Here is a 72089-nt window from a genome sequence, read left to right as displayed (position 1 = left end):
TTCACGTGAGGAACAGTGGAATCAGTAAGAAATAGTAAGTTGCATCTAGAAACCCTATGCATGAGCCAGTGATTGCACTTTAAAAACAGGCAATTAAGTGTTCGGTAAACATGTTGTTTTAGGATAAGGAGACCACGGACATTGACCAGTGTTTACTTTATTGTAGCTTATGAAGGTAAGAGAGCACAGACGTGTTCCTGCACATTAAGGAAAGATTTATGATGGGCATGCCTTGGCTTTTGTGCACGCATGCGGGCAGGAATAGGGGCAGTTTGCATGGGTGTGTTCACATTTTTCTCACTTTTTCAGTTTTTCCGGTTTGGATTGTAAGGTTATAGGACTTGGTTTTGGTGAACTTTTGCGAGCATGATGGGTAATTACTCACAGGACAGATTGTGCACAGTAGAAGATCGACTGGTTTCTGAGAAATATTTAAAATCCAACAGATGACATATGATTGTAAATTGTTAAATAGTTTTGGTCTTTATATGATTGAATGTTTTGTTACTTGTAGTGTATTCCCCTGATGAAGGTGCATACCGAAATGCATTGGGATATGACTTCACGTGTTTAATGATGAAAGATTAAAATTTGATTGATAATGCATGAAGAATAAGAACGAAAAAGTTATCACGTTTAGTGAATAAGTGAATAGTGCTTCCCATAACACAGGTTCCTGTGATTTGTTTCTATTTTGTACCAACTTGACTAGGGGCTAGTCAAGATATGGGTCAGCACCAGTTCTAAGTGTAATTTAAAAAGGATAAAAAGTGTTTAAGAAAGGAGTGCATATCACACAACATTGTTTGTGTATTGAATTTAAACATCATTGAGGGCATGGATGGCATGGGATTGTGGTGATTTTTAACCTTTTTTCGACTTTTTGGGGTGGTGTTGGGGCCTGGCCATGTGGGTGGGGGCCATCCTGACGCCTGGTACAGGCAGGGCCTGGCCATGTGGTGGGGGTCAAGGGGCCAATTTACAGGCAGGCAGTGTGCTCAGGCCTGCACCCACTTTGCCTTGCTTTCAACCATTATGCCCAGGGTTACTCAGTGGTGCATGGGCTTAGTCTTTCTCTGGGTTGTCTTGCATTTTAACATCATTGAGGGCATTGATGGCTTGGGATTGTGGTGATTTTTGAGTGTTTTTCGACTTTTTGGGGTGGTGTTGGGGCCTGGCCATGTGGGTGGGGGCTATCTTGAGGCCTGGTACAGGCAGGGCCTGGCCATGTGGTGGGGGTCAAGGGGCCATTTTTAAGCCAGGCAGTGTGCTCAGGCCTGCCCCCACTTTGCCTTGCTTTCAACCATTATGCCCTAGGGGTACTCAGTGGTGCATGGGCCTAGTCTTTCTCTGGGGTGTCTTGAATTTAAACATCATTGAGGGCATGGATGGCATGGGATTGTGGTGATTTTTGAGTGTTTTTTTACTTTTTGGGGTGTATAACTGATGTTCCTCTGGCTTTTAGTTGCACAAGAGAACCACCAGTGCCATGAAGAAGTCCTGCAGTGGTGTGTGCAGCACAACGTCATGTGACATCACGTGTGGCCACAGACAAGACAACTCTGCAACTCGTGCAACTGCGGCCTGCTGTTCTGACATCTCAAGAAGATGGCCCCAAAGAAAGTTGGCCGTAGCGCCTCCACGAATAAAGTTGATAGTGCCACTGCCAGTAAAAAGGAGCAGTAGAAGCAAGTGGCACCACCTACCAAGGAGACTGGTGTGCCCACCGAAACCTTTTTTGGGAAAAAAAAACTACGCCTGCAGCAGCAGCAGTGTCCGCCGGGGGCCAAGCTGGAAGCAGCACCTCCGCTTCATTGGGCTCAGTGCCACCATGCCAAGTTAGGTCCAAGGCTACCATGAGTGCTGCTGCGGCAGCCACTTTGGTTGTTGAATCACCATCGACCAGTGATCTTGGCTCATCACAAGAAAGCACCATCCAATCAACGCCAGGTGTAACTCAGCTGACGAGTGTTCGTCAACCACAGCCACAAACACAGGTGCAAGTAGTACAAGCGCGAGTACATGGGCATGGAGAGGCGCAAGTACAGCTGCAAGGAGAGGCGCAAGTAGAGGCGCAAGTACAGCCGCAAGGAGAGCCGCAAGGAGAGGCGCTTGGAAACAACTGGAGCGGCACAACTGCCTACAATGCTTGCTCCTCCAGAAGTAGGGGCACATCAGGAAATTGATATTCAAGTCGAGGGATCACCCGAGGAAGCCACTCCTCCTGATGATGATTCATTGTCTTCCAGATCCCCAGCAAGAAAAAGGACAAGGAGGGCTACTACTACTACAAGTTCTTCTTCAAGCCCCCTTCCTTCTGATGACCTTGATCCTGATTGGAAGCCACAAATACAGTCTGAGAGTGAGGCACTCCACGATGAGTAGACAAAGGTAGCTAAGCCTAAAAGGAAGGCTTCCGCAAAGCTTCGACTTATGGCTGATGACGACAAACAAGAAGTGGTGTCTTCTGCTGATGAACAGTCTGATGATGACCCAGTCATCACAGTCGTCACTCCAGCCCCAACAGGCATGCAGCAGACAGACATTTTAACCCTATCCCGAATGGCTGCTGAGCGGGATATGGGCGGCGTGGCACTGGTACCACCACCGTTAACTACAACACCAACACGACCTACAGCTTCCATCTTTTTTAGTCAGAAGGGCCGGTATGGACCTCCATCCAGCTCGACCTCAAGTAGTGGTGCTGTAAGTGAACAACAGAAACAAATTCAGCCACGCCCATCCTCCACTTCATCTGGCATTGAAAGTCAAAGTAGCACCTCCACCACCAGCAGACATCACCTGTCCCCAGTTTGGGACTTCTTTACTGTTTGCACAAAGGCAGAAAACATGGTCGTTTGTTCGATTTGTAAAGTATTAGTTAGTCGGGGTAAGCTTGGTACCAACTATGGTACCGGAGGCCAGAGAGGTCATCTCAAACAACACCACCCTATCCAGTGGGAAGCACACATGAGGAAGATCGAGGAAGGCAAAAGAAAAACAAATCCAAATGTATCCCTTGAAATTGCATCTGATGATGACGGGAATCTGATCGTGCAGGGGGGAAGTGAAGAAGCGACAGACATTTTTTCTGGTACACCCAGTTCTGCTGGCAGCAGCACTGCAGTGGTATCGCCCTCTACCCCTGCAACATCTATGAGGCACACTAAGAGTGTTGTAGAGACACCAATGCGAAAAACTACATCAATGGGCCTAACTGATTTGAAGAGGTCATCATCATCATCATTACGTAAAATGATCCAGCCCACCATTAGCGGAATGTTCCGGTCGGAGGCGCCATTTGAACGCAACCACCCAACGGTACGTCTGTATAACGCAAAGCTGGCTAAAATGCTAGCACTGGACCTTCTCCCTTTTTCTTTCGTGGAAGGGGTGGGGTTTCTAGAATTAGTTGCAACAGTCTGCCCTAAATGGAAGGTTCCTAGCCGGTCCTATTTTGCCAGAGTTGCTGTTCCAGCACTACATCAAGATGTGCTGGAGGTGATAGGGGCAGCTTTGCAGAAGAGTGCTGTTCACACTATCCACTTGACAACAGACATGTGGACCAGTTGCCAAGCCCTTGATAACATGCGCATCACTGCACACTGGGTCTCTTTTGCAGGGTCTTTTGCAGGGGTTAGAGACAAGTCAAGTGCAGTTGTTGACCTGGACACAGTTTTTCAAGCTTCTCGGAAACATGCAACATTAGCCATGTTTGCCATGGAGAAAACTCATACTGCAAAAAACATTTTGGATGAGTTTAACAGTAAGTTCTCTGAATGCTTGAAACCAAGAAATCGCATGGTTGGTTATGTTTCCACGGATAATGGCAGTAATATAGTTAAGGCGATGCAGGACGGTGAATATTTCAGAGTGCCGTGTTTGGCGCACTGAATAAACCTGGTTGTTCAAGATTTCTTGAAAACTGAAAGCCAAGTCAAGAAGTTACTGTCTACCTGCCAAAGAATCTGCACACATTTCAGCCATTCTTTTAAGGCCCGGAAGCAGCTGAGGAGCATTCAACATGTACGTAAAGTGCCAGTTAAAGGACTCATCCAGGAGCTGGCAACACGTTGGAACTCAACCTTTTACATGCTTGAGCGTCTGTTTGAGCAGTGCATGGTAATCAATGACTATATCTTTACAGTAGGTTCTATTGACCTGAGGCTAGAGTTGGAGGAATGGCAGCTACTTAAAAGCCTGACAGACATGCTTCGTCCTTTTGAGATCTTCATGCGTGAAGTCAGCAGGGAGGACTGTTCTTTGAGCAAAGCTATCCCATTGTTGCGCATGCTAAAGCACCAACTGAAGGCGGTGTCTTCAACGTGGAGAGATGATGGTGGAAAGCATGCTGCATATCTGTTGGCGGAGAACTTAATAAGCCGCCTAGTTGCCAATGAAAGGCTTCAAAATATACATACAGAACAACATTACATTTGTGCTACTATTCTGGATCTACGGTACAAAAAGGCAGTGGCCAGCAAAGCATTCATTCCTTTTGATGAGGCAGATGTTTCAAAGTACAAACATTTAATAGCTCTGTCAGCCAGTCGGTTCGAAAAAGATCGTCAGAAAATTCAAGGAGCAGTCAGAAGTCCAACTGAATCAGCAGGCGATCAAGCGTCAAGTTCCACTTCTGAATCTGTGGGCAAAGGGAGTAACTTTCCCTCACAGCCGTTAACGACACCAGCAGCAACCCTATCATCATCCTCACCTGCACCAGGCCCAGCCATAATATTGTCGTAAGCGGATTGGCTAACACATCAAGAGTTTGTTCATTCCAGTGCTGAGAAGGCCACAGATGGTACGCAAAGTGGAGCAACCGTGGAGAACAATGAGTTGATGGTGCAGGCCTATCTGGATGAGCCAACACAGGTCTTTGTTCATACGAACCCATTGCTGTATTGGTACAGGAAAATGGCTCTATGGCCACTGATCAGCAAACTGGCTCTAAATTATTTGTCTTGCCCACTCGCAAGCGTGTCTTCTGAATGTGCCATTGTAACTTCAAAAAGGTCAAAAATGTGGAGAGGTTAACACTGATCAAGATGAATCAGCACTTGATACCTCCAGATTACAAAGTACGTGAATGCACGCAGGAAGAAGAGGACACCGACTTAGGTGACGGAAGTTCTTCTCTGTTACCTGACCTACTCCCGTCTCAATTCATAGAGTTGGAGGGCAAGCTCTACTTCCCTGACACCGACCCCTGAAAATGACTTCCTTTTCTTCGTCCTTATTCGCTTTTATTCCTGTGGGTCTTTCTTTGATTTGCAACTTTTACCACAACAAAAACTCTAATCACCTAATCACAACAAGTCCATCAGCAGCACTGTCTTCATCTTATATTCCTTATTGATTTGAAGGGGCCGCAGTCTGCATTCCTGAGGTTCACAAGTTCACAACTCAATCATGCTCCTTTATACTCCTCCTCCAGACTCCCCCTATCCCTTTCCCTCAAGGCAGATGGATGGATTACGAGTCCCCTTAAGTGGGACTGAAATTACTGACATGCTTGCTGATTGCTGACAGAGCTACTTTTGATATTGACAGGCGAGGCTGCACTGTGGGCCCTCACTTTCCGAAGAAGATGCAGACAAAAAGTAGAACAGGTAATGAATAATTGAGAAGATGGCATGCACTGGACAGCAATGGCAGTCTGGCTCTGATGAAACCAATTGCTGTTTGTTTTTTGTGCATGAAATGATGATTCATATGTCTTCTTGTCTTAGTTATTATCTAATATTTCACACAGTAATTGTAACTCATGTCAACAACTTTTTTTTTTTTCTTACCTTGTTTAATTAAAATTGTACTTCAAATGTAGGGGCCACTATATTGCATTTCACAAAATATGCAAAATGTCCTTGGAGCGGACTCACTTGCCAATATACCATGATGATTGATTAAATAATATATCTTTTTTTCTTTACAGTCACTCACTGGGATGGATGGATCATCATCATCAATTTACGGAAGAACTATGGCCAATTCGTGAGTGGCAAACAGGTAAACCAGTCTACAACAACTACTACAGCAGGACTACATGTCTGTCTATTCGTGGTATGTATTGGTCTAGGGCGAGGCAGTGTACTGTTGTTGTTTTGCCAGGCAGAGTCCACTCCAGACAGCAGATCATGTAAAATTGGGGGTATGTGGCTAGCTGCATACAATTAGGTATGCTTTTTATGTCTGACAAAGAACCTAGGTATGCTACATCAGGTTGCTTCACTCAGTGGTGCCTGGCTTGACCCTCTGCATGGCACTGACGCAAGCTTGGGCCAAACATCCGTTATGTTTGCAAAATTTGCTGTTTTTCGGTATTTAGCAAATCTCGCGAAAGTACAGAAAAATCGCAAATTCTTGAGCGGAACGGATTTTTGGCCCATGCTTGCGGCAGGGCCATGCAGACGGTCAAGGCAGGCACCACTGAGTGAAGCATCCTCCTGATGTAGCATACCTAGGCTCTTTGACACAGACAGACAAAGCATATCTACGGTTTAGGGTTCAGTGCGTTGTACTAGGGTTTTTGGGTTTAAGTTGGTATGGTTCACGCTGATTATAGGGCTCGGGCCCGATGTAGGCTCGTTCATAATGATGTTGGCAATGTTTTAGGGGGGTTTGGTGTTCTTTGGTCCAGAATTGGCAGAATTTTGGCCTTTTCGGGTGTTTGCGGGCGCGTGTGTTTGGGTGAAAACTAAGTGAAAACTAGTCGTGGACCTTCTTCTTCTTCTTCTTCTTCTTCTTCTTCAAAGAGCGCAGTGGTTCAATTTTGTTCTGCCTTGCTGAGATTCTTGTGAATCGCTGGTACAAGTGACTGTCCAGGTGAGTTTCAAGAGGATGAAAGTAGTGGAAGTGCTGAAAACAGCAATGTATTGCTTGTATTTGGGGGGCTGTTTGGGGGTGTTCTCGATTTGTGGGGGAGGGTGTGGGGGTCTGGGAGCACTGCTGGGATAGCATAATTTTTATTGGAAGTGATTTGAAGAAAATCCACGGTGGGAAAGAGGAGTTAGGGCCTAGCTGCAGAGTGCGTTTGGACCGATGTTGACTGGTTGGCTGAAAACGTTCTAAGTATGAGTTATTGCATTTTTGCTTTTTGCCTGTGTAGGGCTGTTCTGCTTTTTTGCGGGTGGCTGCAGGGGTCTGGGGCATAGCTCGGAAGGTCTAATATCGGAATCAAGTATTTTGGACCAAATCCATGTTGAAAATGTTTTTGCGTTTTTGCTCACTTGCCAGTCTTTGGGGTGCTATTTGGGGGGCTTCCAGGTTTTTCTGGGTGGGTTTTGGGGTCTGGGAGAACTGCTGGCACAGTCTAATGTTGATTGCATTTGTTTTTCAGGAAAACCATGGTGGAAAAGAGGAGTTAGGGCCTAGCTGCACAGCGTATTTGGACTGAATTGAAGGTAGGCCCATTTTTGCTTTTTGCCTGTTTGGGGGTGTTCTGCTTTTTTGCGGGTGGCTGCAGGGGTCTGGGGGCATAGCTCGGAAGGTCTAATATCGGAATCAAGTGTTTTGGACCAAATCCATGGTAAAAAAGTTTTTGCGTTCTTGCTCACTTGCCTGTCTTTGGAGTGCTGTTTGGGGGGCTTCCAGGTTTTTGTGGGTGGGTTTTGGGGTCTGGGAGCACTGCTGGAACAGTCTAATGTTGATTGCATTTGTTTTTCAGGAAATCCATGGTGGAAAAGGGGAGTTAGGGCCTAGCTGCACAGCGTATTTGGACTGAATTCCAGGTAGGCCCATTTTTGCTTTTTGCCTGTTTGGGGGTGTTCTGCTTTTTTGAGGGTGGCTGCAGGGGTCTGGTAGGCCAGAAATTTGCTGTCTCACTTTTTACGGTTTTGCTTTTTGCCTGTTTGGGGGTGCTAAACTTTACGCCTGGGTTGACAGGTCTGAGGGTATTGCTGTGAAGGTCTAATACCGGATAAAAGTGGTTTGGAGACAATCGGAGGTGAAAAAGTTTTTCCATTTTCAGGAGTTTCGCTCACTTTTGTGTTTTCGAGGGGCTGTTTGGGGGGGTTCCTGGTGTTTGTGGGTGGGTTTTGGGGTCTTGGAGCAATGTTGGGTATGGATACTTTTGATTGCAAGAGGTTTGATGGAAATCCATGGTGGCAAAGGGGAGTTAGGGCCTAGCTGCAGAGCGCGCACGGAGTGATTTCGGAAGTAGGGCAAAATATTTCTAAGTCCCTGTTTTTGTATTTTTGCTTTTTGCCTGTTTGGGGGTGTTAAACTTGTTTCCGCCTGGGTTGACCGGTCTGGGGGCATTGCTGTGAAGGTCTAATACCGGATAAAAGTGGTTTTGAGAAAATCTGAGGTAAAAACGTTTTTCCATTTTCAATAATTTCGCTCACTTTAGCGTTTTCGGGGGTTGTTTGGGGGGGGTTCCTGGTGTTTGTGGGTGGGTTTTGGGGTCTTGGAGCAACGCTGGGTATGGATACTTTTGATTGCAAGAGGATTGATGGAAATCCATGGTGGCAAAGGGGAGTTAGGGCCTAGTTGAAGATACTGTTTGACACTATTTTTAACTTAGGGCTCGTTAGGGTTAGCAGTATTGCATGTGTTTGGGGGTGTTCGAAATTTTGGCAACTGGGTTCTGAGGTCTACTCTTGGAGCACTTGTTGAGAAATGTCTAATTTTGGTTACAAGTGGTTTGAAGAAAATCCATGGTGGGAAAGGGTGGATTTGGGCCTACTTTACTTTCAAAGTACGTTTTGTCACCATTTTCCACTAGGCCTCCGACAGGTAGCAGTATCGCACGTTTTTTGTGATCTGATTGGGGGTATTCTACATTTTAGCGTCCGTGTTTAAGGGTCTGGGAGCACTGCTGGGAAGGTCTAATTTTGTTCTAAAATCGTAGTTTACACTACACCTAGCTTGAGGGGAAAGGTCCGTAAAATTCGCCCATACTTATTTATCCTTCAAAAGGAGACCCAGAGTACGCCCTTTCAAAACTATTGTACTGTCGATTCTGAAACTGAAAGTGTGACTTTTTGCACTACACAGCGTACGAACCTTATAATTTTTTCTCAGTGGTGTTTTAATATCACTTCCTGTTTTTGCATCAACATTTACAGGGCAGCTTTCACCCTGTGCAATGGAAAAAAGGATAAAGTCAGGCTTCACATTAGCGACCCGAAATTCAGCATCCGCCAGGCAGGCAGTGGACAGGGTGTCTTCTGGTCACCAACATAGATTGACGGAGCGTCAGATGGAACGGAGGAGTACCGCAAATAGGAGGAATGGCTTGATGCAAGCAACTTCCCAAATTCAACAGGACAAGTACAACAACATACAGTAACAGTATCCATTAATTTCTACTTATCTTTTAACCTCATAGATGCTATTAAACATTCCTCCCCAGTGCTGCGCTGTCCATTGGAACTAGTGCTGAATGGACGTCCAATGGTCGTGCGCAGCACTGGGGAGGTAGTGCTGCCGTCGGCCAATGCACCGAGGCAGCACTTAAGGGGTTAAGTAATGTTATTGCTGTGAACTTCTATGAGAGTGACTCTGCATTTCTTTGCTCTCTGCTTCTAAATTTGCTATGTTTTTGCTATGTTTAACAGTAATTTAATGTTCTAAGTGTTTATTCTCTCTGAGGGCAGAGAGGCAAGTGCAATTGCGTAATGACCGCAGCCCTGTATTATCAACTTGTTTCTTCGTAGTTACTAGTAAGTTGCAGTAAGTAGTAGTGCTACTTTGCAGTAACCTAACCATCCTTTTAGTAAACAATTTCTGGCATGCAGTAGTGCACTTCCTTTATGTTCCTTTAAAGATTTATCAATATCTTCAAATCCAAAGATTTGTTTCTCTTCATTTGCTGTTTGACTGTCCATGCTGTGTTTTTTTCCTCTCTACCAAACTTTCCCAAAAAAAACCCATTCCCATCCAATTTTCAAACCCTAACCCTCTTCCCCCGGGCTGTGTGGTATTTCATTGTGGTGTGACTGACAACAACAATAAATTCCACGCACTTGCTGGGGAGGATAAGGTCAAAGCAGCCGAAATCATTACAATCAGAAATTCATGTGCACCATCGTGGATTGATGAGAACATCCTCATCCTACACGACGTGAACAATCAAATGCTTAATGCTTGAGTTACGCTTGACTCGCAGTACTTTAAGCAGTACATGCAGGTGGGGATAGGAATGTCTTGCTTTTCTATAGGGGTTGCACTGCCATTGGCCATACTTCATCCACTCAGCGTCTGCTATACTACATCATACACCTCTGCTATCGATGAGGATAAAGAAGATAACATCCAGGCTTCCAAAGTACGTCTATGATTCTTCTTAATGTATCAAATGTACCAAAATTTATTTTTGTCAACAACCAACTAACACCCGTTTCATTATATTTTGGAAACCGCCGTCTTCTTATCTTGAATTGCATTCAACAAAACCATTCTTTGCAGTCATAAATATTAAGACTCGCTCGTCCTTCTATAACTTTTCGTTCTTCACATCCCTAAACTACATCTGATATGACTTGGCTTCACAAGAAAAATTTGCCAGCTGAGTTGAAGTGAAATAGAGGGGGCCATTGGTTACCCGAGAAGTACTGCAGCTAATGCTATTACAAGTCAAGGTTGACTGTCTTCTCCGTGATAGTAGCCCAAAAAGTAGTTCTAAATTAGTAACTATTATTAACAGTACAGTCTACTTATACTAGTGTACTGTGTACTACTGTACAGTACATCATACACTCCTTTGCGAGCCTACTCAAAAACATTTCAATGAGTAAGGAGTATAATACCTTGCCACCGTCCGCCGCCGCTGAATCTCCCCCCCCAGCTCCTCCTGTTGGTGCCGCCGCATCCAGAGTGGACCCCTCCGCACTGCTCCGCAGATGGTGGTCATCTGTGCCGCATCAGATGTTGTGACGTCTAGGAAAAACATGTCATATTTTCAGATGCCATACACAACCCCCTATTTTATCTCGTAATGGAAGAAAATGTTACAAAACATATTTTTTATTACTGGGGTTGAAAAAAGTAACGGTTTTGGGGAGGAAGTGTTAACCTTTTACATGCTTATTCCATTAAATGCTACACTTCTTCTTATGACAACTGATGAATGCTTGCTTAACGTGCACCATTTTTCTCATTACAGAAAGCAGATTCCATTGCCCTTCTGCTAGACCATTCACCAACTACTAGTAAGTCATGACCAGCAGTACTTTAAGTACTTTAAAGAAGGTGGGGGCTCCCGCACAGTTATTCTAATAATTTCATGTGTCTGTTAACTATTATTAAGTAGGAGTAATGCTAAATTCATTCATGGGAATGTTGTTTAAACTTTAACGTCATCTTCATCCATCACCATTGCTTGCTCCGAATACTACGCTATTAAAAATAAAGAAATCATGTTTTCATTTCTTAATTGAAAATAAAACTTTAAAACTAACAAACACTGTGTGGTTTTTGTTCACGAGTGAGTGAGCGGAAGGGTTTGAATTAATGCACTTGGCAGTCATGTTTCAGTGACTCAGATAGGCTGGGACTCGGCGGTAGTCTTCTTCTGTTCTTCGGGGTAGTAAAATCATTGGTCAGACACACTAGATAGTCGGTCAGGGGATTGGGGATTCAACTTCTGTTCGGACTGAGCTATGCCGAAAGTCGAACTGCACCTATCATCAACAATGTCCTATTTCTCTTGTCCATACTTCTTTGTGTGCAGAATTGTCCCTGAAACACTAGCGGTATGGGATGTGCTCCTCTCAAATCAAACAGGCAACTGCTACCTTTTACTTGGTGTAAAGAATGACATTTTGTTGTTGGAAATTGTCAAAGCACTTACATTAAGAGGACTGGAATAGACAGCAAGGGCAACCCAGAGGACTGCACTCAGTGCCTAGAACTATTGCTGGATCAGAGTTTTGTTTCACACCGTTTGACGACTGGGCAAGCTTAGCTACCTACACAGACCGACTCATAATCATAAATAGTAGTAGCACAGAGAGTGATGGTAGAGGCAGGATAAGAATGTAGAAAGTAGTCTACATTAGAAGAAGATCAAAGACTATTTTGTAAAACATAGAATTTTTTGGAAACAGTTTGTAATGAATAGGAGCTTTAAAAGTTAGGGAAGTATAAGTATTATTATAACAATAGAACAACTTTCTGGGGCCAGCATAAGAGTCTGCAAGGGACTGATCCTGTCCACCTTCTTCCACCGGAGTCTCAGTCGCCGTCGCCACCTTGCCCCTGGGAGCTTCTGTTGAACATGAAATAAAGAAACACAACATGGATGATTTTTTTTGGGAAATATTTGATTTCTTTTAACACAATCTAAAATTATGTAGGGGAAACAAATTAACAACAATTGCATCTGATTTGGTCAACTAGGAGGATAGTAGTACGTATTGCAGGATTTGCAGACCGTCTAATAGGAAAGTTATGTAATTCACTAACTACACCAACAATAAAAAGGTTGTAGTGCGACTGCCATCACTCAGCAGCACAAGACGTCGCGTGACAGACACAGTCCGTCATCATGATTACAGACCACTAACAAATGTCCTATAACAAGTAATAAATAATATACTCAACGTATCAATCCACCACTATCTCTTCAAAGTGGCAGCAGCAGGCAGGGGTACAAAGAAGGACTAGACTTGAGTGTACTGTCACTACCATTACGCAGTAATGCTCTCAAATGAGTAAAAAGTTGCAAACAAGTAAGCATAGTAGCAACGCCAATAACCAGGCGAGCACCTGCAATGACAGAAGCTATTTAAAGATTAATTTACCTGCAATGTAATCGAATCAGCAGCATTCGTACTCTTCAGGAAACAAATAGATTAGCAATATAACAGAGCAAAAGAAAAAAAGGTAGTTATTAAATAGCTACCTACCAAGGCCAGGGATCTCCAATCCTAGCAGGTCGAGCATATCATGCTCCCGGTCCATGATGTCAGTCCACCGGTGAGTCGCTTGCTGGTAGGTGCGCCGGACCCCAGACTCCTTACACAAGCGCCGGCACACCTTCTCCCACAGCTGGCGACGCTCCCGGAGGCCGTAACCGGAAGCAATCCACCCACCTACTGCCACGGTCTTAGGGAGGTGGACTTGCACAAACACCATCAAGGTGGCCACCTCTACTGCAGAGAAGATCTCCCTGGCCTGGACTAGCTCCCCCCTCAAACGCCCGCAAGGGAGCCGGGTACGGGGTGCTGGGTCCTTCCCCTTGCCCTTGTTGGCTACCTTTGCCATGGTCCTGGGCAGAAGAAAAAGGAAAGAAGAATAGGTGTGAAAAAAAAGTAAGAGAGAGAGCGAAAGAAATAAAGTAGGTAATAAAGTAACAAAAAGTAAAAAACCCCACAAAATATAGATGTAGGAAAATGTAAAGATAGATAATAAGCAAAAAAAAGTTCAGAAAAACATAGGATTCCAAAGATGTAAGATGGATAGAAAGGTAGCATGCCCAAAAACCATAGCAATGAATGAAAAACAAGATGGCCGCGCCCATAGAGGACCGCGTGGGTAAGTTCGTGCAATATTTTCCCCACGAGCACGCAAAAACACAGGTGAACTCGTAATAGCGTGCCGCACACAACGCGAGATTGACAACAGCGCCCAGAACCAGAAATACGCAACGCACACAAGATGGCCGTGCCCATGTACGGCTGCATGGGTAACTTCACAGTTGGTGCGCTTCAAGCGGCTTGCGAAGACGCAAAAAAAGCGCGAACACGCAAAAAAAACAATCCGTAAATTTGCACGAATTCGCGGATTGCAAGTTCGATTTAGCACGACTTCGCGCCCCGCGAATCTTGCAAAATTGCACAAAAACAAATTTTGCTAAACTGAAAGCACTTAGCAGGTGCAAAAGTTCAAGCTAATTTGTAACAATTCCCTGTAGTGCTTCCTGAGGGGCCCCTCCAGAGTTCAGTTGCCTACTTGCAACTATTCTATGACCCTGCTCAGAGAATAGTTACAAGTATGGCACAATGCTCCTGTAATTTTCTTTTAACTGCAACAGGAAGCACTTACAGCTAAGGAAGCAGGTGCCAGACTTGAAGCTCAAATTCAGTGACACATTAACCAGACCCAAATGAATTCATCTCAGTTGAGGCTGGGAAGGTGTGCTTTGCCTTCCCCCCATAATCTACAGTGGTCAACAAGAGGGTGCTAGTGGTGAACCAGAGGGTGCTGTGATAAACCAGAGTTGGACAGTGATGATCCAGAGGGTGGCATGGCAAGCCAGATGGTGGCAGTGATGAACCAAAGGGTGGCAGGGATGAACCAGAGGATGGCAGTGATCAACCAGAGGGTGGCAGCCTTGAACCACAGGGTGGCAGTGATCAACCAGAGGGTGGCAGTGATGAACCAGAGGGTGGCAGTGATGAACCAGAGGGTGGCAGTGATGATCCAGAGGGTGGCAGTGGCGAACCAGAGGGTGGCAGTAATGAACCAGAGGGTGGCAGTGATGAACCAGAGGGTGGCAGTGGTGAACGACAAGGTGATGAACCAGAGGATAGCAGTGATGAACCAGAGGGTGGCAGCCTTGAACCAGAGGGTGGCAGTGATCAACCAGAGGGTGGCAGTGATGAACCAGAGGGTCGCACTGGTTAACGAGAGGGTGGCAGTGATGATCCAGAGGGTGGCAGTGGCAAACCAGAGGGTGGCAGTGATGAACCAGAGGGTGGCACTGGTAAACCAGAGGGTGGCAGTGATGATGCAGAGGGTGGCAGTGGCAAACCAGAGGGTGGCAGTGATGAACCAGAGGGTGGCAGTGATAATCCAGAGGGTGGCACTGGTGAATCAGAGGGTGGCACTGCGGAACCAGAGGGTGGCAGTGATGAACCAGAGGGTGGCAGGGATGAACCAGAGGATGGCAGTGATCAACCAGAGGGTGGCAGCCTTGAACCAGAGGGTGGCAGTGATCAACCAGAGGGTGGCAGTGATGAACAAGATGGTGGCACCGGTGAACCAGAGGGTGGCAGTGATGATCCAGAGGGTGGCAGTGGCAAACCAGAGGGTGGCAGTGATGATCCAGAGTGTGGCAGTGGCGAACCACAAGGTGATGAACCAGAGGATAGCAGTGATGAACCAGAGGGTGGCAGCCTTGAACCAGAGGGTGGCAGTGATCTACCAGAGGGTGGCAGTGATGAACCAGAGGGTGGCACTGGTGAACCAGAGGGTGGCAATGATGATGCAGAGGGTGGCAGTGGCAAACCAGAGGGTGGCAGTGATGAACCGAAGGGTGGCAGTGATGATCCAGAGGGTGGCAGTTGCGTACCAGAGGGTGGCAGTAATGAACCAGAGGCTGGCAGTGATGAGCCAGAGGGTGGCAGTGGTGAACCAGAGGGTGGCAGTGATGATCCAGAGGGTGGCAGTGGCAAACCAGAGGGTGGCATTGGTAAACCAGAGGGTGGCAGTGATGAACCGGAGGGTGGCTGCAATGAACCACAGGGTCGCAAACAGACTGGACACATAGAAACAACATGGTCGTGACCGTTGCGACCACAAAAGTAAGTTTGCGTTCCCGAACTTGTAAAAAACCCTCGCGAACTAGCAAAAACAGCAAATTCGCAAATTCGCACAAATTCACGAATTCTGCGAATTGCGAGTTCGCTTTTGCACGAATTTGCGGATCGTGAATTTGCAAATTTCACCCATGTTTACAAATAGGTGGATGGCTTTGTTAAGATTGCGAAGGTGTTGTGGATTGATCTGAACACATTGTTCGATATTGTAGTTCCTAGTGATTTGTTGGCAGCTTGTAAAGTTGCGATAAATTGGCCTACCTCTGAGCCAGATAGAGATGCTGTTCCAAATGGAACTTCACCTATTGTCATGAAAAAGTATGAGCAGGTGATCACATGGTTGAAGTCCAAGATATCGCCACAGGGTAGTAATTGGGTCAAGATAGATCAGACGGTTCAGGAACCAAAGGAGACAGTGCATGAATACTATGAGAGGCTTTTGCAAGTCTTTAAACAGTACAGTGGGCTGGAAACTTTAGACCCCAAAGACATGGGACAGTTTGTTTCTAAGTTTGTCTTGGGTCTAAGGCCTGAGATATGCCTCATGATCCAACAGCATTTGATCTGCTGGCAGAACAAGACAGTAGACAAAATATTACGATATGCCAGGTAGTGCAGTGATGAGGTGGACTCGAAATATAGGAAGCTTAAGAATAAACTGATGTTAGTTCAGATGCAAGTGGCTGATAAGGGAATTCAGATGCAGCTGAATGTAGGAACGTTGGGTAGAAAACAGAATGGTCAAAGCCAAGGAAAGGGAAATTCAGGGGACCCCAAAGTGAGAGTGGATGTAGCGACATTGAAAAAGACAACAGCGTGTCACCTTTGTCACCCCGTTTGGCATTGGAGGCGTGAGTGTCCCTTGAACCCAGCAAATCAGCGGCAGCTAGAGGGGGAGACAGTACAGGTGCCCGGAGTGGCAAATGCTGTGTTGAGGCCCAGAACAATGAAAGGGGGGACGTTTGTTCCACAAGTACAGGTTCCCCAGCCACCAAAGATCCCGCATGGGACTCAGACTTACCAGCTGATGCCTTTTTTTGATGGGAGCTATGGGTACTATTCAGACTGGTTGGTAGGACTGTGCCTGAGGGGGGAGGAAGACAGCACTCTTGGGGCGGTCTTGGAGGTAGACCAGAGGGGACCATTTGTAGAAGCTGATGTTGATGGTCACCATACCACTTTTTTGGTTGACACTGGTGCTACTCGTTCTACTGTGAGATCTGCAGTAGGTCACAACCTACCCCTCTCGGTACAATAAAATCAATCCAAGTTGTAGGTGTAGCAAACAGGAAAATAACAAGTCTGTTGATGGAGCCGATTCCTGTGAGAATAGAAACATTCCGAGATCTACATCAATTTGTGGTGTGCGACTCAAGTCCGGTCTGCTTGTTAGGAAGAGATCTTTTGTGCAAGCTCAATTGCACAATCTATTGCACCCCCAAGGGAGTGGAATTGCAGACTTATTATGATGATGCCACCTTTAAGGTTGCAAATCAGCATTTGTGCGTGGAAAGATACCCAGCGGTGACAGTCGAAGAACTTCCACTAGATTTGAGAGATTCAGTCTCGCAGAAGGTGTGGGACTTCACTGGAGAGGACATTGGGCTGATCAAAGGAGTGGAGCCAGTTAAGATTCAGGTTAAGCAAAATGTTGAGTTTCAAAGAACACCCCAGTACAATCTGTCACCAGAAACGATTGCAGGTATAAAACCTGTAATTGACTCTATGATTAAGCAGGGAATCCTGAAAGAGATAATGGGCAGTCCATGCAACTCACCCATTATGGGATTGCAGAAACCGAGTGAGAAATTTAGGATTATGCAGGACCTGCGAAAGGTCAACAACATAGTTGTCCCATGTTGTCCAGTGGTAACGAATCCATCAGTGATATTGTTTCAGATCCATGCAGAGCAGAGCAGTTCACTGTGATTGATCTGTGTCAAGCATTCTTTTCGATACCATTGCAAGAAGAGAGCCAATTTCTTTTTGCATTAAAGCTGGAAAACTGTGTGTTAACCTGTTGTCATATCCCTCAGGGGTATACAGAAAGTCCATCGATCTTTAATCAGATCTTGAAAAAGAATCGAGAGTTTTGTGTTGCTGCAGAACTCGGTTCTCGTGCAGTACATAGATGACCTCCTTGCGTCAGAGACAGGGAATGCGTGCCGGATTGACACCATCGCCTTACTGAATCATTTGGCAGAGAATGGACACAAGGTGTCCCCAAACAAACTGCAGTACTGTTTGACTGAGGTGCAATATTTGGGTCACCGAATATAGAAAGGCAAGAGGAAGGTGTCACCTGATCGTATTGAGGCGATCATGAGTATAGCTGTGCCTACCACACAGAGGGAAGTTAGAATGTTCATAGGGATGGTTGGCTACTGTCGCCAGTGGGTTCCCAACTTCTCTTTGAAAACAAAGCCTTTGCAGAGACTGACGCACAAGGATGTGAGGGATCCGGTACCATTGGACAATGACTGTATGAAGGCATTTTTGGAGCTGAGAGCGGACCTTTGTCATGCTCCGGCTTTGGAAATGCCTGACTACAATAAGCCTTTTTCATTATTCTGTTGTGAGCCAGAAGGTTGTGCATTATCAGTTTTGACACAGGATCATGAAGGTTTCCGTAGACCAGTTGCCTATTTCTCAGCTATTTTAGATCCAGTAGCTTCAGCGTTGCCCGGATGTCTCAAGTCCGTTGCTGCAGCGGGTGTCAGCATTGAGATATTTGAAAGCATTGTAATGGGACATTCTTTGATTGTGTACGTTCCACATTCTGTTGAACGGTTGATGACCAGGACCAAAACACAGCACCTGACAAATAATAGACTCACAAGCTACAAGCAAGTTATTCTTGCTGCGGAGAATTTCACGCTGAGGAGGTGTTCTGTTTTGAATTCAGCCGCATTGATGCCGATAACAAATACACTTGATGAAGATTGTGAGGAAAATGACTGTCTCGATGTGACTAAACTTTGCACCAAGCCGCGACCTGACATTGTTGATGAGCCATTGTCTGACCCTGATGAGATATTCTTTGTTGATGGTTCATGCTTAAGAGACAGTATCAGTCAGTTGAGAGCCGCACTTGCTGTATGTACCATAACGGGAGTGATTGAAGCTACTTGTCTCGAAAAAGTATACTCCGCACAAGTAGCTGAAATCATTGCCTTGACTTGTGCCTGTTTGGCCGCTGATCAAATTCGAATCACCATTTATACAGACAGCCAGTACGGATTCTGTATGGTTCACGACTTCAGACAGTTATGGTCACAGAGGAGTTAAATTACATCTTCTGGATCACCTATTAGGAATGGGGAGTTTATGAGACGACTATTGGAAGCCTTACAGCACCAGAGGGAGATAGCAGTTGTCAAATGTACAGCTCATGGAAGGGGGACGGATTTAGTCTCTCTTGGAAATAAATATGCTGATGAAGTTGCACGTTTCTGTACTAAACAAGGTTGCATTGTTACTGGAGAATACACAGGAGAGAGCCAAGAAATAACTGAGCTCAACATGATGTTGGCCACAGTAGGTACTTGGGATGAACTCAAGTGCCTGGAATACAGGTTTCAGAACAAGAGAAAAGTGTGTGGATCAAATATGGATGTGTGAAAGGGGATGTTGACCTTTGGGTTTCAAGTGATGGTCGAGCAGTGTTATCAGATGACATGTTGTACCTGATGGCAAGACAGATTCATGATGCGGTACATCTAGGCAGAGACGCAATGGTGCGAGTGTTCAGACAGACGTGGTATAACCCACGATTTCGTACAGTGGCTGAAGCTGTATGTCTGAGGTGTGTCACTTGCCAACAAATGAATGCTGGAAAGAAGACTGTGGTTACACTGAGTCACCTTGGGAGGCCGGGGGGACCTTTCAATAGAATGCAATTGGATCTAATTGAGATGCCTATTTGCAAAAGGTTGAGGTACATCTTAGTGGTGGTATGTGTGTTCTCAAGGTGAGTGGAGGCTTACCCAACACGGAGGTGTGACACACTCACTGTAGCTAAGTTACTGTTGAGAGAACTCATACCTAGATTTGGGTTTCCGACCTCTTTGGAATTGGATAGAGGAACACACTGTCAGGTCTAGGAATCCTCAGAGACGTACAATGCAATATATGGTCCACCTCCTGATAGCTCTAAGGTCTGATTGTAGTCACAGACTCTTTTGAGTGATCAGGTGAGGGAAGGAAAGGGAGGGAACAGCAAGGAAGGAGATCTGTAACGAGAAGCACACAAGGGTAAATACTACTTGCTGTGAATTCTAGTATGACAAACAACATAAGAATAATTTGTATGGAATTTCCTTCCTTAATACCTGTAAAGTAAAATAACTATGCATTATTCCAGGGTTAGATTTGCATAAGCCACTGCCTGTACTAGATCTAGAGATAGAAGAACAACATTATACAAATCTTTCTAATAACATTGCCAAATCGAAATTAGTGGGCCATAGCGTGTCATGCATACCTGGAGAAGCTTAGCGGCTTGATACAGGGGATAGGAGCTAACTTCCAAGGTGCTCAACTTGCCCCTGCTATAAAAGATAATAAGCAAATAGAAACGCCATTAAGCTTGGTCCAAGAAAGAATGTGAAATAGGCAGAATCAAGTATACATTGGTAACCAGCAATTCATGGCCTTGAATCGTAATTCATAATTAGTGTTGAGCGGTACTTCCTTATTTACCAGACCAAGGGAATACCAGCTTGTTCTGTCATAGAAGTTTTCTACAATGTCCTTGCTGTATTTTCACCGTAGATGCCAAGGGCCTTGTTTCTGAGATGCTGTAGAGAAAGTTACCAAACATACAACTACACGGCCGTGCAGTTGTGTAAATCAGCAAGCCACCTCTGGATCAAGGGCAGCGAACAACTTAAATCAATGAGCTTCTGGAAACCTCTCTAGAGTCAACAAGACTCAACCAACAAGGTTGCAAAGCCCCATGAAAGGCAAAGGTCCAGAACGCTTTCCTTGCACTCTCTGGAAAGCTCAAAAGCGCAACCCGCAAGAGTCGGAGAAATTGTAGTGTAGTTCCTATTTTCCCAATAGGCCCTGCGCATTGGAATAACATAAACAGTAGTATTGACGTAGAAGTGCGGATCGTACAGGCCTCCACTGACTATGCTAAACTTAATTGGGTTTGTTACCAACTAGCTCAGAGGTCACTGGAAACTTTCTTGACTGAATAGGAAGTGATCAGCTTCCCTGGCACAGCCAAGAAGGGATTCAGTTTTCCAAAAACCGTGCAACATGACAACTTTGCTCCTCAGATAAGAGTCAATCTCTAGAGTCGTGTGAAACAATAGACAGTTATTTTACTCAGTCCGTTGTTGTGCAGATTACTTTCACAATATGTAGAGAATAGAGAGACGGGCGTTTTCAATAAAAGGTAACATTTATTGAACAGTCTTTCTTCTCGTACAAGAGAAATGAATTGCCACAATTGCAAGACTTGTTATTATAAAAAGTACGTACAGTAAGATGAGTATTGCGAAATAATACTGTAAAAGCATTGATATGGTTTCTTAGCCATACAATGGTTTAAAATGAATAAAACATATATACATTCATATATACATTAGGCTAAAATACTCAACTGGTGCTTTTAACTACGCCTACTCCAGTGTACCTGACCTAAGCCTAATACTTGGGAGGGGAGTAAGTAAGTAGCTTTAAGTTAAGTTGGTTTTGCCAAGGTTTGCTTCAAGAATTCTCTCTAAGGGTTTAGTCAACACCATACCTCTGGAATAGAATGATGGAGGTCTGGTATCTCCTTCAGGGAACTCGATATCCCAGTCACTCGCAAGAGTAGGCTGGAAACGCCGGAGCTGGATTTCTCTGCAGGAGAAAAGACAGCGTCTCTCTCAGTGCGTCGAGGAAGAGGAGGGGCAGCGTCCGCGGGCAGCTTGCATCTGCTGGGCTGTTGCAGGGGACGGCTGTTCAGCTCCTGTGTTCACCACACCATCGTTCGCTCGTTAGCAGCGATAACAGTAGCGATAGTGTCAGCATTAGCTTGACAGCGATAGCTTCAGCATAACAGCAGCAACTTCAGCGTTTGCTTAAGGCAACATTGGTAATATTTATACCTGAAAGGTGCCTTGTTTGACCTAAGTTTTTGGACATAAGACGTCAATAAAGATGTCACTAGGAAGTGATCGTCTATCAGTGCTCATTAGAGTTCTATTACTAATCAAAACATAGCAAGCGGGGCTTTCCCAGGTTGCTGAGTTTTTATCTTGTTGAAGAACTCGGAGTGTTAATCTAGGAATCTCAGATAGTAACTTCTGCTATGTCATTGCACTAATTAGCTGCAAAGGAAGTTGCAGAGGAAGCGATTCTGAAATGTGGCTCTGTTCGTGTGAGGCCAGAGACGAGTTTCTGAATATTGCATTTGATCGGTTATGCCAATATAGGGAATAAATGGATTTATAGCCGTATAGGGGCATAAAGTCACAGTATCGATCAGGGTCCTAGATTAGAACGCGACACCCACTCCACGAATTTATGTCCATCAAATTACTAAAACTAGAGCAATAAGATGCATGTGTAACATTGCCCACCCCAAAATACATAAATGCATTTGAAATAGGCGTATTTGAAATACGTGAAAATGTAGGTACTCTACGTTTTTGAAGCATAGAAATCATTCAAATTATAGCATATGCAATCAATGAACGATTTTGCAAAAAGAATTACACATGAAATATCTCTGAATACAGAAAAAAAGGCGAGATAATTTCATCACATATAAATGCATTGCAGTAAAATGTGCAAGAGGCTGGTGTAAAGTTATTATGTCTCTAGATGTATCTAAAAATAGAAGTAGAAGCTTCTGTTCTCTATGAATAGTTCTACTTTAAGCAAAGAATTTCTTGTGCCAGAAAAAAGGTGAATATTAAAAAGTGTTCCATTCAAAAGAATTTATGCTTGAACGGGGAAAATAGAGTTCCAACAGTTTTAGCAGTTTTTGTTGTTCAAAACTTAAGGCCGAATTCAGAGTTCATGGGAACGCTGTGTGTTCGGAATGCTTCTCCAAAGTTATTGTTTCTGTTCGGGTGAGAACATCATATCAGACAGGCTCTCAAAGAATTGGTATACAAAATTAGGTGACAGTTCGACCAAATTCGATAGTGCTGTAACTTGGCAGGTGTGAGAATGATTGCTGTCATCAAAGGCTGGATCAGCAATGTTCACAGAAGGTCGTACCTGGGTGATGTTGCTTTTGTCACTCGCTCCACTGTTACCACCTAGTCGTAGTACAGGAGTCTCCACGAATGCCGTCATCAGGATTGGTAGCCGCTGGGGACAACACAATGTGTGAGCCGTTATCGGACTTAGCAAAGTATCGATATCCATTGGCACTGCTGATGGAAGTGCAAGACAGGTGTCCAACACGCACTCATCTCCGCATAGCATACATCGTAGTACAGGTAAGATGCAGGATTGCCATATAGGTCTGAATGAAAGGAACCAGGTCATGTTTAGATCTCTCAGCCTGGCCAATCCAAGGACTCTAATTATTCTGTCCCGGTAGCGCACTGCTAGGATTGTTTCTTCCATTCCCATAGGAGTCATGTCTGAGCTGTGGCTTGCCATATCGGAGCAGGATGGTCAAAAATAAAATCCCTGCTACAAGTCCCAAAAATAGGGGTATGCCGCCAAAGACTGAATGGACAAAATTGGGAACGATTCCCAGAATTGCTTGAAATGGTGTTAGCAGTCCCGTAAAAATCGTCTTAAATATGCCTGGGATGCCTGTGGCACTAGACATGTTAAGGAGTTGGCTCAGCATTTCTACGAAATGCACAGGGCAATTTGTTGATAAAAGGTCATGAACATCCATAGCTGTCCTTGCAACTAGGAGATCATAAGTCTATTTTGATGACGTGATGGGCACTGTTGTCTGCAAAAGCACAGACTTCATTTTGCTTAAAGTATCAATTCGTATAGAAGAGAAATGCAGACGAGGCCAGATGGGAGTCTCTATGTCTCCAGGGCCGCTCGGCAACAATGCTTGCATACAGCATTTGACCATGGAAGTTACGCTTACGAGATACGCTTTTCCTGGCAAAAGGCCATAACATCTGTGATCCGTTCTTAGAATGTAACTCCCATTCGCGAGTTGCATAAAGAAAGGCTCTATCTGCGTTGCAGGTGTGACAAGCTGGTGGCATGAAAGGTTGTTAGAATTACCTTCACAGGCTCCATGTAAATGAATACCCTGGCACAAAAGTATACCGCTTAGTGAACGTTTACAGTTTTCACCACTAAGAAATACATTTTTGTCGCTGTCACTATAGCATGAATTTGTGTATGGTAATATCCATGCTGATTTTACATATCCTTTACCTAATCGTTCATACTGGCCAGTAGGTATGTATTCAAGGCAATTTTTACATCGGAAAGTTGTTATCGGAATTGTGATAATCCCGTGTATTATCCATTCAATGACAGGACTTTCTGACATTGTCAAAGGTAATCTCTCAAGTTTTTCGATGCTCAGGATTGTATAGTCTGCTCCTTTCTGTGCCAAGCTGATTTGTTTATCAGTAAGGTTAAAGATGGAAAACAATGACGTTGTGTTGATTAAACGCCAAGGCACATGGCCTGAACGAAGATTTTGCAGCGTCCAGCCTAATTGTACAATAGAACGTAATTGCGACTGGCCATGCTGTAACATTAGCAAGTCTCTGTCTATTATATCAAAGGCAGAGGATACAATATTGTCCAACGAATATATTCTGGAGGACAGAGTCATTAACCCATTGTCCACTACAGAAAGTGATTTTTCCAAATTAATATGATCAATTTCTCGTATTTTTTCTGCTGTTTCAATTTGTGTGACTTTCCAAGCCTCATTGTATGCAGCATAGATACTGGTCGCTATGAAACGCTTTTGACGCTGTTTGCGTGGTCCCATAATAAAATCGCGCAAATCAGCACCCTCTTTAAGTAAAGACAAGTGTTGCTTAATTTCAGCCAGTGTGGATGATCCTAGCCATTCAAGGCAAAGTTTCCCTACACTGTATGTTGTTATTATCCCTGGATGTTGTCTCTGGGAGTATCTAGGAGGGTCTTGTCTGGTCATTTTTAACCCCTGTGTTTTATTCAGGAATCTATCTTGACAGTTGTTTGTGTCAGTAGGCCAGATTAACCACTTTTTCCAATCAGGATGTGTTCTGTTTAAATGTAAAATTTTAGTTACGTCTATCTCAATATCTCTTGTTGCATTTCCAGGTATTGGCTTTGGAATAGACGGTTTGTTTAGGTCTTTGATCTTAGCTAGGCCAAGACAGGATGTTTGATGAATTGTGTCATTTAAAAACATCATTTGTTCTGGTATCATGCAGGTTCTGAATAGTGCTTCTAGGCCTTGTACCTGCCACTCTTTCGTACCCCAGATGGTTTTTGTTTCCATGTTATTTTTCCAATAATCAAAACCAAAGGTCATCATTTTTTCATAAAATGCTTCTGAATATATCAATTTAGTATTTGTCAGCATTTTTTTCAATCCTGTTTTATCTAACAGTTTGTAATAAAATGTTTCTGCATCACTGATGTTAAACCCTGAGAAGTACTTGAATTTCTCATAGAATGTTTTAGAACTGCTTTTAGGTGGAGTAGCACAATGTTCCCATTGATTATACTTAAAAACATTTCTAGGCTGTGCAGACTTATGCAAGTAATGATCGCCATAATGTGTAAAACAGAACATCTGTTCATAACTAGACGAACCTTGTAAATAATCATGTTCTTTGAATCTAGCTGACATTACTAAATCAGACATCATGTTATTAATACTGTCAAAGTCCCAACCATCAGAGAATGTACTAGGTTTTACAAAGTCACTTAAGGAAACCTTGAGATGATGAGGATACATCAGGATCTCGACCGGACCATAGATCTCATAGTCAGTTTTCTCCCATACTACCCCACCAGGTATTGGAATGGCTGTGACATTTACTGTTGACAGTTATCTTTTCTTCACGTGGGATGATCGGTGTGGTTTGAGCACTAAGTTGATGTTCTGACTTGCTGTGTCCATTGTATTGTAATAAACTTTCCTAAAATTAAAACTAAAATTAGGCATAGTAGGAGTATAAATACCCCTGAAATAATCCATTGCTCAATTAATGGTGCATCCAGATATACTTCTTTGATTTGTTGAAAGAGTTCCGTTGCTTTTTCTTTAAAAGTCTTTTTTGTTTCTGGCATCACTTCGGAGTTGCTTTGATCCTCGGAAAAGTTGTTGAAGTTGATGAAATAACCAGAGGCAGTTCTGTCAATTGTTGGGATTGTTCTTTCAATTTGTCTTTCGGTAATACATTCAGATTCCACATTATTGTAGACTGGTGTTTCTTGACGAACTGTTTCAATCTGTGTCTCAAGAGGCACGAGTTCCATGGCATTATTGCATAGTCCCTCTCTGTGCACTGCAGGCTGATCGAATGTGATTAGTCTTTCAGTTTGAACCTCTTGGATTGTTGCAAGTTTGGGTATTCTGTTGTTTCTTGGGAGTCCACTGGGCCTACTGTTGATTATAGGCCACATGCTTGTGATTTTACCAGGTCGATTGATACAACTCTGTTCTCCTTTTTACCAGCAAGGGGCGGTAGTACTACTGATCTTGTTCCGTTGATAGCTAAGACCGGTACTGCTTTTCTGTAAGAAGGCCCAAATTCCTTCTTCACCGCTATTTTTTTCTCTGACTAGATCCCCAATCTTTGGAATCCAGACAGGCCTTGCTGGGGCTGTTGCTTGTGGTGCCTCTTCAATGCTAGCCGGCTATTGCTTTAACTTTATGTTGCTTAAGGATTTTCTTGTTTCATTCAAGTCCTGTAAAACAGCCAAACGATCCTTGATGTCAAAGTCTGTTTTCTTATCTTGTACCACTGATACCTGACTATCTAAGTCCTGAATTCTCATTCTAGTTCCGAACAATAGTTCGTATGGGCTGAAACCTTTTAGAGAATTTCTTGGCAAATTATTAAGACTGATCTGGACACTTATTAAATGTTTGACCCACCCAGCACCCGAACCTAATACCTTCGCTGTTATACATTGCTTTATGTCCCGTTTTTTTCTTTCTACCACACTGTTCCCTTCGGGGTGTGACGGACAAGAATACCGCAACCCAACTCCCATGCTGGCCATGGCCTCCTTATAAGCTCGAGAGCTAAAAGCAGGACCCTGGTCAGAATGGAACATGGCAATTGCTTATGTGCCGATAAAGACTCGCAGATCTTTTATAACCGTTCTGGCGTCAGCCGAGCGCTGGGGCCACATCCATATGAACCTCGTACAGGAATCCACTGCTACCATGATATATTTATAGTTGCCGTCCCTTTGAAGGGGACCACAGTGGTCCAGGTAAACACATGCAAATGGTTTATCTGAGATGAGAAGGGGTGTCTGCGCTGGTCGTTTTACTGTTGATACTTTTATCCTTTGGCATATTTCGCATTCTAATACATACTTTTTAGTTTGTATTCTCATGTGAGGCCACCAATATCTCTGTTTTAATAGTGATATTGTTGCGGAAACGCCAGCATGTGCAGAAGCAAGCCCTTCGTGTGCCGCTTTGATTAGTCCTAACCTGTGTTCCATGTTTGGAATTACCCTATCCCCCTCTCCAGGGATTCGAGCAAAAGGAACATTATTCGTATCTGTTGAATAGAAGTACTTTTCTGGAAAGCCTTTTGGGAGTGTTTTCTTATCATCTTTTACTGACGCACTGACAGCTTGTAGAATGTCGCTGTCTATTTTTGTTTGTGACCGAGTAATCGCAGCTACGGAAGCCGTTTGCACAGCTGCCTTCGCGGCTTCATCAGCCAATGAATTCCCTGCAACGTGAACGCCATCATGTTGATGACTCAGAGTGTGTATCACGTGAATCTTTTGAAGTTCTTTCTGTAAAAGAACTACTTGTTCCCAAAGCATTTTATGCTTTATTGTGCCACCTTTTGCATCTTTGAAACCATTTACCACCCAATTCTGCAAGTATTCATTATAAGATTGTACACAATAATAAGAATCGCACACTATTAGTGTGGGGAATTCGCGATCAGTATTTTGTAGCGCCATCTTAAATGCTACCAATTCAGATCGTTGAGCTGAGCAATCTCCTAGAGATTGTGTTTTAGTGACCATAGGTCTAAATTTTCCTTTGTGCCAACGACCTTTAACAATCACGCACGCAGCACTGTAAGCTTGTTTGCCCCCAACTGTGGGTTGTGCTGATCCGTCAGTATATATAATACTTCCGTATTCTTCGAGAGGCAGTATTTCAATTGGCAGAGGACATTCATATTCATATTGTAAAAATTCCTGTGTCTTTAAGTTAGGATCAAATTCGTAAACTACGTCTGTTGCAGCAAGAGAATTAACCCACTGGATCCATCTCGGATGCAAAGCTTTAGCATTAGGAATGCTTGCTTTAGTTACCGCTTCTAAAGCCGGTATAGGTGTAACGATTATTATTCGTTTACCTTGTGCTAGGGGTCTTTCTTTTGCTACAGCAGTCTGAACTGCAGTTAGAATTTTCTCCGTTGAACTAAATTTTATTTCAGCCTTTGTGTACAAATGTGATTTGTAAGCTGTTGGTACCTTTTCTCCCTCATTAGAGGTCAGGTATGTGAATCCGCATCTTCCTGATATGACTCGGATTACAAGATCGCGTGTGTTGTCACGTGTATCTAATTTTGTTTTTGCTAACATGTCTGTTTGCAGTGATCTCAAAATTTCTGTGTGTTTTTTAGTCCAGGTGATTTGTTTAAAATCAGGTTTGATTAGTTCGTAGAGAGGTTTAACCCTCTCTGCGTATTTTAGAATGTAAGTTCTTCAGAAATTCAGAAAACCTAGAATCGATTGTAAATTCTTCAGCGTTTTTGGAGCTTGGAGTACAGCGCACTTCTCTAAGAAGTTGTCCGCTAGGCTTTTTCCTTCACTTGATAATTCGTATCCTAAAAATAATACTGTCAGATGGGCAATTCGGGACTTTTTAAAGTTGAATTTGTAACCCTCTGCTGCGAACCCAAGTATAATGGTGTTCACTATTTTCAAGTGAGTCTCCAAGTCGTCGTCTGTGAGATAGATATCATCTACGTAAGACAATGCCTCATCATCATATATTTGTAGTAACTCTGTTACTCTAGCTGAGAATAGTCCTGGGCTGTTCTTGAACCCCTGTGGGAGCCTACAGAAATTTTTCTGAGACCCCATTATTGAGAAAGCGGTCAAGTATCTGCTTTCTGGTGCAATGTTTTGACAAAAGAAACCATTAGATATGTCTAATGTTGTTTTATATTTTTTTCCTAACTATGTTATTCATTAGTGCAGCACTATGCGAATTTTGTACTGCAAAAGTTTTGCAACATGCATTAAGGTGTCTGTAGTCCAAAACTAGACGATATGAATTGTCTGGCTTGGAGACAGGAAACAAAGGATTGTTCATTTGAGAGGTGCATGTTTCAATCACCCCCTGGTATTCAAGTTGATCTAAGAACTCCCTGACTTGTTTTTTAGCTTCTTGCTTAATTGGATACTGCCTTTGGGCAGTCGGTTCACTTTTTAATTGGATTTTGTGAGGAGGAGAGTCCTCATCCCATCCTACATGGTTTTTATATAATGCCGGTGCCTGGGCCACTGCCCATTTCCTTGCATAAGTATATTTTTTGTGAATCGGAATGTGATTCGAGAAGGCAGGCATAATCATTTCTTCGCCACGAGGGCACTCCCTCACAAACTCTGGGGGCCAATCTTTTTCAGCTAACAGAATATCATAGCCTTTTGAGAGTTTATCCCAAAATAGACCCCTTATTTTCCTAGTCTTATCACCCTCTATACGTAATGTTATTTCGTATATCTTATGGGGCTCGCTAAGTCTGGTGTCGGCAGTTTCAACCTGAATGTATTCATTCGTGTCCACTGTCTCCAGATGACTCATCAAGATCTTGTGGGCTATAGTGATTTCTGCTGCACTGTCTAACATTGTCTGTGCCCACTCCCCGTTTTTCAACTGTGTCCTCAGTATTCTCGGCATGTTCGATTACTCTAATACTGGCTACCTTCTTTTTTGGAAATTGAGATTTTTTACTCTGAGCAGGTTCCTTGTCTTTGGACTTGGTGTGCTCTCCTGGGTCTGACTGTCCTCTTCTTTCCGATTTCTGCGAAAAAGATCGAGAGGGACGTGTATCAATACTTTGATATCTATCAGGTTTTTTCAAATTATCCCTATTTCTAAGGTTATATCTTTTCTCAGAGGGCTCCCTCTGTGGAGACTGGTGTTCTCGAGTCAGAGTTCTTTCCCTCCGTCGAGGAGACCTTCCTCTGGACTTGAAAACTTTTTCTTTGGGAGTGGATTGTTTATTTCCATCCCAGCTCTTTTTAGGAGTGTTTGAATTATTTTTAATAAATAATTTTACTAACTCTCTATATGCTTTTGTTAATTCTCTTATGTTAACTAAGAGTTCTTCTTTTGACATTTTTGCAATGTCCGGATGTGGTGTGTAGCTGGCTAGAACCGGCCACGCTGCTCCTGGTCTACCTAGTGGACCGAGCCTGGTAATATGATCATTATGTTTTAGGGCGCCTTTAAACCAAAGTAAATGTTCTTGGTATTTTAATGGGATTTCAATCTCCTGGAAAGGAGCGTATTCATCCGGTGGAACTCCTACTACATAGTAGTGGAACTCGTGTGTTGCGGCGTTTGCCGCTGGAAATTTTATCCATGAATAGAATACCTCTGTCTGCCGATATTCGTGTGCCTCTATCACGAAGACGACTGTGCCACCTTGTGTGGTCAGTCCATTTTCTATAAGTTTTAACGTTATAGATTTTCTTAAATGTGCCGGGATGTTTATTGCACCCGGTTCAGTAGTCCCGTCGGGACCCTGCTGAGTCGCATCTGCTGCGGCATCAGTTCCGTTGTTTAACATTGACATTTTATAAATGCAGGTTTTGCAGAGCAGGTCTCCAAGGAGACAAAGATTAGGTGCACAATATTTTGGAACACTGTATCCTTCAACGTTGAATAAACCAGAGCTTTACATAGGAATCTCTGCCTACTGAGTTCGGGCGGATTTTAACCTTTCACCCACTCCAGACGTCTATTGGAGTATTTACGGGAGAAAGGGGTCTGTGTGAAAAATGCACAACTGAGTTACTCTAACGTCTTGCGTTAGTTTATCGCCTTACCAAACGTTTGGGCGCCATGTAGTGTAGTTCCTATTTTCCCAATAGGCCCTGCGCATTGGAATAACATAAACAGTAGTATCGACGTAGAAGTGCGGATCTTCCAGGCCTCCACTGACTATGCTAAATTTAATTGGGTTTGTTACCAACTAGCTCAGAGGTCACTGGAAACTTTCTTGACTGAATAGGAAGTGATCAGCTTCCCTGGCACAGCCAAGAAGGGATTCAGTTTTCCAACAACCGTGCAACATGACAACTTTGCTCCTCAGATAAGAGTCAATCTCTAGAGTCGTGTGAAACAATAGACAGTTATTTTACTCAGTCAGTTGTTGTGCAGATTACTTTCACAATATGTAGAGAATAGAGAGACGGGCGTTTTCAATAAAAGGTAACATTTATTGAACAGTCTTTCTTCTCGTACAAGAGAAATGAATTGCCACAATTGCAAGACTTGTTATTATAAAAAGTACGTACAGTAAGATGAGTATTGCAAAATAATACTGTAAAAGCATTGCTATGGTTTCTTAGCCATACAATGGTTTAAAATGAATAAAACATATATACATTCATATATACATTAGGCTAAAATACTCAACTGGTGCTTCTAACTACACCTACCCCAGTGTACCTGACCTAAGCCTAATACTTGGGAGGGGAGTAAGTAAGTAGCTTTAAGTTAAGTTGGTTTTGCCAAGGTTTGCTTCAAGAATTCTCTCTAAAGGTTTAGTCAACACCATACCTCTAGAATAGAATGATGGAGGTCTGGTATCTCCTTCAGGGAACTCGATATCCCAGTCACTCGCAAGAGAAGGCTGGAAACGCCGGAGCTGGATTTCTCTGCAGGAGAAAAGACAGCGTCTCTCTCAGCGCGTCGAGGAAGAGGAGGGGCAGCGTCCGCGGGCAGCTTGCATCTGCTGGGCTCTTGCAGGGGACGGCTGTTCAGCTCCTGTGTTCACCACACCATTGTTCGCTCGTTAGCAGCGATAGCAGTAGCGATAGTGTCAGCATTAGCTTGACAGCGATAGCTTCAGCATAACAGCAGCAACTTCAGCGTTTGCTTAAGGCAACGTTGGTAATATTTATACCTGAAAGGTGCCTTGTTTGACGTAAGTTTTTGGACATAAGACATCAATAAAGATGTCACTAGGAAGCGATCGTCTATCAGTGCTCATTAGAGTTCTATTACTAATCAAAACATAGCAAGCGGGGCTTTCCCAGGTTGCTGAGTTTTTATCTTGTTGAAGAACTCGGAGTGGTAATCTAGGAATCTCAGATAGTAACTTCTGCTATGTCATTGCACTAATTAGCTGCAAAGGAAGTTGCAGAGGAAGCGATTCTGAAATGTGGCTCTGTTCGTGTGAGGCCAGAGACGAGTTTCTGAATATTGCATTTGATCGGTTATGCCAATATAGGGAATAAATGGATTTATAGCCTTATAGGGGCATAAGGTCACAGTATCGATCAGGGTCCTAGATTAGAACGCGACATCCAACGGGGCTGAATTGACTTGATTTCGCTCGAGAATGGAGCGAAAACATCAAGGACAACAAATGCTGGCCAAAAGAAGTTGGTGCCAATGCACCCCTACCCGATCCTGTTGTCGCCTTCACCGCCGGGTAAATCCATGAATTAACCGCACCAGACTGTTCTTCCCGGAAGCACTAAATCCGGCTTCCAACGCGCGCCTGACGTCAGACATGGAACGTACCCCATGGCCTCATAGGATATGTAGTTCCGCTACTAACGCTTCCGTCTATACGGAGCTGTGCGACTCGTCTTTGTTCTTCTTTGGCGCCTGGAGTGCGCAGTGAAAGTACATCCCTCTCCCGAAGAACACTTACAGAGACAGGGCTTTGAAGAAAATCTCTTGTGAAAGAGATCCGTGTACCTGCGAGCATGTACACCAGATGCTGGTTCCTAGGAATTTTCCTCGTTACCATACCCTATCCACGCCACCAAGTACCATAGCCTACCCCTGTAAATCTTGGAGTCCACAATCCCCCTTACTTCATGTTCCAGTTCATTGTTCATCAAAACAGGGTCAGGTCCCTTTTTGGCAGAAGCCTGTGAGGGTTTAATTAGTGACACAAATAGGATGTATGCGCAGGGAGCAAGGCAACGCAAGTTTGACTACTACTGGATTCACTAACTTCACCACCCTGTAAGGGCCTATGTATTTGGGATTAAAAACGCTGTAACGTTTAAATTTGATGTTTTTGGTTGATAGCCAGACATAATCCCCTTTTTTATACACCATTCCAGGGCATCTATGTCTGTCCGCATATGCTTTGTTTCTGAGCTTTGTCTTATCTAGTTCTTTCTGCGCATCCCTAATGTTTTCTGAATGTTGGTTACCCTCTCCTGAACCTCTGGCATCTGCGCAGCATGGAATGGCAGAAACAAGGGGGTAAACGTAGGATGGAAACCATATGTGCAAAAAAAGGGGAAAACTTGGTGGAACTGTGCATAGCGCTGTTATAAGCTACCTCGGCTAACCATAACCTATCCACCCAAGCCTCTGTGGTGATGTCTGCATAGCATCAAAGATACTGTTTGAGGGGGAGGAGCCAAGATGGCGACCGGGTGGGACGTGTAGTCCCTCGGCTCCGGGGACCATCTCCTTCTTTGTGTCTATCCTGCCGGCGATCCTGTTTTTAGAAGGCACATTGCGGAAGCCGATGTGCTCCGGCGGCCTGCCGGGAAAATCTGAGGCTTGCGATCCCTTGCAAGCGGGTGTAACGTCCGACTGAAGTTTGCGGCCCGCAGTGGACCCGAGACCGGGGCCTCGAGTGGACGCTGGGGCCGGCTGCCGGGTGAACAACACCGGGCGTCAGCAGCTGTTTGGAACCGGTCGGACCACTCCCACTAGACGCGGCCGAATCTGGAACGCACGCCCCACTGGACTGCAGGTACTGAATTGGATGTGCCTGGCGAGTTATCCGGGGGGATTGCACGAGTGCAGAAACCCACACTGCGACTGCTGAGGAATGCCTGAACACAGCCCCGCTAGCAGCGGGAGGCTCCCGAATTTTCTACCCCTTCAATATCTAGCAGGGCGGCTTGTTCAAGGAACAATGCCTATGGCCACTCCTCAGACCTGTTTAACGCTTTTTCTGGAGGTGTAAACCTGAGGCCCATTGTCAGCAGCCCTGCATTACTCGAGGTGTTTCCATTGGTGATCGCGAAGCGCATAATGGAGGGCAGCCTTGGGGAGCCTGTGTCATGGAGTGATCGTGGACGTGTGGTGCAAGGAGACTCGATCGGAAGGGAGCGTGGAACTGTTCGGGGCTATGGCGACCTATTGGCGGCTATTGACTCCCTTCATCACGATGTGTTACACTCTGCACGAACCCTGATCAGCAAGGTGGACGTTATACTAAGTGCTCAGGGTTGCTTGAAAATGGCTGCCCCGCCGGACTGTAGCGGTATTCTCTGTTCCACGTCTGACTACGACAAGATGGCGGCTTTGCGCAGCGGTGATGGCTCAGAGACCCCGGGCCCCGAGGTAACTCTTGCTGCTGAGGGTTATTGCCCGGGCCGAAGTGAAAACCATGGACTGCAATCACGACGGGAGTTCTCTCCCCGCACCGTGTCTCCCTCTACCCGGAGATCGCTCCAGAAGGGGCTGGACATTGAGACTTTCTTCCCTGGATCGGTTTCGCTCTGTGCCACGAGGGTGGTGTACTTTTGGCCCAGTATGATAACATTGGTCCTGTGTATACACGACATGGTTGAGTGCTTAAGTCAATGTTCCCCGTTTGGACTATCGTGCACGTCTCCCTGGGCTATCTGGGTTTCCATGGTTCGCAGTGGTAGAAAAGAGAGAACGGGCCAGGGTTGAACACTTATTCTTATGGTTTGGTGGTTTCCTGTTGCTGGCCTGGGCATGTGGGTGGTGTGTTGCTGCCTTTGACTGCGCTGTGTGTCGATTCTGTGCCTCCAACTTACTCTGATTGTAATGCTTAACATCACCGGACTTTCTACTTTGTGCTTTTACTGGACTTGCGGGATGGTGTAGCCGGGGGACGGGTGGTGGGCTCCTCCCCGCCTTTCTTTATTTACTGAGAGTTATAGATTAGGGCTCTTTTCTTACTCTCTATATTTCGGGACTCCTTTTACAGGGCGACAGGCACACTGCTAGGGGGGGTAGGCCGTAGCCAGCTGCAGGGGTGCAGGGTGGGAGGTGGACAGGGTTTTTTTTCTTTTATTCTTTTTGGTTCTATGGGCCTTCTATTCTTTTTCTTTTTCTTTCTTTTCTGGGTTTAGACATCTCTACGTGTGTGGTAAGCAGCGATTCTGGCATTTTATTACGTTGTGTATTTGTCTATCCTGCTTCTACGAGGCCGGAACTAACTCGTTGTTCTGCAATATCCTGCTCCTGTCTATCCTTCAGAAAAAACTTTTAAAAATTAGACCTCAGTATCTCTGTACCATATCCTTTGCGCCTTGCTATGTTGCAATGTACTGTATCTGCGAGCCCTCGGGCTCCTTGTTGGACTGTACGTGCGATTTTCTATCAATAAAGGTCTTCCAAAAATTAAAAAAAGATACTGTTTGAGGGTTTGGTTAGCTCTTTCAGTTTGTCCGTCATCCTGAGGGTGAAAACTGGTTTAAGTATTGGTAACTATACCCAGAGCTGTACATCACACCCTCCAAAAGTTCACAGTGAACTGGGATCCCCTGTCTGAGACAATGTATTTAGGCAAACCGTGTAGCCTGACTATGTGTGTCAGCATTAGGTAGGCCAACATGCTAGCTGAGGGGATCTTTTTGCAGGCAATGAAATGTGCCATCTTAGTGAGGTAGTTTACCGCCACCATTATGACGGTATGTCCCTTATCCGCGGGCATCCCTACCACAAAATCTACAGAGATTTTGGCCAGGGCTGGTCAAGAGTAGGGAGGGGGTGCAATAGCCCTTCCTGTCTTGTATGCACTGTTTTCATTTGGCTGCAGGTTGTACACTCTTTGACCCATATGGATAGGTCAGCCTTTATTGACGGCCACCAGAATTGTCGTAGGATTCTTTCATTGTTTTTTTCCAGACCATTGTGTCCGGCACAGGGCAAAGAATGACACCATTCAAAGGCTCGTTTGCGTAGAGACACTATAGGTAACAACAGCTATTTACCACGCATAGGGAGTCCTTTAATTGTCTTTCATTTCAATCCTGCCAATTCTCGGTACGAATGTTATTCGCCACACTCCTGAGAAACGCATCAGTGAAGGTAACCCCAATCATATCCTGCGGATTGATAATGGCTTGTTTAACTTCCACCATCTGCGTTGTGGAAGTAGTTTGACGGGTTAAAGCATCTGCCTTTTTGTTAATAAAGCCCAGCAAAGAACAACATCCACCGCAGATGCCGTGGTGTAAGATGCCTTGCTGCAGTCATAAATCGGAGATTGCGATGGTCCGTATACCCAGTCACCTTGTGTCTGGCCCCTTTCAATAGATGTCTCCTATCCAGGAAGGCTTCTTTGATTGCAAGCAGCTCTTTCTCCGCAATCGTGTAATTGCGTTCTGCTGTATTTAGCTTCCTGGACATGTACGCCACCGGGTGGTAAACCGGTATCCTTGAGAATTTGGGAATGTACAGCACCCACAGCCATGTCAGAGGCATCTGCTTCCACTATGTAGGGTTGATCTGGGTCTGCATGCATCAAGACCGGCGCAGTTACAAATGCATTTTTCAAGGCCTCAAACCCCTCTTGCGCCTTCGCTGTCCACTGGAAGCTTGATTTCTTATGTAGCAAACATGTGAGGGGAGAAGCTAAATCTAAGAAGTGATCGATAAACCGACGATAAAAGTTGGCAAATCCTAAAAAACATTGTATGTCACAAACATTCAAAGGTTGGGGCCACTCTTTTACCGCGGTTATCTTCCGTTCTGCATTTCTTGTCAAACAGGTGTCAACATCACTCCCAAGAATTCAACAGAGGTTACTCCAAACTCACACTTGCTGATCTTGCAATACAACCTGTGCTCCTGAAGGGTCTTCAAGATGGTCTTCACATGTTGCGGGTGTTTCCTTATACTAGATGAATAGATCAAAATATCATCTATAGAGACCACCACAAATTTGTCCAGGTACTCTTGCAGAAAGTCATTAAGAAAAGATTGGAAGGCTGAGGGAGCGTTGCACAATCCGAAGGGCATCACCAGGTATTTGTACAACCCAAAACGCGTTTTAAATGCTGTCTTCCATTCATCTCCGCTTCGCATGCACACCAAGTGATATACTCCTTTTAAATCCAAACGCATATATATTACAGCTCCTTTTACCTGCTCCAATAATACAATAATGAGGGGCTACAGGTACCGATTCTTGATAGTTATAGCGTTTAAGGATCTATAGTCCACACAGGCGCGGAGCTCACCATTTGTCTTCAGGATATAAAACAAAGTAGATGTTTGGTCTTTGGGAATACTGTCACGGCGCACTCCAGATGCCACAGAAGAACACTGACGAGTCCCGCAGCTCTGTATAGACGGAAGCGTTAGTAGCGGAACTACATATCCCATGAGGCCATGGGGGACGTTCTGTCTCTGACATCAGGCGCACGTTGGAGGCCAGATTTAGTGCTTCCCGGAACAACAGTCTGGGGCCGTTAATTCTGTCAGGTCCAGAAATCCTCAGAGACGTACGATGCAATATATATTCCACCTCCTGATAGCCCTAAGGTCTGCTTGTAGTCACAGACTCTTTTGAGGGATCAGGTGAGGGAAGGAAAGGGAGGGAACAGCAGGGAAGGAGATCTGTAACGAGGAGCACACAATGCTAAATACTCCTTGCTGTGAATTCTAGTATGACTAACAACATAAGAATAATTTGTATTGACTTTCCTTCCTTAATACCTGTAAAGTAAAATAACTGTGCTTTATTCCAGGGTTAGATTTGCATAAGCCACTGCCTCTACTAGATCTAGAGATAGAAGAACAACATTATACATATCTTTCTAATAACATTGCCAAATCGAAATTAGTGGGGCATAGCGTGACATGCATACTTAGAGATGCTTAGCAGCTTGATACAGGGGATAGGAGCTAACTTCCAAGGTGCTCAACTTGCCCCTGCTATAAAAGATAATAAGCAAGTAGAAACGACATTAAGCTTGGTCCAAGAACGAATATGAAATAGGCAGAATCAAGTATACATTGGTAACCAGCAATTCATGGCCTTGAATCGTAATTCATAATCAGTGATGAGCGGTACTTCCTTATTTCCCAGACCAAAGGAATACCAACTTGTTCTGTCATAGAAGTTTTCTACAATGTCCTTGCTGTATTTTCACCATACATGCCAAGGACTTTGTTTCTGAGATGCTGTAGAGAAAGTTACCAAACATACAACTACACGGCCGTGCAGTTGTGTAAGTCAGCAAGCCCCCTCTGGATCAAGGGCAACGAATAACTTAAATCAATGAGCTTGTGGCAACCTCGCAAGAGTCAACGAGACTCAACCAATGAGGTTGCAAAGGCCCGTGAAATGCAAAGGTCTGGAATGCTTTCCTTGCGCTCTCTGGAAAGCTCAAAAGTGCAACCCCGCAAGAGTCTGAGAAATTACTCATCCAACGGGGCTGAATTTACTTGATTTTGCTCGAGAACGGAGCGAAAACATCAAGGACAACAAATGCGGGCCAAAAGCAAGTGGTGCTGATGCACCCCTACCCGATTCTGTTGTCGCCTTTACCGCCGGGTAAATCCATGAATTAACGGCACCAGACTGTTGTTCTGGGAAGCACTAAATCCGTCTTCCAACATGCGCCTGACGTCAGAGACGGAACTTCTCCCATGGCCTCATGGGATATGTAGTTCTGCTACTAACGCTTCCGTCTATACGGAGCTGCGGGACTCGTCAGAGTTCTTCTGTAGTGTCTGGAGTGCGCTGTGACACACACTTCCATAGTGAGATCATGGAGATGCTTTGCGCAGCATTGAATGTTGACCAAAGGCTCCATTGTAGCTACCGACCAGAGGTTTCTGGTATAGTGGAGCAGGTTAATGGGACTTTGAAAGCCTGAATGGCTAACGTGTGTTCGTCTACGTTCCTGTGTCATGGAGATAGGTTTTGCCTTCCCACTGTGTTAAGTTAGCATGAGCTTATTAGAAGTTCAAACACCATCTTTCCTTTCCGGTGCTTCTGCACACGGCACATATTGTTATTAGTGCTTTGAGCCTAGTAGACGACTTTGCTTCACACAAGAAGAATATGTTTTCCTATAGTATCAGCTTTGCCTGGTAAGCTATGTCTGTACAGTGAGTGCTGAGGCCTTCAAGGTTATTTCAACACAGTGGTTGTTGTTCTCTCTGTTTAGCGCACGTCCTAGACATAACACATATACAGCTGTGGCCAACCCTGGCTTTTGGCTTGTTTAATAATGCACTGCGCAGACCATGCACACACACTTGATGAATATTTGCATGCAGAGAGTTGGTGTAGAAGATGATGTGATCCTTTTCTACTAAGAACAGAGGTATGGGGCCGCCCTGCTAAAACCCAGAGAGACCTTCTTTAGATATAATATAATATACTAGCAAAGGAGGGTAAGACATCGGTGTAATTTAGCCTTCTTCCCTTTAGCATTTTAACATGCTTTCTCCCTTTGTATGTTATGGAATAGTAACTATACTGATAACCTTGTTGCTTATAATATGTTTGCTTGTATTAGCTAAGATACTGTACCTGAGAACACAGCATTAGAAATAAATATTTCAAACTTGCACGTGTCCTCATTTTCTCCTCGTTCTGGACTGGTATGTTAGTATAACGAAAGAGTGTTCATGTGTTCCACGTGACCTGAGGTATTCTAAGTTCATGTTCTGGGTTGTCTAATCATTGGGGGGGGTTGAAGAACCAATGAGACACTGATTGCTAGTCTGATAGGGGATTTTGGATACTAAGGTGAGTTTTGGCACACCCTAATTCACTGAGGTTCCAAGTCTCTATGCACAGTTCTGTGTAGGAGCAGAATCCCTGCGACAACTGAAGTGGCCTGATGCTTTGCCGTAGGTGCTCATGAGCACCCGCAGCACACCAGACAGAAGAACAGGTCTTTCACCCCAGTAAGTTTTGATGGGGAGGGCTATGAGGTTACCAGCAGTGCCATCGACAGTTTTGATAAACATCACAGACGCTCTAATCCTTGACTATTGCAAGGGACTCGCTGATGTGGTCCGTTCTGTGTCTCTTCAGGTGCAGGCTGCTGTTGTTCCAGCTTCAAGTGATCTCTGTCACGACCTGAGTTCAGGGATTTTGTGCTGGTCTGAAAACATGTGAGAAAGAGCTGCTTGGATGTTCGCTGGAGTGGCCCTTATCAGATCATTTTTGGTGTCGAACACTGCAGTAAAGTGTGAAGGATTGCCAAATTGGGTGCATGCTTCTTGCACCCACAGAGTTTCAGCACCCTTGGAAAAAACAGCTCCTCTCCCGAATGAAAATCCAGCTGTGGCAGCGGTGCCACAGGAGGGGACAAGTTAAGCTGTGAGGGTGACTGACAGAGCTGGTTGCTCACCAGACAAAGCTGAGGAGGGTCACAACAATAGCGACACCAAGACTGCCTCAGAAGGATGACGTTGCTGTGAAGGTGGTACGGAATCAGACTCAGCAGAAGTAAGTTGTGAACAGGGTGAGCAAGAGAAGAGCAGAAGCACCAAAAGCACGGAGGAAGTGTGGCCGGAAAGACAGAGGCGGCTGAATCTGCACCTGGTTTCTGAGAGAGATCTTGCCCCTGTGTCGGAAGACTCTGAAACAGAAGAAGGTGAAGAAGGGCAAGCTCGTGGAGGTTTAAGGAGATCAAGATGAACGAGAGTGCCTTGTCAGTGATGCGCAACTCCAGAGTGGTCATAAGTTGTGACTGATGCCAGGAGTGCTGAGTTCCGGGAGGCTGAGGGCAATGACAGTGATCAGTAATAGCCCTAACATGAAAGTGGACGTGGTGTTGTTGGTGCCAGGGTTTGAAATCAAAGGAGTACTGACCATCACTGTTCCGAATCCCCCGGTGCTGAGCAGAATTCCAAAACCTAATTATGAACAGATTGGTATTTCCTACATTTGGCTTTGAAGCTCCATCTCATGAAATGATTGTTCTTCGACTTGAACTTTTGCAGCATGTTCTAGAGATAACCGGAGCAAATCCTATTTTGAACTAAGGCGAATTTGTGGTAAATAAGTCAAAAGGAGTTAACCTAGATCCAAGTGGAAGAAGGAGAAATTTAGGGGCTTTCCGTAGATTTTGGACAAGTGTTAAGGAAACCTTTTGTATTGTGTAAATAAGGAACTGAAATCAAAGAGGGGGCTTCCGGCCTTTTCAAGTGTTGTTGGAACTGGTTCACAAGCAACTAAAGCTGGAGAAAAGAGACTCTTGAAATGTTCATTGCTGAACTGAAAACTTTGAGAACTTTTCTGAGACCATGGAGGCTGGATATCCAAGTCGTAGATCTAAGTGTATAATAGGTACACTTGCAGATGGAGTGATGGTTCTTATAATTTTAGTAACTGTAGTTTCATATATAGTTCCACATGAGCAGGCAGTGAAGGTACAGGGACCTCCTACACTTACTACTCCTAGCAAGAAAGAGGTCAGTATAGGAGATGAAAGAGCTTTGCTGCTAGAGGAGAGACATAGGTTTCACATAGATCTTTCTAGAAGTGACTTTAAGCTTAATGCATATGCTAAATTGTTGTATATGTACATTGATGCTATGGATGCAAAAGATTGCTATGTGTGTATGCAATTACCTGCCTCAGTGGACGAGGTTATTCAATAATATCACTTTCCATTGACGTATGGAATTTCTTATAGTTTGCTGCTCAGTATCTTTTATGGAAGAGGACAGTTTGAGTATTTCTTTTCCAATTATGATTCAGTCCTTCCTGAAGTGCCAGCTTATAAGCATCTAACTAAGTGTGATTATTATAAAACAGAAGATAGACTTAAAAAGTATTTCATACCGTCTTTAGAGTTAGACAAAGCGTATGCTCATCGTCATAATTTGACCTGCTTGTTATCAGATGTAGAGAAAAAATTCATAGATCAGGTAGAAGACAGATACAGAAAACAAACACAGTTACGAGATTCAGGAGAAGGTAGGATGGATTGGACAGATGAAGAGAAGTTACACACATCAAAATGGAGCTATGGTCCAATAGCGCTAGACGAGGAGCAGAGAGGAAAATTGTGCATAAGACGTCACCAGACATATTATGAGAATGTTCCAGTAGGACAGACCACATGTGATCATGTTTTTTACCTTAGAAGATTCTGCAAAGGACTTTTCTCAAGGTACTGTGCAAGTGATACTGAAAGTGTATTACGTGTGTGGAAAGAATGCTTATGTAAGGTTGCCTGCAAAATGGTATGGTACGTGTTATCTAACAATCATTTTTCCCAAAATCTATCAAGCAGAAGATTTGGAACTTTTAGAAGGAGGAAGGCACTCGAGAGTAAAGAGGGGTTAAAGTGTTGGAGCAATTCTTGGAGAAGTTTTTGGAGCAATGATACCAAGTTTGGGAGTGATCTTGAATGATGTGAAAATAAGAAAGTTGGCGACAATGGTTTATGAGTTGTCAATGAACACAGCTAAGTCGCAAGTGCTGGTGGAAGGAGAGATGTTGTCGAAAAGGGCATTGGTTTTGCAAAATCGTCTTGCTTTAGATGTCCTTTTAGCAAAAGAGGGTGGAGTCTGTAAACTTTTAAAAGTTCAGGAATGCTGTACTTATATACCAGATACTATTATAAAGCAAAATGATGCCTTGGACTCTGCTAGCACAATGTTATTTCAAGAATGGGACCACTTAATTATCGCATCCTATACCCAATATATTGTATTTGGATGAATCAAATTCTTATATTTCATTTCCTCCGGTAACCCAACCCTATATAGAGAACAGCAAACGCTTTTCTTATGTGTTTGATTTTCAATTTAATTGTAACACAACCTAGAATTAGACTTCTTATTCATTTGAGGCTATTTTTGCCACATTTAGACAAACAAATATATATATATAATCACTTTTTACATATATACATCTACAATACATACAAACAATGATAAACTGGTATTGCGGTATATTCTGATAGCCCAATTTTTTACACAGGATGCTAGCTCCTAGTACAGCCTCAGCATTCCTTAGACAGTAAGCTCCTCCAGTCCTATTTACAAAGAGTAAACCAGATCGTTTTTTAATTTTTGGATCTGTTCAGTGTCCTTTTTACTCCTTGTGAAACCAATTGTTTCATTTATAGTTTTCAATATTTTGGCTGGGGTCTTCTCTCAAACAAAGGTGTCGACGCGTTTCAACCCACTTACTTTGGGCAATAGCCCGTACTCTACAGGTATCCCAGGGCTTCCCTACAGTTGTTCACGTGGGTGATAGCCCTTTAAAACGTATCCGGCGTCCCAGCGTATCAAGGGACTTTCCGTGGATAATCTTCTGTTCAGACTCGCTTTTCTCAGCGCGGGGCGGCTTTCCCTGCCTCTCTTTCCTCCCAACAGCTGTTCTGACTGACCGGATCCTGATTCCAAGCCGGTCACGTGATGCAGCAACCTCGTTAGTCCCAGACACTAAGTGTTTTAGTGTTTTAGTGTCTGGGACTAAGACCTGCCTGAAGGGGTGTGCGAAGGGCGTGCCCTACTGTTTTGGTATTTTGTAATAGGGACTGTACTCCGAGGGTATAGCAGAAGGGGGCTAGGAGGGAAGCAAGAAGGAGCATCTTAGTACAAGCTCTGTAGCTTTGGCTACTTATCTATACAAAGTGAGTGTACTTCTTAGGAAGTCTTCACTGCTGACCCCTTTTTGTCTTGCCAGGGAATGATGCTAAGTAGGGATGCCACTTTAGTGTTAGTATAGGGATAGATTAATAACCTTTCTTTCTTTTTGTCTAATGCAGTCAACTCTTCAAGTAGGGACTGTAATCATTTGCCTGATGCTTTTAGAGATCACCTTAATCATCATTTTGAGTCGGATGAGACTCCTGTGTAGGATTATATTTGTATTAGTGCCTGTTTATTTTCTTAACCTCTTAATGAGGTGCTTGTATACTCAGTTATTTTTGGCTTTGTAATAAACTTTCAATACTTTACCTTAGTAGTCAGTAGTTCTTTTGAATTAAATAGATTTGGTTATTGATAAAATTATGAATGAAAAGTGTTTCTTCCCTTTACACTTCTCAGTAGACAAAAAGATCAAGTGGATGGAGGATTCTTAGGCATGGTAAGTCAAAGTGAAATTTAGAAACCAGAACACAGTGGTAGCCGAGCAGCATTTGCCATTTCCAGGGCCTATTACCCCTGCTACGTATTAATTGCTGTGTTTGTATGTTTCCTTTGCCGTGGTTCTTGCAACCTGCCAAAGACAGAGTAGTTATAATCAAGGTGTCTTGTGTTTTGATTATGTTGTGCTTGTCAGTGCCTCCCCACCGCAGTGTGTAAGTCATGTTTCTTCTCTGTCTCGGTTTTGGTGTATGCTCTGGTCCTGTGTTTTCTCAGAACTCTGACAGACATGGTTATAGGGAAACACGCTTGCTGAATCATTTCAATGTCCACAAGTTATACGTACAGAGCAGAACATTATAAAGAGAATAGAGAGTAAAGGGATTCCTGGTGGCATACTCTCTAATTTTCCTAAAAACTTGGGACTTGTGGGAAAACAGGGACATTGGGTTTTAATTGTGGCCCATCCCATGGGTGATAAGGGCAGGCCCTAGCATTCTATGATTACAGAGTAGGCAGGCCTAGTCTGCTTGTGTTCTTTGACTAGAACTAGACTGCTTGGGTGACTGCCCTAGTGAAGCTCCAACTAACTAGGATTGGATAGTTTTATAGATCAAAGTGGGGTGTTGCCTAATTGGTAACAGGGATACAGTAGAGAGCATGAAGTACAGAATTCTGTCCTTTTCTCTCCAGAATTTCTTGTGGCAAAAGGAGGCAGTTGCAGCAAACTGCCTTCTGTGAAGGAAAATGTCCCCTTCTTGGATCTGGAGAGAGTCCAGTCAGTCCACCCCTGCTCTGTCTTTCCCACAGCAAAGTTCTGTTGGCATATTGAATTTTGACCTCAGCACGTACAACAATGGCATGTGTGCTGAAGGCCGGCTGTGATATGAAATGAGACCAAGAAGTGGGCTCTGTGGTTTCTAGAGGCATACAATATATATTTTAGTTCTTATTACGACTTTGGCAGTCCTCCAACGGCGCTGCTACTGTGCCGTCCGCTGGAGAACACCAAGACCTTGGTACGCGTGCCGGATTACAAGTATAATCCATGGCAGGTTAGCGTTGCTGCGGCAGTCTCATGGCGGGGGTCTGTTAGGTTCATAGGAGAGCCTAACATGCAGACCGCCACTGTGAGAGCGCCGACTGCACATTCCTGCATGGTGTGTCATGCATGCCACACTGTACGGGAACTGGGGGCTCAAATCCAGGGGGGCATTTGTTGTGCCCCTGCATGCATCCCAGGCCCAAAAGCGGCAAGAGGCCCTGTTTGCTGTCTCTCTGTCACCCTTTACATCATTGGCTCACCCCCCTGAAAGAGGCAGTGGAAAGATAACTTGTAATATGCTCAGCGGTGCCACAGCAACACCGCCAGCATATTGCAGCTCCCTGAAAGATACACGAACGGTGCGGGATAGTGACTCCCCAGGAGACTTAGCGGTCCTGTGGCAATCTGAACAGAGGACTCGTAAGACTGCGGGTGGGCTAGCAATGTAGCGGTGGTAGGACCGCCACCATAAGTACTGTTGTTCTATGGACAGTCATACTCATAATAAGCCCCTAAGTCTTTACTAAGCAAAATTGTCAGATCATTGGCCTGTGGTGGACTAACACAGTGGTAGCAGCAGCAAATTATAGTGGAAGGATAGGTCTGCCAGGGACAGTTGTCTATTGGCCTCTCCTGTTCTAAATTGGTCTGTTAGTCCCCTAAAATCGAATACTTTGCTCTATCTATGTGAAATAAGGATGGCATATGTATGATTAGCATTGATATGTGGAGTAGGGTGTGCCTGAAGCATGTGTGCTGTGCAGTCAAAGGGTCTGGTTTGATTTCCTACAAATAAGATTGCAAGACAAAGTATTTCACCTTAAGGTGTGGAGGAATTCGAGACAGAGGGTCTCTTTGCAGTACGAGATCAGTCCTTGCACCCTTCTTGATCAATTATTCCCCAAGAGTGTAACCTCATCAAGTTGAGAAATATTAAGCAATATATCATACCCCTCTTTTATGACTTTTTGGGTCTTACCTGACAGAACATTCCGTGCCTCATCGTACCTTCCTGCTTCGAATAGAGGACAAAATCTGTGGCTAGACCTGTCCGGGAGCAATACAAAAAAGTCAGGAATGGCCTAAAACCTGTATCACAGCAGAAATTATAAGTCTCCCACTTAATTCGTCATATGGAGTCCAACCCAGTAAAGAAATAGAAAGCTCTTTGAGCTCCAGGTTGGGGGTTGCTGACTGCCACTCCCCTTCCCCAGATCAAGATCAGAAACCTGTAATGTCACCATCTTGCTATGAAGAGAACTCCCTTGCAACTGCCTAGAACAAAAGGCTTGAGAGGGGGTACAGAAAGGATCTCTGAATGAACAAAAGGCTGCCTGTAAGAGGAGGGTTGAAGAGCTCAGCAGGAGAAGCATCTTAACAGCCCTTTCTAGCCCTGACAACCATTTGCACTGACAGGCCATGTAGTAAGCCAAAAGTGCCATGGTCCCTCTGCAGTGTTCCCCAGGATTAAAGCTAAACTTGAGCCAAATTGAAGCAAAGATGACGTGGGTAGTACTTCACAAATATGCTGTATCTGCAATGCTGAAATTAATTAGATTACTAATTCTGCCATACGTTTCTTCATTTGATGGCCTATAAACTCTGCTAGATATCACTTAAAATACAAAATGCAGAACATTTATATTACACTGTATTAGTTGCCACTCTGTAATAGTGTTTCTTCTGCACTTTCCATTAACAATAATTTTTTGATTGCCTACAATTTTGGCTCTGATATATGGATCTCCAGCAAATTTGGCACCTGCTTAGAGCCTTATTACGGGTCTGGGGGTCTGAGGACTGCCATGCCCGTGGGGGCCCAATGGTGGCGGTCCAGCCAACACTAGATCAGCAGACTGACCAACACATCACAACTTTGGTAGTCAGACTGCAATTGCACCGCTGCATCTGCCAGGGAACCATGATTCCCTGGCAGTGGTGCAGCAGTCAGGGCCTCAGTAATATGCTGGTGGTGCCGCTGTGGCACTACCATGTATATTACGAGTTTCAGGATGGCTAGCGTTGGCATGGAGGTCTTTACTCCATAAAAGGCTAGGGGTCCTGAAATAAAGGGGGCTCTACAGGGTCCCCTGTTGCCCATTGGCATGGTGATGCATGCAGGGGAGTACAACATGTGCCCCTCGATGTGCATGTACCCCAGTTCCTGCACGGCATGGCCTGTATAGGCCATGCCTTGCAGGAACTTTTTCTGAAGTTCCCATTGCGGTGCCCAGTTTCAGAGGAACTGCCCAAAAAAGGTAACCAAACTCGAGGAAACTTGTAATCTGGCAGGCAGTGGGCACACAGGTTTGGTGGTGCAGGAACCAAACTAAGGTCCAGCAAGTAGACGTTTATGCAAAACTGTGTAGGGATAGAAAATGTAGTAGAAGGATGGGAGTCAAAAAGAGTCCATTCCCATATTACCTCCCATCAGAAATTATATTTACATCTACAGCAAAAACCTTTGAACAGGTTTATATCAAGCCTGGCATGAAAGGAGAACATTACTTGTGCTTTTCCTATTTTGGTGTAAATCAGTTTTGTAGTTTTCCAATATTAGCACTTGAAAAATATGCTGGTTGGGCATGAAAAGTACAACACCTTTGCATAGCTTCTCATTTGAAAAGCTAGTTGTTGGTTTGCTTATAACTTTTGCACCATTTGACGAATATGCATGAAAGTTAACAGATGCTTAGGTCAAGATTCACAAAGGCAAATGCAAACATGTATGTTCACTAATGAGTATGTTTACTTCTGCACATAGGTGCAACACCCACTGATTTGATATTCAGCACTTTCAAGTAGGGATTCACATCTAGGTTTATACATTGAGGTCTCCATCCCCCAAATGAGGTGATGGAGTCTTCAATGACTGTCCTTACAATCAAGTAACTTTATGACCTTGCTTTAAATTCTGCTTGGCTGCGAGCATGTCTACATCCAAGAAGGTGATGTCCAACATAAACATCCAAGGTAGAGATGGAGCTAGTCCTACAGGAAAGTATAAGGAAATTTAAATAGTTTATTAATAAAACTATTTCACTATATAATGTAAATTAAATTAAAATATGTATTATTTATCTGAACCTTATTAAATAACATGTTTCAGCACATTGCCTTCCCAAATTAAATGTAAATTAAATGATGAAACATTTTAAATGTATTATTTATTCGTCTGCTTCAATTCTTTTACATAGGAATGTTTTGAGGAAGCAGTGGTTGGCCATGTTCGGAGCTTGACTTGGCTTCATCGAAGGCTGAACGGATGTACATTTACACCTGCTTTGATACATTTAGGGTGGTAGCCACTTTAGAATAGCCTTTTGTGAATTGCAATTGTCTTAGGGCCTGATTTTGACCTTGGCAGTCGAACCACCAGGCCGCAGCACCTACAGTCAGGAGAATGCCACCAAGCGGGTGATATCCTGACCACTGGATTTTGAATTTACCGGCAGGCTGGCAGTGTGCCAGCAGCGGTCTTGTGGCAGCATCATGCTTCCACTTGTATACAGAGCCTGAAGGAAATGCCGGCACACCGCCTCCACTGTCGTGCGCGCACTTTTCTCATACACCATGTCATGTATGCACATGACAGTGGAAGCATAGGGGGCACAACATGTGCCCCAGCCACTAGCCACATTGGGCAGAATCACACAGGGCCCTGTCTGGGGCCCCTTACCTTCATTTCTGCCAACCTTTTCATGGTGGAGTCCCTGCCATAAAAAGTTCAACAGAAAGGAAGATCGTGATCTGCAAGGCGTGGCTGGCATCAGCACCACTGTCACAGATCGCGACTTTGCCCACCCAACACCCACGGGATCCTAGATCCTGGTGGTAGTGGTAGTCATGTGGCTGTCCAACCACCATGGTACAAATCAGGCGTTTGGACTACAACCATGATTCTGCCGGTCTTGGAACCGCCAGACTCCTAATCAGGCCCTTTGTTTTTTGTGGGTGTGTGTTTTGTATTATCATGTCCCTCCCAAGTCCCCCTTTAAACTTCCTTAACCCCTCTTCCATTTAGTAATCAACCCCTTAGCTGCGGCGGCTATTCCGCCGCAGTGCTAAGGGGGAGGGGGGCCTGCGCGGCGCTCCCGTGCTCATGACGGAACCGCTCCGTCACGAACCTTTGGGTGGGCTGTGCTTGTGACGGAACGGTTCTGTCACGGCCCTGCCCGTCTAATAGAACGCTCAGCGCAGGTGCGGAATTCGTGTCGCGCGGGCGTGGCGAGCGGGCCGTGACGGAACCATTCCATCACCAGCACAGCACACCCGAGGCTCGTAACGGAACGGTTCCATCACGAACACGCAAGGGGTAGTACTCTTAATTTTCAAACCACTACCCCTTGTTTCTCCCACACTTGCTAAAAAAATGCATTCCTAAGTGTGTGGTGAAGACCTTTTGCCTCGCAAAACGAGAAATTGCAAAAAATGCGATTCCTTAATTTGCGAGCATGGAAAATCTGCGAATATCTTGCGATTTCTTTTTTGGCGATTTCTCAGTGTGCAAAATTCGCAAACGGGAAATCGCAAATCAAGAATCGCAATGGAATGTATGAAAAAATCGCAAATTGCGAATTTTGGAAATTCGCAATTTACAGAATCGCATTTACCACCAAGTAGGAGCAGGTGGTAACTAGGTGCAAACTATTTAAAGAGTACCAGAATGCAACAGACTTTTTTCCACAATTGCGGGGCTTTACGTGATAGCCAGGACGATGTGACTCAGAGCTGCTGCACAGAGGAAGAGACGCCAGGAGAGGATATTCCGTGCGCGCATTACCATCTACCAGCGCACTGTGGAGGACATCTACACCCACTACAGACTGAATGAAGACATTATTCATCATTTAATTGAGGAACTCAGACCCTTCCTGGAACACCCCACACGCAGGACACATTCCAACCCCACTCACATCCAGGTCCTGTGCTCACTACACCTCTTGGCCTCAGGTAGTTTTCAGGGGGTGATAGCCACAGCAGGAGGGGTGTCACAAAATGCACTTTTGCGCTTTTTCCATGAATTCCTTGATGCCATGGTACAGAGGATGCAACACCACATTTACTTCCCAAGCACCCCACAGGCACTAGACCAGACCAAGCAGGACTTTTACCAAATCGCCCAATTACCCCACGTGATAGGATGCAGAGATGGGGCACATGTTGCAATAACCCCTCCCTCCCACAATGAGTACGTGTTCAGGAACCGCAAATGCTACCATTCACTGAACATACAGGTGGTGTGTGATGCCAAACACATCATCACAGATATAGTGCATTTTTGCGATTTTTCCATGCGTTCCTTGTTGCCATGGAATAGAGGATGCAACACCACATTTACTTCCCAAGCACCCCGCAGGCACTAGACCAGACCAAGCAGGACTTTTACCAAATCGCCTAATTCCCCCATGTGATAGGATGCATAGATGTAAATGTAAATGTAAATGTAAATGCTTTGTACTTGTATAGCACACAGCTACCCGGACCGGGTCTCCCGGCGCTTGTACTCATACCGCTAAATTGTAAATTGTAAATTGTAAAATAGTTTTTATAGAGCGCATGCTATCGCTCCACGGAGCATCTTGGCGCTGTAAAAACCGTAGCCTAGAATGGTGGGCCGGAAATACTACTCACATCAGTTTCAAAAGGAACCCTTCCTGGCTTTTCCCTGTGAAATGCCCACTCCTGGGCATCCCCAAGGTGAAGCCAGGCATCCCAGCGCTGTTGGGGCCATTGTGGAGATTAAGCAAGCTATTGCCCAGAGTTGCAGCGTGGGACCCATGATTAGAATAGGCACCGAGGCGAGAAATCAGGTCAGAGGAATTTAGAGCTCAAGACATCGCCAAGGCCGGCCGAGGCGGGAATTGAACCCCTGGTCCCGGGCCAGACCTCTGCATCAGGGTCTGCCGCTCTAACTATTGAGCCACACTTCTCCACATATTGCAATATCCCCTCCCTCCCACAATGAGTACGTGTACAGGAACCGCAAATGCTACCATTCACTAAACATACAGGTGGTGTGTGATGCCAAACACATCATCACAGACATAGTTGCAAAATATCCTGGCAGCACTCATGACGTTCTGACTACCATGTGCAGTACAGTGACTAACCATATCCATCCCACCCCACAGGTGACAGTGCATGTGCTGTCCGGGATTTCATTCTGACGCCCTACCTGAATCATTCCAACGCTGGGGAGCGGCGATACAACAGAGCACACATAGCATCCAGAGGCACCATTGAACGCACATTCGGGATACTGAAGAGCAGATTCCGATGCCTCCACAAGAGTGGAGGTGCACTGCAATACAGACCCCAGACCTGTTACAAGATAGTGGTAGCATGTGCCATGCTGCACAACATTGCCACCAGGAAAGGCACACCAGTGGAGGTCAGTGAATCGTAATCCTCAGACATGGAGGGGCCTGGCCCAGGACGTATGGCAGCTGGTGTAGCTGGTGCAGCAGCTGTGCCCAGAGGCGAGATGAGATTACACACAACTATTTCTAGGTAAGAAAAAATGACACAATGCCATATCTCTTGTGTGCGACTGAGTTAAATTCCTTAATTGTAGGAACAATTATGTGACACAGCCTGAATGCCAACTAAGTGAAAAGAGAGGGGTCCCAGTAGCAATGGAACTTGTAAACACTTGAATGAAAAATAATCAAAGAAACATGACTTGAGTCCACACTGTTTACTTCACAATGGGAATGCGCATTTAAATATGCTGTATTAGTATACACAATAATAAATCGGTAATTTACATGGTGCCCCAAGGACAGGAAGGGGTAGGAGGTGGTGGTGGTTGTGGGGAAATAGTGAAGGAAAGAGTGAAAATTCGAAAGTGACAGTAAAATCAACAGTTGTCAATCATTTAGCAATGTTACAGACTCTGTACAATGAAATGAGACCAAAATGTTCATTAGATTATTCAAAGAACGCCATACTCCAAGTAGTTCAATTAATGAGAATAATAGGGAGTAGAGTTGGCGATGGAAAGTAGACGTATGTCGACGTTTCGACCCTTTTAATATGCAGACATCAGTGGTTATCTTGCTGTAGGGTCTTCATCAGGACTGGAGGGGCACACATATGTTGTTATATATTGGTCAACATTTTACTTATTGTGGTTTTATATTGGTCATCAGTTTACTATGTTTGTGGCTTTAACTTCCTTAATGTACAGCATAATGTTCCATCTACATGGATGTTTTGAACGTGAACCCTGTTCTGGTCCCTTTTATCCACATGGTCCAAACTTGATTTAGTTACAACTATATTGTTGCTTTAATAGACTTTGATGTAGTCTCATAACAAATACCAAAACTTCAGATTCTGCCCTTCTTTGAATAAGTAATGCAGACGATTCCCCTTGGTCGGTCTCTCATTGTATATGCTGATCCCTTCCATTTACCGAACCATTCTATTCTCCATATGCCTGCAGCTATCTCTAACGCAGGATGCGGACCATTTCATGGCCTCCATGTTGATAAGCGACCCCCCGTCCTTACACTGCCACGTGACGTGGTCACCATAGCGATATGTTCACATGCGGAACCGGGCGCCTCTAATGTGATAGCAGCTATCCTACCCCCTTGCAGTATGTTGACTATGTCTATGGCTTCCTTGTTGTTAAGCGACCTCCTGCCTTTTCGTATCCCCGCCCACTCTGTCACATGACTCGGTTACCACGGCGATATTATCATACCCGGAACCGGGCGCCTTCACTTTGACAGCCTGCCGCGATCAAACACGGATTCAGTCCGAGACCGGTAAGCCGCTTTTCGGCGTTCCTCTAATCCCTACACTTGTAAACTATCCACTTGGTTTTCTTGCTCACGAGTAATTTCATGACTCTACGCTCCTCAGATCCCTGAACGAGCAAGGTTTGCCTGATCTACACGGACCCATTTCCGAGCCGTACGCTTTCACACGACGGTATTCGGGTAAGTTTCCGTCCACCCTGCATGCATGCCGTAGTATGTACCCACTAGTCCCTCTAGTTTAATTCATTTTGCGCCGCCTTAATTTTCCAGATTCTACAATTGCGGGTATTTTTTACCCTGATTCACACCGACACGGACCAATTTCCCAGCCGGACGTTTACTCACGACGGCAACCGGGTGAGTTCATGTCCATCCGTTTTGCTTCTGCAACTCTCACTCTATCCAGCTTACTATTATGCATCTCTATTCCATTTTGTAGAGTCGACTTTCCAGGGTAACTGTAACCCGGATCCTCACCAGCAACGTACTTACAACTAGTGTTGCCTACGACGGTGAGTTTTGCCGTTACCAGTATCCCCGATCACCTAGTATTCGGTAGCCATTTAGTGCTTCATTTTGTGAATACTCTCACTCCACAGATTCATCCGGGACACCTTGTACTTACCAAACTCGGCCCTGTTTCTACCACATCTGTGGTAAGTCATACGACGATTCTCAAATTTTGTTGTGTGTAGGCGCTTTATAATCCTCAGCCCCAATGCTGCCTGGGCCTCCCACTAACGCGGTCTCAATATTGAGCAGTCGCGTGTACCTGCCTACCTTGTTCGCTGTGGCCTATCTCCACGCGCCAACAACCAGTCAACCTTCAATTTATTTGACCCTTTTCTAATTCAATGTATTCTTACAGATATCACTGTCCCAATATACTCTATGGGACTTTAACCAGTGCCTTGATTTCTACCCATTATGGGGTGATGTGTTTTTCTTGCCTATGTACAACTATTTACAGGGACTAGTTTCCCGTACTCACAAAATATTTTTTATATACCAAATAGGGTGTGTGCCCCTCCAGTCCTGATGAAGACCCTACAGCAAGATAACCACTGATGTCTGCATATTAAAAGGGTCGAAACGTCGACATACGTCTACTTTCCATCGCCAACTCTACTCCCTATTATTCTCATTAATTGAACTACTTGGAGTATGGCGTTCTTTGAATAATCTAATGAACATTTTGGTCTCATTTCATTGTACAGAGTCTGTAACATTGCTAAATGATTGACAACTGTTGATTTTACTGTCACTTTCGAATTTTCACTCTTTCCTTCACTATTTCCCCACAACCACCACCACCTCCTACCCCTTCCTGTCCTTGGGGCACCATGTAAATTACCGATTTATTATTGTGTATACTAATACAGCATATTTAAATGCGCATTCCCATTGTGAAGTAAACAGTGTGGACTCAAGTCATGTTTCTTTGATTATTTTTCATTCAAGTGTTTACAAGTTCCATTGCTACTGGGACCCCTCTCTTTTCACTTACGTAACTAACCCAGGTCCCCGTAACCTTAACTGGGTCAACCCCCCTACTAATAAATTACTTCGTGCAGAGAATGCTCTGCGAGGTTCTATTTCGTGATCAATTAATTTGATCCCAGCACATCATGGCCGAACTTCTTTCCTATTCTGAAGAGTATATAGACAAACTATTGGAAGATCCAAACAATCTCTTCATCTCCTCCGACATTCCCACCATCGATTTCTCACTGAAGGATAAAATTTCTCGACTTGAGCGTTTGGAGAAAAAGCTGATACGGACTCGGTGGCACGGCCACCTCCTAACTAGGTACCTTAAGGAAAACGTCATCCCGATTGGACTGCAAATAAAGATTGAGCCAGCTATCTTTGTTGAGGTACCCAAATTTAGGGAGGGTTTCAGCCACGTCTCTAACAACTGCAGCCGTCACTGGATGGTCCTCGGCATCGAAACTGCCGCTGACCAAATCAAACTAATCACTGCTGAAATCAACATCTTAAAGGCTGAAATTACGGCTGATGCAAACTTTGAAAGCGCTAAGGATACCATCACCAACCTACATACCACACTCTCGGACTTTGATTTAACAACCCAAAATCGGAAACTAGAGAAACTGGCACGTGACATCAGACTTTACGATAAGAAGAAAACTTATCCGTACCTTCAAGAGGACTACTACAAGCAAGATCATCAGGGCAGATTCCTCAACAGAGGCCGAGGAACACCCAGAGGCAGACGCAACTACTATACATTTTCTGACTCTTCCTACAGCTCGGAGGGGGAGCCTGACCAACCTGGTCCTAGCCATCAACAGAACTATCCAGATCCTGGGTATCAGCAACAATACCAGTACCACCCTTTTTTAGGGCAACGCCAGGGCGCATGGCGCCCACCACGAGGCAGAGAAAATTTTGGGCCACGCGGCCAACAACGTGGATCTCAGCAGAACATCAACACTTGGAATGGGGGTCGTGGCCAACAACAAAAACAAGTCCACTTCCAGTCGGAGCCACAACATGGGGAACGTGTTACCCGCAACAAAACGTACAGATGGTAGTGGGTGCCAAAAACTTGGAGGCAGCATCACATCCCCGTCTAAGACTTCTTGGAGGAGCTCCCCCGTGCGCAGACGGCCCGGTTGTGAATATATCCAAACAAACTTTAAATGACGATGAAATCCGAATATTAGAGAAGGGATTATCGTTTGTCCCCACCAGTCATCCAGATTCGTTTGTTATTCGCACCGAATTGTTCAAATTTTTCCGCAAAATAAGGTTAAAGTATTTCTTCCGAAACACTACACCTAGTGCACAAGCATCGGTAACTGGTCTGAGACCTCCCTCGACTTTTGTTCCCTTCAGTAGTGCTATGTCACACAAGATTCTGGCCTACGAATCGGTTGTACTGCGTGATGTATTGCAACTTCTAGGAACCAAGAACTACACCAGATTCAACACCAGCAGAAAAGAAAAATTGGCCTTACAATCTTTGTCTCAGAATACCACACTTGTCATCAAGCCGGCTGACAAGGGTGGCGCCATTGTGATACAGGAGGCCGGCTCATATGAATCAGAAATTCTTCGCCAATTAAATGACGGAACTAGCTACCATCAACTAAGATCGGACCCGTCCCAAGCAATTGCATTGGAAATTCTAGAAATAACAAAAGCTGGACTAGACCAAGGTTTCTTATCTGAATTGGAGTTCAACTTTCTGAACAAACCACACCCTCGGCTGGCTACTATCTATACAATACCCAAGATACATAAATCAATGGTTGACCCCCCGGGCCGACCCATAGTATCCGGGTGTGGCTCTATTTTAGAGCCCCTGGGTAAATACATTGATTTTTTCTTAAAGCCCATTGCAGAGGCCTCTCCGGCCTATTTACGTGACACCATGCACACTATAAATATCGTGGAACAGCTACCTTTTGATGCCAACTACCAACTTTTGGCTACGTGCGACGTTGTGTCATTGTACACATGCATTCCCCAACAGGAAGCCTTAATGGTTATCACGCGTTGCCTGAACCAACGACCTACCCCGGTCCAAGTACCAACTGAATTTATAGTGGATCTGCTCCGCGTCGCAATGACCAAGAATTTCTTTGTTTTCAAGGACAAATTCTATATGCAAACATCTGGAGTGGCCATGGGAGCTCCTTTCGCCCCAGATGTAGCCATTTTATACATGGCGGCCTTCGAACAAGACACGGTACTAAACCCTATCAATCCATTCAGAGACCATCTTGGTCTCTGGATGAGATACATAGACGACATCCTATTGATATGGCAGGGCAATTTGGAAGAATTGAGGTTGTTTTTTGACTGGTTGAACGTCCAATCCCAGTTTCTAAAATTCACAATCCAATCTGACAAGCATGAAATCAACTTCTTGGATCTTACTATCTATGAGAACGAAGGCCACTTGTTGACTAAATTATATAGAAAACCAGCTGAAAGAAATTCCTTGCTGCATTACGGCAGTCATCATCCTCGAGCATTGCGGGATAATTTGCCCTTTGGGCAATTTCTACGCCTACGCCGTAATTGTTCCATCAAGGACCATTATTTCATTGAATCTGAAGAACTCAAACAGAGACTTCTTAGTCGAGGCTACCCTAAACAACTGGTTAAGCGAGCAAGGAAGAGAGCCTGGTTCTACCCACGTGAGGAGCTGCTCATTCCTAAGACGGACAATGACGAAACGGAACAGAGAATGGTATGCGTCACAACCTTCAATACAAAAAGTAACAAAATAAAACGGATCATAAATAACCATTGGGAACTGATATCGGATGATATCCAACAAAAAGACCCGCCACTACATGCTTTCAAGAAAGCAAGGAGTGTCAAAGACCATGTGGTCCGCTCCCTCTTTAAGACACCGGAGGCCCCTACCATCAACACTATGTGGAACCTACCCCCCATTCTGGGACACTTCCGATGTGGGGGTTGCAAAGCCTGTGACAGCACAATACAGACGAAAGAGTTCACTTATCGCCATCACAAAATTCAACTGAAGAGTCATACCAACTGCAACACGGTCAACGTCATTTATGCCATCCTCTGTCCATGCAATTTGATCTATATAGGACAGACTCAGCAAAAGGCCAAAACCAGGATACTTCAACATATGAGCAGAATCCGTTGCCAAGTACAAACCGCACCTTTGGTTGCCCATTTCTCCACCGCAAGCCACTCACCAGAAAGTTTAAAGTGGGTTATCATTGAGAAAGCCTCCTTGGGACCTCGGGGGGGTAGTATCTCCAGCATCCTCAATACTCGTGAACTCAAATGGATGTTCACTTTCGACTCAATTGAATCAGGGCTCAACAAGCAGGACAGTTCTTTTTCACAATTAGCCACTTTGACTTAATTAGTATCTCAATTTAATGTTCAGTGGCTTTTACCCGCATGTGCGAGGTACGCCAATATTGCTCAAACATATCTCATTGCAATTGTAAAGGGCCTTTACCCGCCTGAGTGAGGTACGCCCTTTAATGTTGTTATATATTGGTCAACATTTTACTTATTGTGGTTTTATATTGGTCATCAGTTTACTATGTTTGTGGCTTTAACTTCCTTAATGTACAGCATAATGTTCCATCTACATGGATGTTTTGAACGTGAACCCTGTTCTGGTCCCTTTTATCCACATGGTCCAAACTTGATTTAGTTACAACTATATTGTTGCTTTAATAGACTTTGATGTAGTCTCATAACAAATACCAAAACTTCAGATTCTGCCCTTCTTTGAATAAGTAATGCAGACGATTCCCCTTGGTCGGTCTCTCATTGTATATGCTGATCCCTTCCATTTACCGAACCATTCTATTCTCCATATGCCTGCAGCTATCTCTAACGCAGGATGCGGACCATTTCATGGCCTCCATGTTGATAAGCGACCCCCCGTCCTTACACTGCCACGTGACGTGGTCACCATAGCGATATGTTCACATGCGGAACCGGGCGCCTCTAATGTGATAGCAGCTATCCTACCCCCTTGCAGTATGTTGACTATGTCTATGGCTTCCTTGTTGCTAAGCGACCTCCTGCCTTTTCGTATCCCCGCCCACTCTGTCACATGACTCGGTTACCACGGCGATATTATCATACCCGGAACCGGGCGCCTTCACTTTGACAGCCTGCCGCGATCAAACACGGATTCAGTCCGAGACCGGTAAGCCGCTTTTCGGCGTTCCTCTAATCCCTACACTTGTAATCTATCCACTTGGTTTTCTTGCTCACGAGTAATTTCATGACTCTACGCTCCTCAGATCCCTGAACGAGCAAGGTTTGCCTGATCTACACGGACCCATTTCCGAGCCGTACGCTTTCACACGACGGTATTCGGGTAAGTTTCCGTCCACCCTGCATGCATGCCGTAGTATGTACCCACTAGTCCCTCTAGTTTAATTCATTTTGCGCCGCCTTAATTTTCCAGATTCTACAATTGCGGGTATTTTTTACCCTGATCCACACCGACACGGACCAATTTCCCAGCCGGACGTTTACTCACGACGGCAACCGGGTGAGTTCATGTCCATCCGTTTTGCTTCTGCAACTCTCACTCTATCCAGCTTACTATTATGCATCTCTATTCCATTTTGTAGAGTCGACTTTCCAGGGTAACTGTAACCCGGATCCTCACCAGCAACGTACTTACAACTAGTGTTGCCTACGACGGTGAGTTTTGCCGTTACCAGTATCCCCGATCACCTAGTATTCGGTAGCCATTTAGTGCTTCATTTTGTGAATACTCTCACTCCACAGATTCATCCGGGACACCTTGTACTTACCAAACTCGGCCCTGTTTCCACCACATCTGTGGTAAGTCATACGACGATTCTCAAATTTTGTTGTGTGTAGGCGCTTTATAATCCTCAGCCCCAATGCTGCCTGGGCCTCCCACTAACGCGGTCTCAATATTGAGCAGTCGCGTGTACCTGCCTACCTTGTTCGCTGTGGCCTATCTCCACGCGCCAACAACCAGTCAACCTTCAATTTATTTGACCCTTTTCTAATTCAATGTATTCTTACAGATATCACTGTCCCAATATACTCTATGGGACTTTAACCAGTGCCTTGATTTCTACCCATTATGGGGTGATGTGTTTTTCTTGCCTATGTACAACTATTTACAGGGACTAGTTTCCCGTACTCACAAAATATTTTTTATATACCAAATAGGGTGTGTGCCCCTCCAGTCCTGATGAAGACCCTACAGCAAGATAACCACTGATGTCTGCATATTAAAAGGGTCGAAACGTCGACATACGTCTACTTTCCATCGCCAACTCTACTCCCTATTATTCTCATTAATTGAACTACTTGGAGTATGGCGTTCTTTGAATAATCTAATGAACATTTTGGTCTCATTTCATTGTACAGAGTCTGTAACATTGCTAAATGATTGACAACTGTTGATTTTACTGTCACTTTCGAATTTTCACTCTTTCCTTCACTATTTCCCCACAACCACCACCACCTCCTACCCCTTCCTGTCCTTGGGGCACCATGTAAATTACCGATTTATTATTGTGTATACTAATACAGCATATTTAAATGCGCATTCCCATTGTGAAGTAAACAGTGTGGACTCAAGTCATGTTTCTTTGATTATTTTTCATTCAAGTGTTTACAAGTTCCATTGCTACTGGGACCCCTCTCTTTTCACTTACGTAACTAACCCAGGTCCCCGTAACCTTAACTGGGTCAACCCCCCTACTAATAAATTGAATGCCAACTAGTCACACTCCATTTTTCCTGCACTTGTTGTTCTCACAGTGTATACATGAGTTAGTGTACAAGTGAAGTCTGTAGCTGCCCTCTTCCAGTGATCACAAACTTTGCACCTCACATACGGTGCTGGTGAGCTGAAGCCCCTGTTGGTGGTTGCACAGTGTTCTCCTCATTAAGCATGGTAGGCCGACTGTTTCGGCCACTATGGCACCTCTCCATGATGGGTGGTGGGGTGGTGCTGCTCCGACCTGACAGTGCGTCCTCTTCAGTGGGAGTTAGGACTCCTGGCCCAGTAGTACGAACTGCCCACAGCTCGTCTACAGCAGATGTAACCTGCACCAGTGCCCTAGCTACATCCTGGCTACCATGTGCCATCTCACGCTGCACATGTATGCTGCGCCTGGAGAAGATATTGGTGGCAGAGGCCAGGTGGTTCACGGCCAGTGCATAGAGTTTCAGGCGCTGTAGCTCTCGGCGCCTAGCAGCAGGGTCTGCTCTTAGTTCTCCACAGAGTGCCTGCATTGTATCCTTCAGTTCAGCCCCCATGCCCCTTAAGCCTGCCCTTACTTCTCTTTGTAAAGATTGTATGTGTTTTGCTTCCAGGCGCTGCACCTGCAATATATGCATTTCCAGGCCGACAAAGACTGTTCCCTCACCCGGATCGGCAGCACTGCTGGTTGTGCGAGGTCTGCGCCTGGTTGTGCCTTGTGGGAGTTGGTGAGCACGTGCACGGACTTCTTGCCTTGGCTGTGTGGGCTCGGAGTGCACATTGACATCGCTGTCCTCTGCCTCGCCCTCCAGTGGGGGTAGTGGTCTGACTACGTGTCTTCTGCGTTGCTTTGGAGAGATGACGGGGCTGTCTTCCCCATCTGTGTTCTCCTCATGCCCTGCGTCTCCCAAGTTTGGACTTTCGACCAGTGTCCCACTGCCTGTAGGCTGTGTTGCAGATGGTGCTGTAGACGTAAATCCACACATTTATTAACTGTACTCACTTGCACTTGGGAATTATTAACTTTCACTGTTTGGGATTACATGTGTCATGTACTTTCCTTTCCTGACCTGCACATGCAATTGGGGACTGGCTGGCTGAAAATGCACCACTTTACTGAACACGTGACTACATCTCCCATAATACATTGCTGTGTGTGCCTGTGTACCTGCTCTGGACTACACATCTTTTTTCCTGCCCCTAGGTCGCTGCTGGGGGATGTTTGGGGGGTGTCTGATTGCTTGGAGCTGTCGAGATCAGCCACGCCCATAACACTTTCTGGTTGCAGGGTCCCCTCCACTAGTTCCTCCAGAGGTGTTGAGTCCGAGACTGTTGAGGTCCCTCCACTGGTGGCCGTGGACTGCTCCAGCCTGGCAGCCAACTTCTCCTTTGAGCGCTGGCACAGATCATAACATCGCTTTCTAAGTTCATCCACACTCCTGTGTATCACCCCCACTGAATTTACCTTCTGCTGAATTTCAGCCCAAATGCGCTTTTTGCGGGTCTCAGGCACCCTCAAAGATATTTTACCAAACAGTAGCTCATGACTGAGCACCATTTCCTGGATTAATGTCTCCAATTCAGCCTTTGAGAATTTCAGTTTTCTATTCCTTGAACCTTCACCCTGCTCGTGCTGCTGTGTTTCCTGGCTGGCCATGTCTCCAGTTTCAGCCACACTGTAGTAAACTGCAGAGTTCTCTCTCCACCACTACTTCACTGTGACTGTGACTCAGCAACTCAGGTGCAGCATGGGAAGTCACACTTCCTGGTTGTGATGTCATCAAGCTGCACCTGAGTTTCCGAATAGCAGATTTGCAAAATACGCAAAATTGCGATTTTGTTCGTTAAGAAATCGCAAAATTGAGATTTATTACTGTTAAGGAATCGCTTTTGGAAATCTCGCAATTAAATAGCGATTTTTACTGAATCGCTATTCAATTGCGATTTGTTACATACATACCAATTTGCGATTCTGAATCTGCGATTCGCTAAAAATCGCTATTTCAGAATCGCAAATGGGTACCTTGATACATATGGCCCATAGTTTTTTGGTGTATGATATTGTTTCAAACATGATTGTTTTATTTAATTAAATACAATAATGTAAGTATAGTTATAAAAATATCACTTTTTGTTTAATTTATATCGTTTATTTAAAATATACATTTTAGGTGATAGCATTTTTAGAATACATTTTATTACATTTTTGTCCTATAGTATGCATTTTATATATTCAAGGTACTTTTTTCAATTATTTTTATACTATTTATAATGCAGTAGAGAGTTGTTAGAAATGTAGAGGACTATGGTGGAAAGAAATATAAATAGTAATGAATTTAATTTAATTCTTAATTCATTTTGAATTGTAAATTGAAAATGTCATTGATTAATGATTATTTAAATTCTTTAAATGTATAAAAGTTGTATTTTCCTATCTAAATGTATATTCATGTTTATATATTTTGAATAATTATTTTTATTATAGTAGCGGTTTGCTGATTTGTGTTGGTTAATAAGGTGGGAAGTTTTTTAAATTATGATTAATTTGATAATAATTCTCATTATTCTTTAATTATTCATTAATTATGTGATTGATTATTTAATTATTTAAAATTTTCAAATAGTTGGATTATTTTTTTATTTAAAATATGTTAGAGTATATTTAAATGGTAATTTACATTTTTGTATCAGGTTGTTTTTTGAAGAGGAATATATCTGGAGGGTAATTAAAGTGCACATCATTTTATTTTATTGCTAAATTATTTTTAATTGTTTATGGACTATGTAATTTATGCTAAAATATGTAAATAAGTTTATTTTATAATTTTTCTATTCAAGTATTTGGTTTTGTAAATTTTACAGTATTTACATGTTTACATTTATATTAGTAATGTATAATTTGGAAGTGGATTGTTTGTTTTGTAAAGGAAAAGAGTGGGACATTATTGAAACTATTATCTTTTTAATATTAATTGTTAATAACATTTAATTGGATGATAAATATATACCTTTCTCTGTTTGAAATATTATGTACATAATTTGTTTTACTTAATAATGAAGTATTACATTTTTTAATAATGTACATATATATATATATATATATTCACTTCCAGAAACACCATAGATAATGATGAAAACGGGACACCCAGAGCTGCAGTGTTCAAAAGGATTTATTCGGCAGATGAGAAAAGTATCACGACGCGTTTCGCCATTACGGCTTGGTCACGCTCGTCTTGTGGCTACCATTGCCGATATTTAAGCAACACCCACTTGTGCTCATATTTACATCACATGGAAAAGCATGAAACGATGGCGGCCATCTTATAGTGTCAAATTTAGTCAATGATATCGTAATGTTGATTACTTTGTTCGCCATTACTCGGACCAAATTAATATCATTATGATCCCAAACATGTATATGCAATTTGTCTGCCTAATATACAGTTTATCAGTTGCGGACACAAAATTATAATTAGACATTCTGTATCCGTCCCAATATCGGCATTCATTTTTACCAGTGCAATGTTAAGGCAAACATATAGTCATTAATACTATGAGGCAAAGTATCGTCTCGTGTTTGGGCATCAACAATTAACATCACTATGTCTACTGCCACTCAGAACAACAGCGACTGTTACGTTGTCATGACAGCCCTGTGTTTGTGTTAGATATAGCGGTTCACGAAGCACAAAGAAGAGGCCCACTTTCAAGTAGAAGCACCTTTATTCATGGTGTTGCCGCACAACAAGCCTCCTTTCAGTCCTACATGTTTCGGCGTCTCCAGCCTTGATCACGGACAGGAAGCATTCACGCAGTGCATCCGTGCAGGCAATTTATGTGTATTCACGTTCACGTGACTGTTGATGCCTCAGTCTCCCATAATGCAGCAGGAATGTTGGTAAGAAAGTCTTTTGAAAAAACACACTGTTCTTATTCATACGAGTGTTCCACTATTTCTAATCATGATGCTGCACAATTATCAAATACCTCCAAGTGGAAGACACAGTCACGGAGGTATTTATCAACAGAATTTCGAATATTCCGTCACCTGAAGAAACAGCTTCCAGTTTGAAACGATCGATGGGGAGGTAGACCCCACCAATTCCCTTCCGCTGCTGCAGCTGATTTCGCTGTTTAGCATCTCCTAAGTAGGTGTGGCTGCAGCAGGTGGATCAGGCTCCCTCATTGAAGTCCAAAAAACAAACCCCCGTTTGGGGAGCCCCAGACCCTTCAGGGCGGCCTCTTGGGCGGGCACGGAGAAGCCCGCAAATTCCGGTTCACGAAGCACAAAGAAGAGGCCCACTTTCAAGTAGAAGCACCTTTATTCATGGTGTTGCCGCACAACAAGCCTCCTTTCAGTCCTACATGTTTCGGCGTCTCCAGCCTTGATCACGGACAGGAAGCATTCACGCAGTGCATCCGTGCAGGCAATTTATGTGTATTCACGTTCACGTGACTGTTGATGCCTCAGTCTCCCATAATGCAGCAGGAATGTTGGTAAGAAAGTCTTTTGAAAAATATATATATATATGAATCAACAAAAATTTCCCTCTCCAAAAGGAAATAATGCAGGATACCTCTGGATGCTTCCAAAGATGTTTTATTCAGGCAAATGTGGCAACTGCCTACCGACGCGTTTCACCAGTTACGGCTTGTGAACAAGCCGTAACTGGTGAAACGCGTCGGTAGGCAGTTGCCACATTTGCCTGAATAAAACATCTTTGGAAGCATCCAGAGGTATCCTGCATTATTTCCTTTTGGAGAGGGAAATTTTTGTTGATTCAAATTGAGGGTGACCGGCACCCACGCAGGATCGCAACCAATTGTGCGCCAGGAACAACAGGACTTTTGTGGTTGGGATATATATATATATATATATATATATATATATATATATATATATATATATATATATATATATATATATATATATATATATTGTTTCTATTAAAGTAATGTTTTAAAATAAATGTTGCATTCGTTTTGTAAGCAACTTTTTGGTGTTTCCTTTTTTTGTGGTAAGTAAATACATTTTATTTTACTGATTTTTAAAAATGTTTTAAATTTTCAGGTGTTTTACAAAATGTTTTTGTCCTATTCATTATATCTCTTTTCTAACTAATATTTAACATGAATTATTTTTCATTTTAGGGATTTATATTGAAAGTTATTAGTAGTCCCTTCAAAGTCAAACAATTTCTGTAGTGTGGAAAGTGTTAGATTTCCTATTCGAACTCCAAACTAAGCAACATTGGAGAAAGTGTTGGCATCTGGAAGGGGAGAGGGAGTTAGATTTAGTATTCCCACTCCAAACAAAGCAACATTGTGGAAAGTGTTGGAGTCTGGTAGATAGAGCCGGACTGGTAAGTCCGGGCACCGGGCAATGCCCCTGTAGGCTGGAGGGGGTTTTTTACGAGGGGAGCTGTCTCAGCTGGGGCTGCTTTGCGCCCGAATGCTTAAGTACTATGGAGCGCTGCTGCCTCTTGCTACATTGAGTGCAGCTTATGGAATATCATTTAGATTTTCCTACTTTAGCCTGTCTTTCATTGCCTGAGTTGCGACTTCGAATGGGCCCTGGATTTGTGTCACTGCAATACGGTGTCTCCCCATGCGGATTATAATCAACTTATGAGCCACTTAGCTGCTCATTAGTTGCTTTGTTCTGATGTAGGGATTATGGCCTTTGCAGCGATGCATGGAGTACTGGGTCGTTGGAATGTATTCGCAGCGGCGCAAGATTTCTTGGCACGCAGCTTCATTGAGAACCCACGAGTTGTCCTCTGATGGTGCTAGAGGCTCCGGTAATTGAGGAACATGTATGTTCTTTCCCTTTGTTAAATTGGATGGCTGAATTATTTTCAGATGAGAACAGTGACTTCCTGTTGGAGGCTGTTGCTGCATATTTTGATTATTCATTATTAGGATGAGATATATCTTTTGCCTCTCTTCCATGACCGACGCCACTTATTGAACATCGGAGTTGTAAAAACTTTTTCATACATTTTTTTTTGGCCCGACCTATTGACTTCACTATGTCCGATAGCTACATTTTTTTTGATGAATTTCAATTCAATTCAATTCAAAAACCTTTATTTCGGTAATTTTTTTTTACCATAAAAGACATTTATAACATACATATTAAAAACTGTTGTTATATTAAAAAAATGTACAGTATAAAATCACAGTATAAAATCAGACACTAGCACAGTCCCATGTTACACTGCCATGTCTTTGATGCAATGGGGTCAGTTGCCGTCCCTAAGACATTTCCTTCTAACACTCCAAATAGCACCCAGATATTTGGCCACCGCAAACACAATATAATCAGTCAGATTGGTTTTCAGGACTCTCAGAGCAATCAGGCACTTCATAAAACCCACATTTTTGCATAGAGGAACTATCCATTGTTTACGAATCTCTCGGTAAGTTGGACAAAAAAAGAGAATGTGGATTTCAGATTCGTCGGAGGTTCTACATGCTGGACAGATACTGGCTGCATCTTTGCTCCATTTACTTGTGAGTGATCGGATAGGGAGGGACCCATGTCTCCACTGCAGGTATAATTTCCTAAGCAAAGGAGGATGCACTTTGTCTAAGGTTGGTTCAAAGTTATAAGTGTCCTTGAAAGATGTAAAGGAATCTGTCAGTGAATCAGGTTTTGATTGATTAAGAAGTGCCAGTAATTTCCTGTCGTGGTATGCCTTGGCTAGTTCCTTTTTGGGAATGAGTTGGCAGGTAGCCGAAGGATCAGACCACATCTTAGAAAGTCCAGTTCTAGTTTGATGTATTTGAGCCATTTGATTTTTCCAGCGTCCGGCATGGCAAGCACCTCTTGTAATCCCTGTCTGTAGCTAGCCAGTTCTGGGGTTGCCCACAGTCTTCGCCAGAAAGCCAGTGGGCGAAAAGCCAATTTTTCGTCTAGCGGACGCAGCCCCAGGTCCAACCTGAGGGGGACTAGGGGTGTACTAGGAGGGAGTCCTACAAGCCTTCGAATGAATTTGTTCTTCTCTTTCAGGAGGTCTGATGTGCCTTCATGACCCCAAAGTTCAGATCCATACATGGCAGCCCCCCTTGCCTGTGTTTTGTAAATCTGCGTCGGAGGGCCAATGGGCCTAATTGAAGATTTATTGTTCGCCAGAAGGTTCATGATACCCCCTGAGTATTGGGTCAGTTTTAAGAGAGCTTTCTCCTGGTGCGTCTTCCAGGATAATTTATCGTTCAACATGACACCCAGGTATTCAAAAGTTTTCACCCTCTCAAGCATGTTTTGTCCAATTCTGGGGCTGGAATGGAATTTCGGTGGGGGATTGAAGACCATGAATTTAGTTTTTAGAGTGTTAATTTCTAAACCATGGCCCTCACAGAAGTCCGCAAAGCCATCAAGGACACGTTGGATTCCCGTTGCGGACTTTGATAGCAGCAGGGTGTCATCGGCGAACATAATGGCCGGCACCCTTTCAGCAGCCAATTTAGGGGCGTCAGAGTTGGTGACCCCATCCAGATGAGAGATAACCCCGTTGACATAGAGGCAAAACAGGGTTGGTGCGAGCACACAACCCTGTCTTACCCCCCGGCCAACGGGGAACCTCTTAGACAGTGCACCCATCCTGCCACATCTCACCTGAGCAAAATTGGCGCTGTGAAGGTGAACTATCATTTTCAGCAGACCCCCAGGGACGCCCAATTTGGCCAGCACCTCCCACAGCTTGTTCCGGGGGACCAGGTCAAACGCCGCCCTCAGGTCCACGAATACAGTGTAGAGGCTGCCACCCTCTAGCTGCACCGTTTTCCATTGGATGAGGACAAGCCGAAAGACCTGGTCTATGGTTGAGACCTTCTCCCTGAACCCTGCTTGGTAGCGACTCAGGATGTTACAATCCCTAGTCCACTCCAGCAGGCGGTTCAGCAGCAGCTTGGCAAAGAGTTTTTGTGACACGTCAATCAGGCTTATTGGCCTGTAGTTAGCCGGTAGCAGAGGTGATCCCTTTTTGAAGATAGGGACTATCTCTGCCCCCGGCCAAGTCGAGGGGATTGGCATGCCATTCAGGATTGAGTTGAACAACACCCTGAGATAGGGAGCCCAGATCTTGGGTTCATGTTTGTAGAGGTCACCTGGCAGCCTATCAAGGCCCGGCGCCTTCCCAGTAGCCAGAGCCGTGATTGCCATGGTGACCTCCTCCAAACTGAAATCGTCCATGGGGGCTACGCTTTCAGTGGGTAAGTGCGGCTCATCTTCGGGTGAGATCATCGAAGGGTCACTGATATGTGTTTTGTATACATTTTTAAAATGTTCCTCCCAGACATAGGGTGCTATGTTTGCCTCTACTGCTGCAACTGGTTCAGCTGAGCCATGCTTAACGATTTGCCAAAAAGTTCGGGCATCTCGAGATGCAAGTGCAGCCGACATTTCGGTCCAATTTCCCTCATCCCAATCTACTTTGGCAGCACGGAGGACAGATTTATAAACTAATCGTTTTACCTTGATTTCACTTGCCGTATCTCGTGCTTTGAGTGAATCCAACAATGCGGCTTTCGCTCTCCTACAGGAGGCGCTGAACCAGGTGACTCTTTTCTGCTTGGGCTTCTTAAGCCTGGCTACCGGGTTCAACACCTCTGCGAGGTTGGTGCATAGCTCCGAGTGAATTATGCCTAGGTCATTCAGTTGTGCGTGCTTACAAGGGGAGGGATTAATTGCCTCGAGGTTTCCTGAGGAAGGGGATTCTAGATCATTTGCTGGTTGATGCGTGTACCGCACAACCTTTTCTAGGGCGGGGACGACTAGCGCGTACAGTCTTTCAATGTTGGTCGGATTTTCCAGCAATTTCGCCCATTTAATTCTGCGTCTATTGCTGGATAGTGCTAGGTCTGCCTGATGTGCAGGATTTTCATCTACCGCAGCTGTATGCGACCCCTGTACCTCGAATCTTAGTGAGAGTAAATTATGATCACTGTCGGATCTGGAGATTACTCCGAAATCCTGCACTTTGTCCCAGTCCCTGGCTGAGACCATGATATAGTCAATACGTGACTCGTGGCCAGGTCTGTTATAAGTATATTTTGGCGGAATGTCCCCTTTTGTTCGACCATTGCAAGCCCTCAGGGAGTGACTAAGCGTGAGGGACATTATTTGAGTAGCGAGTGGAGTCCAGGCCTTTACCATTGGGCCGGTCAGAGTGGGGATGTTCCAGAGTTCATCCTCTTCGCTGGTTATACCTGCCAGGTGGTCCGGGAGAGGTTCAAACTGGTGGTTAAAATCTCCACCTACAATAATTGGGGAGCAGAGGGTGATTGAGTCAAGGAACATAGCTAGATCCTCAACTGTTCCCGGGGTGGCTGCTACCCCCACCGGTCTTGAGTATATATTGATCAGTGTTACTTTTCCTCCACATGGCCATTCCAGAGATACACACTGGAAATCCAATGAATTGGTTTCCAAGTGTGTAGCCCTGCAGCCCAAGTGGGAACCAACCCAGATCAGTAGGCCCCCTGATGGACGGCCCTTTCCACCCCATTTAGCCTGAATCTCAAAGGTGGCATAACCCGGACGGGATGTTTTTCCCTGGCCCACGTCTCTTGAAGTAGGCATATATAATACCCTTCAATAAGTTCCCCCCATTCGAGTGAGTCTACTTTATTGGCTAAACCGGCGACATTCCAGGAGAGTATGGAAATTACTCCTGGAGCCTCCGATGTGTCAGTAGTAGCTGGTGGCAGAGAACACTCATGTGAAGTAGGTTCGTCTTGTTGGATAGGGGAGGGTATGTCTAATGGGACTGGTTTTAATTTTGGGCAGGCCTCAATAGAAGGGCTGTCCTGGTCACTAGACTCTGGTTTGTAGGTTTTAGTTTTAATGGGGTTGAATGCTGGTACAGAGTGCCTACCTACCCCTTCAGTGTGGTTATAATCCTCCAACTGATTTTGAGGTGGGGGAGAGACCAGTCGGCCCGTGTGTAGGTTTGGTGTGATGGGAGCTGGTCGTCCCATAGGATGGATCGGGCGACTTATTGAGGCGGGTGCTGAGGCTGCGATGGTGGGCATATGTGGGCGTCAGTCCACGTCCTCAAGACACCCGTATCTATTGAAAGTCGGTGCCCCATTCCAACCGCCATGCATGTCAGACCAGTGGTTTGGTAACCCTCCCCAGCCGCCCTTTCTCTCCGGGATCCGTCTCCAGTTCCCTCCCCAGTTCGAATGAGAAGGGGGTGGGTAGAAATAAGTGAGGGGTCTGGATGCTATTGGTGAATGTGTGCTGTTATAGTTCCAAGAGTGTATGACCTGTGCAGTGTTAGGATCCTCAAAAGAGACGATCACACAGTCGCCACTGATGGACTTGTGTGTGGTGCCTACCCAGGGAACTCTGCGCACCATAAGGATTTTACTCCTTAGGTGGTTGGGTATTGGCCTATTGACATTGAGCCAGTGGATTACTTTGTTCTTTAGTGAAGCAAAGTCTTCCTGCTGGTTGTAAGTCAATTCTGTGACCCCTGTCAACACTACTACATAGGGTCTTACCTCCGGTGGAAGGTCAACATAGCCCCTGTGACGAGTATTGTTGATATTGACTCTCTGGGTTGTAGGATAGTTATGGTTGTAACCAGTGCGCCTCGGGTTAGACTGATCTATCATGGGTGGTGCAGGTTGGACTACCGTGACTGATGGAGTTGGTGGTGGATTGTCAAACCCCGAATGGTTGGTGACCATCATTGCCCTGTTAGTAGAAATGTGTGTGTTGGCCTTATGCCGAGGTTTTGGGATCGGTTTGGCCTTTGGGATAGCAGTGATGGTGGACGCTGCAGGTGTTAAAACAACAGGAGGTGAGATGGCATTGCTAGTTCCCGGGGGCTTGACCTTCGGAGCAGCCAGCGGGACAGGAGCAATTGTTGTTATAGCATCGGATAGTGCTGTAGTGGTAGCTGTTCCTTGCAGACAAGTTGGTATTTTATTCTGCATACTAATGGTTGCTAAATTCAGGATGCTTTTTTCTGTTTCCAGGAGCTGTGTTTCAATGTGTGAAAGTCTCACTTCGAGAGGGGTGAGCAGCTATTTGAGTGTTTCCCAGACAATTGTTAAAAACTCAACATCCTTCCCTTTTATAGTGCAGAGTGGAACCCCAGTAGTTTCACTTTCTATTATAAGATTATCATTTTCGTGTGTAACTACCGGTTGTGAGGGGATGACTTCTGGTCTCAGTTCGGGGGAGTGTGTAGTGGCCGCTGGGAGGGGATCTAAGGGTGCCTGGAATGGTGCCTTGGTGTATAGCTGGGCCTTCGCTATCTTTGCTTTTTTCCTTGTGTATGCCGAAGTGTTTTTACGCATCCTTTTGTTATGTGGTCCTTTTTGTGGGGTAACAAAATTCCCTCCCCTTGATGGCATAGATTTGCGGATTTGCGCCGTTACCAACGGACCCTCCTCAGCCTCCTTCTCCTGCCCAGAGATTTCACTCGGTGAGGATTTTGGGGAGTTAAAGGGTATTGACAGCGACCCCGCCGGGGGTGTAGGAGTAATGGCTGGTTGTGGCTGGTGAACGTCTACATGCGTAACAATCAGACTAGGGGCCGGTCCTGGTGGGCGATCAGGTGTTTTAGCCCAAGCAATGGGCCCAAGGGAGGATGTTTTGGTGGCAGCTAGCTCCTGAGACAGTCTCCTTGCTGCGTCTAGTTCAATAGACACTCTATGCTGCATTTTGGCGATCTCCGTGTCAATAGCTGTATGGGTCCTGGTGATGAAGTCGTCTAAGGTGCCGTTTTTCAATTTGGTCTTAGCCGCTTTGTCTCTATACTCACGGGTTGACATGGTGCTTGGTCAAAATGAGTAGAAAAAGAGACCGGTGTTAGAGAGCGATAGGACCAAATAATATGGCCCAGTCCAGTCTCTAACAGCCTCTAACGGCCTCAAACGGCCCGCTCTTAGCCCGGTCTTCGCCCCGCGCGCGTCCCGCGACGCGGTAATGACCAAGCCTGTAATATACGAGGAGGTTGGGGGCATGGCCGCCGGGGTAAGAGGCACCAGCTGTGTAGAGCTGAGGATGCTGGTCCTCGCAGTCCCCCGGTAGGCTCCACGCGCTGACTCGCACTTTGTGGCTCCCACCTGGCCCGTCCTCAGCTGGGAGCGCGTGTGCTCTCCGCCG

Source organism: Lissotriton vulgaris, chromosome 5 (assembly GCF_964263255.1).
Source record: "Lissotriton vulgaris chromosome 5, aLisVul1.2, whole genome shotgun sequence".
NCBI lineage: Eukaryota > Metazoa > Chordata > Amphibia > Caudata > Salamandridae > Lissotriton > Lissotriton vulgaris.
Note: the sequence above shows the minus strand (reverse complement) of the source record.